At 39.0% G+C, this 72,089-nt stretch overlaps 3 protein-coding genes across 3 annotated transcripts in view; 2 read left to right on the top strand and 1 right to left on the bottom strand.

Annotated features, from left to right (window-relative positions):
• LOC139713240 (adhesion G-protein coupled receptor G6-like) overlaps window positions 1-729 on the bottom strand; it is a 6,573-nt gene extending 5,844 nt beyond the window's left edge. Inside the window, exons 1-2 of the mRNA XM_071624985.1 lie at window positions 706-729; window positions 1-141 (exon numbers count right to left, since the gene is read on the bottom strand). The exon at window positions 1-141 is cut by the window's left edge and continues 261 nt beyond it. Of these exons, the coding sequence (XP_071481086.1) occupies window positions 1-141; window positions 706-729 (165 nt within the window). The remainder of the gene's footprint in view (window positions 142-705) is intronic.
• A 23,288-nt stretch (window positions 730-24,017) lies between these two features.
• Window positions 24,018-60,272, top strand: LOC139713239 (RILP-like protein 1). Its single transcript, XM_071624984.1, has 8 exons — window positions 24,018-24,276; window positions 34,295-34,438; window positions 36,692-36,827; window positions 37,544-37,662; window positions 49,282-49,626; window positions 51,189-51,340; window positions 52,484-52,573; window positions 59,966-60,272. The coding sequence occupies exons 1-8, from the start codon at window positions 24,121-24,123 to the stop codon at window positions 60,270-60,272; spliced, it is 1,449 nt and encodes a 482-aa protein (XP_071481085.1). The 5' UTR covers window positions 24,018-24,120.
• A 10,336-nt stretch (window positions 60,273-70,608) lies between these two features.
• Window positions 70,609-71,559, top strand: LOC139713238 (carbohydrate sulfotransferase 1-like). The gene has a single exon (XM_071624983.1). It carries the CDS (start codon window positions 70,609-70,611, stop codon window positions 71,557-71,559), a length of 951 nt encoding a protein of 316 aa, XP_071481084.1.
• Window positions 71,560-72,089: the final 530 nt, after the last annotated feature.

Below are 72,089 nucleotides of genomic sequence, written 5' to 3'. Positions count from 1 at the left end.
ATGACTTTGGTTCTTTGTCAAGTTTGTGGCATCTCCCTGCTCGAGACGAAGATCATCGGTTGTAATGGTTTCATTGGCACCAGTGACTGTCAGGAGAACTGAAAAACCAGCAAGAATTTCTTCTGCTTCTACGTCGTCAACCTTTCCAGAAAGAGAGAGGGAGAGATAGGAGTCATGAATCAATGAATTCATTGGTCTTCAATTGGTAACACGTTTTCGGTTATGAAGTTTTTTTCCGCCTTAATGACGAAACGTTATTCATTTCTTTTTTAATGTGTACAATCCTAAGTACGTGTGTGTTTGTGTGTTTTAATGTGTGTATGCGCGTGTGTATGTGTATGTCTTTTCATGCCGGTTAAGATTGATACATTTTTACCAATATATTACAACTCGCTAGCTATTCGCTCATTTACAAATGTTGAGTTGGACCGTTTTGTCGATTTTGTCTCAAACGCTATCACCTTAAAAACTTAATCTAAATTACAACGATGGTCATTTCACATTGTGAAACTACTCTCACTGCGCTGTCATGACGGCCCAAAGACAAGTTGAATAGAAGCTTAGAATTTAATATCCTTGCACCGCCCACTGCCAACGTATCAATAGTTGTTAGACATATATTATGTCACCAACACTAAAACACATCTTCATTTTGTGACAGATTACTCAGCAACTTTCAATGTATCTGTATATTGTATTAGTTACGTAGGGTGGCCTTTCTTTCGACATATTCCACATTCTTAATAACAATAATAAATACATGAATGAATACAGCAGAACCCACTGTGGAGATAAGTTCATCTGATATCCAAATATCTTACAAATCTTCACAAAAACAAGCATGGATGTTCCTTATTTTATCAGAAACTTTATACACGACTTTAGGATCCAGTCAAATATTGAGATTGTATTCCCCCTGGGGTGTTACTTGCCAAGTCTGGTGAAAATCTATCATGGGATTTCCAAGTTGAAAATGTCAAAAGTCAAAGTGCGATTCAGGGCGCGCGACGCACGACGCATGTGGTATAAATAATTATCGCAATAGCTATCTTAAGCCATTTGTTCAGGTGATGTAAAAGAGGGGAGAGAAGAGGGCGCTATGGACTGACACGCACGCGGCAATTTCGTTTGTCTCGCAAAAGTAACAAAATTTCACCAAATTGGGACGTCTACTTCATTTTTTCGGGTCTCACATTCTAACAAAACCACAAAGTTAGAAACATCGCCTGAGGATGGACCAACAAAAATCTGCTCGGCCGCAACGGTTAGCCGCTACAAAGGCAAAAAACTATGGTCCTTCTGTGAGAAAACCCGCAACCCAGGTACGTGCAAACAGCCCGTCAAGTCCGAACCCGAAGGTCACTAACCCTGCGCCCATGACTCCGGCCGCTTCCCAGCGAGAGTCGTTGGAAGGCCAAACAGCCAGCGATGCGGAATCTGTTGAACTGGTGCCTGATGACGTCACAAATATGGCTGTCGCATCCACGACGGTAACCAACCCAACGCACCCAGATCGAGGCACTACTATGCCCGCCGACAAGGAAGCACCGGCCTCTGCACCTCCCAATGTGCAAACCCCTGGAAGCTTGGACGCATATTTCAAGGAAGCTACCAGCGGATTCAATAAAATGATCCAAGACGCTGTCGACAAGTTCCTTGGGAAGTTGAGCGATCTTGAGGCCAACATTGAAGCTTCTATCCAATTTGAGAGCAAACGGGTCGATGATCTGGAAGTCAAACAAAAGGAAATGGAAGGTAGAATGAAAAGAATGGAAAAAGAAATTGCCGAACTCCGCTCCGAAGTATTGAAGAACAAAGCGGAAACAAAGAAAACCGAAAGAATATCTAGGAGGAATAACATCCGCATCGTGGGAATCCCTGAAACACCAAATGACCAGAGGGAAGACTGCGCCCACATCGTCGAAGACATCCTGCGGTCCAAATTCAAGATGACCACAAAGGTGGAGCGAGCTCATCGTGATGGTCGCAAGGTGGAAGGTCGTCCCAGGCACATCATGATAAAGTTTCTCTCATACAGAGAAAAAGTAGATGTCATCCGTCGTGCCAGATAAATCCTAAAGGACGAGCGATATTTCATTATCGACGACTTGACGCAGACTGACCTGGAAGAAAAACAGAAATGGAAGAAACAAGTCCAAGAAATGTACAGCAAAGGTACCAAGTTGAGATTCTATGCCGGAAAATGGCGCCAAACCGGAGGCGCTCCCTTTAATTTCGAGTGAGTAGTCATCTCCTATTACATTTCTTATAACTTCAACTGAAGTTTTGTGTACCCTACAGAGAAGATTAGTAACATTGGCCCAGTTGTACATGATTATGATATGACAGATACTTATTGTCCAGCATGAGTAACTCAGAAATCATAGTTTTAGGTATACCTACTGCACTAAAAAAATTCTTACAACCTCAACTGAAGTTTTGTGTAGCCTACAGAGAAGATCAGTAACATTGGCCCAGTTGTACATGATGATGCTATGATAGATACTTATTGTCCTACATGAGTAACTCAGAAATTATATTTTAGGTATACTTATTGCACTCAAAAATTCTTATAACTTCAACTGAAGTTTTGTGTACCCTACAGAGAAGATCAGTAACATTGGCCCAGTTGTACATGATGATGCTATGATAGATACTTATTGTCCTACATGAGTAACTCAGAAATTATATTTTAGGTATACTTATTGCACTCAAAAATTCTTATAACTTCAACTGAAGTTTTGTGTACCCTACAGAGTAGATCAGTAACATTGGCCCAGTTGTACATGATGATGCTATGATAGATACTTATTGTCCTACATGAGCAACTCAGAAATTATATTTTAGGTATATCTATTGCACTCAAGAAGTCAATGATGTTGGTTTAACTAAAATGTGCGTATTGGTTTTTCATTAGGTATACCTATTGCGATCAAAAATTCAATGACGTTGGTTTGGTTAAAATATGCGCACTGGTTTCCTTATAAAAACACACCGGTTTTTGCATGATTACAAATATTCCGGGTTTTCATTACACTAAATTGAAGTGGTAGAAGTAAATGAATCCAAAGTTTACTAGAATTGCTGTCAACGTACAGTGCCAAATGTATATTAAGATACTAAAGTGAAATGGTAGAAGACAATGAATCCAAAATGTACTAGAATTGCTGTCAACTTGCAGTGCCAAATGTATATCAAGATACTGTATTTTTCTTCTTTTTTTTTTCTCCTTTTGTTCAGGATGGCATCTGCAAATGGGTACCATCCGAACTGAATACAATATCAGCCGAGTATTATATTTTTCTCTACTTATGCAATGAACCGGCTGCACAGTGTATTACAGCAGGTGTGACTTGCTCAAATTTGGTTTGTGTCTTGAACCAGTTGCACAGTGTATTACAACCCTTCAGCAGTTAACGTACGCAAGCTACATTTCACTATCATTAATGAAACACGCTTAAGCATGACTATTCAGTTTGTATAGTTGCCCAGGGTGAATTATACAGTCGGATCTTTTTGTTCAGTATGGCATCTGCAAATGGGTGCCATCTGAACTGAATTCAGTATCAGCCGAGTATCACATTTTTCTCCACTCACGCAATGAATCGGCTGCACAGTGTATTACAGCAGGTGTAACTTGCTCAAATTTGGTGTGTCTTGGTTACTAGTGTTGCCCCTGGCAACCTTGTTCTTATCCTAAATCATGTAAAGAGTTCCTCAGTGTTAGTCTTGTTGGTGCATAGGGAGTGGGTGATGTTTTGCTCTCCAACTGTGGGAGAGGAGAAATCCGTATTGAATGAATGATAAAAAAACCCGGTTTACTTATATATGTTCCTGGTAAACAAGTCCATTACTGGTTTCCTCCAAATGGATTCCTCAAGTATAGGTTTCCTTTTAGGCTGTAGGAGTTTTACCTGGCCGACATGACGGTTGTCAAGTCACTTCATTGTGATTAGAGTCTGCACGATGTCATGATCCATCCCAACCAAATCTAAATGTATGAAGTGATAAATATATATATATATATGTATACACATATATATTTCAATCAATTGGTAGCTCAATTCAGAACCTTAACAGCCGATGTTTTGAAAATAGAGCTACATGTATTAGTATGCTCCCAAATTACCCAACCTTTTAGCAGTCAACGTACGCAAGCTATACACACTTCATTATCATTAATGCAAAACGCTTAAGCATTTTATGCAGATTGTTTAGTCAACTAGGGTGATTTGTCCAGTCTGTTTTTTTTTTTTCTATTCAGAATGGCATCTACAAAGGGTGCTATCTGAACTGAATACAGTATCAGCCGAGTGTTATATTCTTCTCCACTCATGCAGTGGACCGGCTGTCTGTACAATGTATTTATAATATGTTAACCTGTATTTTGTTGGAATTTGGTGTGTGCTTTGTTCGCTATAGAGTTTTACTTGGCAACCGTGTACTTGCACCATATAGTGATGGTTGGCGGTACCAGGGTGTTGGTCTTCTTGGGGCATAGGGATGGGGTGATCTTTTGCTCCGTAGTTATGGAACAGGAGAAATCCGTATACATGATAAAAACGGTTTATTCATAGATGTTCCTTGTGAACAAGCCCGTTGCTGGTTCTTTCCAAATTGATTCCTCGGGCAAGGATTCCCTTACGCTGTAGCTGCCTGAGATCTGTACCCTGCAGGCATGATGGTTGTCAGATCAATTTATTGTAATCTAGAGCCTGCACGGGATTAGGATTCATTGTAGTTAAATTTATGGTTATATCATAGTGTACAATGTATGTGATAAATATATTGATATGATTGCCGGAATCTTATTGCGATTAGATCCAGCACGGGATATGGTCCGTGACAACCAAATCCACGCCTAACGCATTATCCATGTGAGAGATATTTGTTATGATTCTCAATATTCATCAAACCCACCTGCAATTAAAGTTTTTTGTTGTTGTTGTTGTTGATAAATACCCTTATGATATAATGATAGTAAGTTATATCCTTTTGTTGAGATATAGTTTTGTTTGTTTTTTTCTGATTAATTGACATCAGCCGAATGCTATATTTTTCTCCACTCACGCAGTGGACAGGCTGCACAGTGTATTATAATACAATTGGCGTGACAATAGGCCCTACATAATTCTGTTAACCTGCATTTCGTTCGAATTTGGCGTGTGCCTTGCGCTTTAGAGTTGCCCTTGGCAACCGTGTACCTGCCCTATGTAGTAACTGTTGGCGGTCCCAGCGTGTGGATCTTGTTGGGGCATACTAGGGACGGGGTGATCTTTTGCCCTGCAGCTATGGGAGAAGAGAAATCCTCAAAATAATAAATGATAAAAATGGTTTATTTATAGATATCCCTTGTGTTCAAGCCCATTGCTGGTTCTCTCCGAATTGATTCTTCGGGCATGGGCTCCCTTAGACTGTAGCTGTTTGAGATCTGTACCCGGCAGGCATGATGATTGTCAGGTCACTTTTTGTAATCAAGAGCCTGCACAGGGTAATGGTTTATTGTAACCAAATCTGTGTTCATACCATAATTCATGTGATAAATACGCTGTTATGATTTTCGGTATTTTATTGTGATTTGAGTCTGCAAGGGGTTATGGTCCATGCAACCTAATCCTCCACGTACACATTACAATACATGCGAGTTGTTATGATTTTAAATATTTACTAAACCTACCTGCAATTAATATTTTGTTGTTGTTGTTGATAAATACCCTTCATGATGTAATAATAACAAATAAAATATGAGTTTTGGGATTTTTTTTTTCTCTTTCTCTTCTGGTCGAAATATTTTTCTGATTAATTGGCATTCTCAGTCAAAACTCCAACAACTGATGTTTTTTTTTTTTTTTAAATTAGAGGTATGCTCCCAAATTACTCATTTTTTTAGCAGTAAACGTATGCAAGTTACATTCCATTATCATTAATGCAACACGCTTAAGCATTTGATGCAGGTTGTGTATGGTTACCCAGGGTGAATTGTACAGTCTTCTCTTTATTGTTCAGGATGGCATCTGCTACGGGTGCCATCTGAACTGCATACAGTATCAGCCGAATGCTATATTCTTCTCCACTTACGCATTGGACCGGCTGTACAGTGTATTACAATACAGTAGGCCCTATGTTAACCCTCATCTTGTTCGAATTCGGCGTGTGCCTTGCGCTTTAGAGTTGCCCCTGGCAACCGTGTACTTGCCCAGCGTGTGGATCTTGTTGGGGCATACTAGGGACGGGGTGATCGTTTGCGCTGCAGCTATGGGAGAAGAGAAATCCGTAAAATATTGAATGACAACAATGGTTTATTTATAGATATTCCTTGTGTTCAAGCCCATTGCTGGTTCTCTCCAAATTGATTCCTCGGGCATGGGCTCCCCTAGACTGTAGTGTTTGAGATCTGTACCCGGCAGGCATGATGATTGTCAGGTCACTTTTTGTAATCAAGAGCCTGCACAGGGTAATGGTTTATTGTAACCAAATCTGTGTTCATACCATAATTTATGTGATAAATACGCTGTTATGATTTTCGGTATTATTGTGATTTGAGTCTGCAAGGGGTTATGGTCCATGCAACCAAATCCCCGTTCACATCACAATACATGCGAATTGTTATGATTCTAAATATTTACTAAACCTACCTGCAATTAATGTTTTGTTGTTGTTGTTGATAAATACCTTCATGATGTAATAATGATAAATAAAAAATGAGTTTGGGGATTTTTTTTCTCTCTCTCTTTTGGTCGATATATTTTTCTGATTAATTAGCATTCTCAGTCAGAACTCCAACAACTGATGTTTTTTTTTAAATTTAATGAGAGGTATGCTCCCAAATTACTCAACTTTATTTAGTAGTAAACGTATGCAAGTTACATTTCATTATCATTAATGCAACACGCTTAAGCATTTGATGCAGGTAGTGTATGGTTACCCAGGGTGAATAGTACAGTCTGTTCCTTTTTTTTTTTTTTTTTTTTTGTTCAGGATGGCATCTACAAACGGGTGCCATCTGAACTGCATACAGCATCAGCCGAATGTTATACTCTTCTCCACTCACGCAGTGGACCGGCCGTATATACAGTGTATTACAGTATTTATACAATGATTATGTTAACCTGTCTCGTGTTCGAATTCGATGTGTGCCTTGCGCTTTGCAACTGTTACTTGCCCTATATAATATAATGGTTGGCGGTCCCAGCGTGTGGATCTTGTTTCGGCATAGGGATGAGGAGATCTATTGCTTTGCAGCTGTGGGAGAGGAGAAATCTGTATAAGAATGAATGATAAATACGGTTTATTCGTAGACATTCCTTGTTTTCAAGCCCATTGCTGGTTCTCTCCCCTGTTCTCTCCAAATGGATTCCTCGGGCATGGGCTCCTTTAGATTGTAGCTGTTTGAGATTTGTACCCGGCAGGCATGATGGTTGTCAGGTCACTTTATTGTAATCTAGAGCCTGCACGGGGTAAGGGTTCGTTGTAACCAAATCTATGTTTGTATCATAATCCATGTGATAAATATGTTGTTAAGATTTTCGGCATTTTATTGCGTTTGGAGCCTGCACGGGGTTATGATCCATCGCAACTAAATCCACGTCTATGCCATAACCTATGCAAGAAGTATTTTCAATATTGACTAAAACTGACTGCAATTAATACTTTGTTGTTGTTGTTGATATATACCCTTTACGATAACGACAATAAGTTAATAAAATGTGTTTGGGTGTTTTTTTTTTCTCTCTCACTCTCTCTTGGTCGAAATATTTTTCAGATTAATTGGCATACCAATTCAGAACTCAATCAGCTGATGTTTTAAATATCTAGGTATGCTCCCAAATTACTCAACCTTTTAGCAGTCAACGTACACAAGCTAAATTTCATTATCATTATTGAAACACGCTTAAGCATCTTATACAGGTTGTATAGTTATCCAGGGTGAATTGTTCAATTTGTTCTTCTTGTTCAGGGTGGCATCTGCCAACGGGTGCCGACAGTATCAGCCGAGTATTGTATTCTTCTCCACTCACGCAGTGGACCGGCTGCACAGTTTAATACAATTTATTACAACATACTATGTCAATTTGTAACTTGTTCGAATTTGGTGTGTGCTTTGTTCGCTATAGAGTTGCCCTTGGCAACCGTGTTTTTGCCCTACATGTTCTTTTTGTCCAGGATGGCATCTGCCAACGGGTGCCATCAGAACTGACAGTATCAGCCGAGTATTGTATTCTTCTCCACTCACGCAGTGGACCGGCTGCACAGTTTAATACAGTTTATTACAATATATTATGTCAACTTGTAACTTGCTCGAATTTGGTGTGTGCCTTGTTCGCTACAGAGTTGCCCTTGGCAACCATGTATTTGCCCTATATAATATACTGGCCGTCGGCGGTCCCAGCGTGTTGGTCTTTTTGGGGCATAGGGATGGGTGATCTTTTGCGCTGCAGTTATGGGAGAGGAGGAATCCGTATAGAATTAATGATAAAAACGGCTATTTTTTTTTTCATTTCTTGTAAAATTGATTCTTCGGGTAAGGATTTCCTTCCTAGAGTTGCCCTTGGCAACCTAGTATTTGCCCTATATACAGGCGGTTGGCGGTCCCTATGAGACTTGAGATGTCTTCTCTTCTGTCATAACACAATACGTATTACATACATGTGTTCCTTCTATTGATCGGATAAAGAACAATTACCGGAGTTTTATTATAACTTATTTTGAATATTAGTATTCATGCTTATGACAAACTGTTCTCTTTATGTTTGTGCCTACTTAGATCGTATTAATGTTATGTATAGGACGATCCTATTTTCCTTTGTAGACAACGTTATATTAAGAGACAACGATAAAATGTGTAACTGCAATATTGCAACAATCTCCACAGTCAAATTGTTCTATACTGCCCTCTACAGGTGCCCTCGTGGACTCAAGCAACGGACAACACGCTCACCCTTTAATACGCAATTCTATAGACACAGCATTCAATTCAATTAATGATGATGACTTTTTTGATTTGGCAGGACCTTCTTTTGAACAAAACGAATCAAATATCAATCAAAATGACAATTTTTTTGATAATTATGTTTCTGACAATTTTAATTCATCGCCGCAAGAATTAGATTATGATTTTGACACAGAGAACCAATTGCAAAGTCCGTCTTCTGAATATCTTACTCAATCCCAATTTACCAATGTTGTCAAGGAATATGATAGTACTACTTTTTCTCTTTTACATTTTAATATTAGAAGTATTAATAAGCATTTTGAAGAATTGAGGTTATTTTTAAATAGTCCCATCATGCATAATATCTCGGCGGTAGGTTTAACCGAAACCTGGCTCTCTCATGACTCCAGTCTTCCCTTCGCTCTCGACGGGTACGATTTAGTGGTTAATAACAGACAAAATAGGGTAGGTGGAGGCGTTGCCATATATGTTAAACAAAATTATGATTATGTAGTCCGCGATGAGTTCACCAGTATGACTGATTTTTTTGAGTCTTTATTTATTGAAATCACAGTTCCAGGCAGCAAAAATATAATCATAGGTGTAGTATATAGACCATCAAACGCGAATACTAAATCATTTTTAGATTATTTTTCGGATCTGGTTAAAAACCCACTTTTTATCAATAAAAATTGTTTTATAATGGGTGATTGCAATATAGATTTACTAAAACAGAATAATATGTCGCAAGATTTTTTGGAAATATTTTTGTCTGCCTCTTTTTTACCCTTAATATCTAAACCCACACGTATAGTTAATGAATCTGTTTCTTTAATTGATAACATTTTTTGTAACATTCTTCCTCCTCCTGATTCTTTTGTAGTACTCTCAGATATCACCGATCATTTCCCCATCTCGACTGGTTTTTCTTTAAATGAAACAGTTAATAATAAAAACAACAATATATTTAAACGAAGAATTACTCATGAAAGTATAGCTAGGCTAGGTGCTAGCTTAGACACCGCAGACTGGTCCTGTATCTTTGATACAGATGATGTTAATTTGTCTTATGAAGATTTTATGAAGATTTTTATCCAACATTTGGACATTTGTATTCCAAAACGTAGAGAAAAATCAGATAATTACAAAAAAATACCCAGGCTCCCATGGATTTCAAAATCGCTCCTGCGTTCAATAAATAGAAAGAATAATTTATATTACAGATTTAAAATGAAACGTACTGAGCAATCAAAGTTGAAATACACTAGTTACAAAAATACTTTGACGAAAATTATACGAATAGAAAAGAAAAATATTATACTAATCAGTTACAATTTTACAGGCATGATATGTGTAACACCAGGTTCGCTCTCTTAGCACAATGTAAATAAATACAATGTACAATTCAACGGTTATGTTTACACGTGTGGATGTTCCTCCTTTTAATCATAGATTACTATTGGCTGGAGCACCAATATCTTTGACACATATAATTTACATGAGGTACAATGATGAAGGCATCAATAAATATTCTTCAAATATCCTCCAAAGGCTATCAGAGAACTATTAACAGCGTTGTTTCATGGGGAAATAACTGCTACTTTGGTTTAACAGCAGAGCGTCCTTCAACAACGTTAAACAAAATGGGGGGGGGGGTCACATCCAAAGAAGATCCAAATTTCGCGTTACTGTCACTGAGGTCTCGCGTGTAGACTATCGAGGAGATGAATCCATGAAGAGAACCCTTGAAAGGAGGTACCTTGAAAGGAGGTGCATATACAACATACACAAATGCACTAAATAAAAGGTCTAATACATACAGCGTGTTTGTGAATAATTTGCTAAACTTCTTAACCAAGTAATTGTTACGTGCACTTATCAATCAAATAAGTTTATACTGACTGTACAACAATATTATTTTGTCAGCTCAAAGCAATCAAATAAACCATGAGGATTGAATATTGAAACAAAACTCATCTGTATTAAACATAAGGTTGAACTACATGTATCATCAAAGCCGAACATTAAAACATTGAAAATGCATAAACACTTTCATGCATTACATGAAATATCATCACTCTAGATATAATTATCATTACGGGTATTATGGGACATATTCTCTTTTTCCCACTTATGTAACCAAATTAATGTGATTACCCATTCAGCTGTGAAATACTTCATCCTATGAAAATATATGGTATTATGACTTCTACATTTGTCAGCCTTGTCAACCTCAAATATAATCGCATTTCTTCTTAAAGAACATTACTAAAACAGAAGTATCTAGCTATGACTATTTACCTCAAATGTCACTCACTCTCAATTCTATTCTAATCATTATTATCACACTTACCTACTATTGTATCAATCAGAACACTTAAACTACACACTACAGTGTATGGAAAATCCAACACTTGTTCTCCTACTTTACCGTTTCTACACAAGAATAATGCAACAAATAATTATAATAGAATGGTAGTGGACAGCTACTCTCAGCAGGGAATGATTGACTACAAGTAGATAGTATAACATACGAGTATATTATATACCTATTCAGCCTGCACTGTATTTCACTTCCAATGTATACTACAAACACAGTTCCTATCAGCTTTGCCCTAAAATCGGGATGAAGCCTACGTATGAGCCAAGCACCTAAAACAATCAAGTCCTTTCTCTCCGCAGAGGCTGGCGCTCTCTCTTTCTCTCTCTCTCTCTCTCTCTCTCTCTCACGCCCTAGCCTACAAGTACACCAAACTTCAGCCTGTACTATTCAGACACTAAAGGTTTTGATTATCTTCAGCCATTACAAAGCACATGATTTAGCTTGAACTGATAAATCGTCTGCATGGCAGAGTTCAAATCTATATGATTTTCATATAGCATGGTGTAGAAAGTCTAACAAATATACATTCATCAACATGCGTGCATACCACAGGTATTGTTCAAACTACACTATAAACCTCACACTTCATCTCACACACATATACATAGATATAGAGGTTGCGAACTGACAGCCTTGCTTGAGTCATTGTGTGAAATGTTCCATCAATTGAACATCCTAACTTTCCTTTACAAAGAGTAAGGTTATCAGTCTATTATACCTTCACTTTGCATGTAAACTGAAATTACAGTAATCGCCATAAGGTTTATGACATGTAAAACTGGCATAATAGTGGTCTCACCTTGAAAGGAGCCAGCACCACGCCTTATTACATCCACTCTCTCCAACGTCCAAGGGGGCAAGAGAACGTGGCACTATGGGAACTCTATCTTTATCTCCCAAAATTTTGGCAGTACCGATGTTGGTAGGGGAAAGACGAATACGAGATGAGTAGAGACTTATGTACATTAGGGGTCTGCATCCCCGTGTAAAAGGAGAGAGGGGAAAAGAAAGATAAGGACGGAAGTAGGGACTGGAGGACAATGCACGAGAGGGCATGTGTATATGAGAGGAAGGGGTTGTGTATGTATACACTGAGGTTGAAGACTCCAAACTCTGTGGTCTTCATCACAGACCTTGTAACCCGGGGTTACACTCTCCCCCACCAAATCTCGCACCGTCCCGGTGGAAGAAAAGGGGCATAATATAACTCACTTAAACATATTTCAATACATGATTAGCAATCTAGCTCGAATCAATAGCCTAACAGTCTTTGTCTTAATGCAGTAAATAACCCTTCACGTTTTGGGCTGGTCGTAACCGAACAGTTCAGTGGTTGACCTCGTCCAAAATAGTTTAGTCGTTCAGGTGCCACACTCTGTCTGGACGACCTTCTCAAATGTGTATGCCCAGAAGACGACGGTGAGGGATTGCCAGTCTCACCACCAACTCCCTGAGCAACCTCGTTGTGGTTTGCAGTTTCCTCATTAGTGGCGATGTTTCTGCCTTCACCAGCTGGGTCTGGAGTAGGGGAGTGCGGATTTTCGGGAACGCCATTTAAAGCTGGGGAATCAGCTCTATCAGGGTCGATAGGAGTGTCAATAATGTCAGTAGTCTCAGGAACGTTGGTATCTCCAACGGCAGGTGTCTCGCCTGGTGAATCAATTTCTTCAGGCAGCTCGCATGTTGGACTTTGGACATCGAGAGGGGAAGGGCTCTGGACTTCTTCTGGAGAGTCGTTTGCCATGGGAACATCCTGTCCTGAAATCTCTTCAGAAGTCATGGAAATTCCTGCCTCGGGGTGTTGTCGCCCTGCAGTGGGGTCAAGGGCTCGATTTTCAGTGACATCTCCCTCCTGAGGGGTGTCTCCAGAGGCTTGAGCCTGAACATGCTCGGCTTGACCTGTTCTTTGCTGACCACGGGATTGCTGATTGGGGATCGTCTGGTCGAAACGACGGTGTGATGGCAAAGGAGGTATGAGCCATCCATCGCTCTCAGATTCACTCGATGGTGGGGCTGTGGTTGGTTGCGGGCTTCTATTAACTCGCCGCCCCCTCGCTCTGGGGCGTCTAGTGGTTGAAGTCCTGGGAGAGAGGACAGGTGGGTGCTCATCATTGGACACATCTGTTGACCCAATAGGGAGAAGCAAGTTGCGGTGCAGCGTTAGAGTTCTACCACCGGCTTCTGGCTGGACATCATATACGGGCAGGGACGGATTTCTGCGTCCCACCACAACATACGAATCAGATTTCCATCGATTCGCCAGTTTGTGTGGACCTTTCAATCCTACATTTCGCATGAGCACCTTATCACCATTCTGAAGTTCTCCACCACGAACTTTCAGATCATAGCGTCGCTTATTGGTGGCTGCTGCTTTCTCCGAAGCCTCCTTCGCTGCTCGGTATGCTCGGTGAAGACCAGCTTTCAACTTTGAGACGTACTTCACGTGGTCGAGGGCAGTTGTCCCATCTGGACGTGTGTTGAACGTTACGTCGATTGGGAGTCTTGCCTCCCTGCCGAACATGAGCAGGTAAGGACTGTACCCTGTGCTCGCTGACTTCGTAGCATTGTAAGCGTGAACCAGGCTTGCTACGTGTTGGCTCCAGTTTACCTTTTGTTCATCTGTTAGGGTGCCCAACATGTTGAGAAGGGTACGGTTGAACCGTTCAGGTTGGGGGTCTCCTTGGGGATGGTAGGGTGTAGTGTGGGATTTCTTGATGCCAAGAAGTTGAGTAAGCTCCTTTATGACCTTGCCCTCAAACTCTCGGCCCTGATCGGAGTGTAACCGTTGAGGTAGGCCGTAATGCACAAAGTACTTCTCCCACAGAGTTTTCGCGACAGTGCGAGCGGATTGATCTTTTGTGGGAAATGCCTGTGCGTATCTCGTAAAATGGTCAGTTACGACTAGAATGGACTTGAATCCCTTTCCATCCATCTCCAAACCAAGAAAATCCATACAGACCAGCTCCATCGGTTGAGTTGTCTGGATGCTGTGGAGTGGTGCACTCCTAGTCGGAAGGGTCTTGCGGGCGAGGCATCTTCTACAGTTCCCTATCCATTTCTCAATGTCTTGGGCCATCTTGGGCCAGTAAAACCTAGCCCGAATGAGGGAGGAAGTCTTGTCAGTGCCCAAGTGTCCATGTTCATCATGAAGTCTGCGGAGTGCATCCTTCCTGTGAGATTCCGGAAGCACTAGCTGGTAAACTGGCTCGCCATCTTGGTCCTTTAGCATCCTGTGAAGTACGCCCTCGATGAGTTTCAGCTTGGGAAACTCTCGTGCCAGGATGCGTTCCTCTGGCGTCTTCAGGGTGCGTCCATTTGGCTTTCGACCAGCCAGAACCCAAGATGTAGCCTTCTTGATGGTTAAGTCAGTATTCTGGGCACTCTTCCAGTTGGTTGGGCTGGACATATTACTGATATGTGGGAACTCATAATCGTCGGGAATGGCTTCGGCACGTATAGAAAGGCAGGTTATCAATGGACTAGAAGTTAGATGTGCAGAAGGTGTGTCCTCCTTGCTAGACACAGACATCAAGACGGCATTTGTAGATTCAAGACCGATCTGTTGGTCCGGTTCTACCACCTCATTTCTCAGCCGGGCTTCCAGGTAGCTGAGGTCTGTGAAGTCCTCTGCACCTCTAACCTTGGGCAGTCGGGAGAGTACGTCGGCATTGGTGTTTACTCGGCCGGGACGGTAGTGGATGGTTATGTCATAATTTGCTAGTTCTGACACCCATCGGTGGCCTGTTGCATCTAGTTTAGCTTTGCTCAGAACATAGGTGAGAGGGTTGTTGTCAGTGAAAACTGCGGTGTCCTTGGCAAGATACAAGTAGTCCTTGAAACGTTCAGCAACCGCCCACTTCAGCGCTAAGAACTCCAGCTTGTGGGCTGGGTAATTTCGCTCTGACTTGGAGAGGCCCCTACTGGCATACGCTACAGGACGCAGGTGTCCGTCGTGGTCCTGGCACAGAACTGCACCTAACCCGTCTCGGCTGGCATCGAGTTGGAGGACAAACGGCTTTTGTAGGTCCGCAAATGCCAATACAGGTGCAGTGGTTAGGGCATCCTTCAGGTGTTTGAAGGCCCTAGAACACTCTGGAGTCCACTTCTCACTGATGTTTGCTGAAGGTTTGGGTCTCCCAGCTTCCTTCATGTGTCCCTTTTGTGATGTGCCTGCAGTCAGTTCATGAAGAGGTCGGGCAATCTTCGAATACCCCTTCACGAATCTCCGGTAGTATCCGGTGAATCCCAGGAAAGAGCGCAGTTCTTTCACAGTCTTGGGAGCAGGCCAGTCTCGAAGCACTTCTGTCTTGCTTGGGTCTGTCCTCACACCTTCACCAGAAACTATGTGCCCAAGATACCTCACAGAAGTGCAGCACAGCTGACACTTCTCAGGGGAAATCTTGAGACCATACTCCTGTAGACGGTCGAGAACACGGAGAAGGCGTTCTTCCATTTCCTCCAGAGTTTTCCCGAAGACAATGATGTCATCCATATAAACCAAAACTTCGGACATATGGAGACCCGACATACATTGTTCCATCAACCGCTGAAAGGTAGCGGGGGCTCCTTTCACTCCTTGGGGCATTCTTTCGAACTGAAAGAATCCTACTGGACAAATGAACGCCGTCTTCTCTTTGTCGCAGTCGGCCATAGGGATCTGATAATACCCCGACTTCAGGTCTATCACAGAAAACCATTGGTTTCCATTGAGGGCATCAATTGCTTCCTGGATCAAGGGGACAGCATATTGGTCAGGAACAGTTCGAGAGTTCAATGTGCGATAGTCCACACAAAGACGGAGACTCCCGTTCTTTTTCCTGACGAGGACGATTGGAGAGGCATAGGGGCTCTTCGAATCCGTTATGATCCCTGCTTGGGAGAGCTCCTGCAGGTGGGCCCGCAGATCCGCCAAGTCGGAGGGAGATACTCTCCTCGAACGCTCTCGAAAGGGGGTCTCATCTGTCAGTCTAATCCGGTGCTCTATTCTACTCGTCACTCCATAATCCTGGTCAGAGAGACAGAAAACACGGGACCTTTCCTGAAGTTTGTCAAGCAGACGATCCTTTTCCACCTGTGGGATGGGTCCCCACTGGATCGGTAACTGCTTGACATCCGTTCTAGTCTCAGCAGGCATTCTTTGGTAGATTGCCGCACAGACTGCGCTGACTTCACCCTCTTTCTCTACTTGACAGGCTTGGTGTAACGATTCGAAGATTCCAGAATTTGTGCCTACCACCACAGGATGGATAGCAGTGTTTGGATTGTCTGGGATGACAAGTGCCAAGGTATGAACACATTTGGACGTCCCTGAGAATGATGGGTCAAAACCGAGCTCGATATGTGTGTATCCAATATATGGTATGTGACCTCCCCCACCATGCCATAGGATGAGGTCTTCCAATGGCAGAATCTCTTTGCCTAGCTTCTTGCTAAGTCCTTCAGAGAGTAGGGTGACTTGGGAGCCACTGTCCAAGAGACACTTTGAGGGCTGACCATCGATGAGGCAGGGGTATGTGGTTCTCTCCCCCACCAAACCATCAGGAACGTCTCCTTGACTCTTGCTTTCTGTATCTGGATGAAGTTCGTTTACTGCTGCTGGGAGAAGGTCTGGGGAGCTTGAGATGATCCGGGCCCCTGATTGCTCCGACTCCGGCGCCCTTGCTCGTTTCCCTGCAGCTGATTGATATGTTTCAACAACTTCTGGTTCACTGCTGCTAAGTCGGGAGGGTTGGGACAATTTCTGCGGAAGTGTCCATCTTGACCACACTTGTAGCAGAAGTCAGGGAGTTTGGTTGCAGCTTGGGGTGTTTGGTGGGCGTTATACATGGCGATGTTCGGCAGTTTCACCGCAGCCATCTGCTCTTCCAATCTTGCCAAGCGAGCTTCCATGACACCTGTAGATGGCTCGGCGAGGGCCTGCAGGCTCCTACCCCTGGTGGGTGTTCTCTGCCTCTTTTGGGAGGCCTCCTCCTCATATCTCCTCACTCGGCTGAGTAGATCTATGAAGGAGGGCGGGTTTGGCAGATAGTCCCTCAACCTAAGGCTTATGAGAAGCATCTCATCGTGAACGGCCCTGATGAATTTCTGGAGTCTCAGGTAGTCTGCTCTCTCCGGCTCTGCTCCTCCCTTTCGGATGGCACGACGGAGTACAACATTAACCCTCATTAAGAAATCTGAAGGCTTCTCACGCTCCTGTTGGGTGGTATCGTGGAATTTCAGCAGGATTTCCTCTCCACTCTCAGTAGTGCCAAAAGCAGCGTCTAGAGCAGAAACATAGTCTCCAGCCGAAGCGTGAACGTTATAGAGCTTCAGGTCCCTCACTATGGTCGAAGCAGGTGGTCTGAGAGCTTCACTTATCCTCCTTCTCTTCTCCACTTCTCCAATGCCGGCAGCTGCCCACTCTTCCAGCTGACCCTCTGCCTGATCCACCCAGACATCGAAGGGATCTTCGTCCTTGGCTGACGGAGATCCAGAGAAAGGTCGCAGTTTCCTGTACGTAGCAGGGATACTCATGGGTAAACATTGAGTTGCCGGTTGATGTTCGTACGGAAAGGCATGTTGATGCCTCTGACTCGATTGTGGTAAGGCGGATCTGTAATTTGAAGATGAGGGAGGCTGCAATGGGGCAGGATCTGCCATCCTCAAGTTCCTCTTGGCTTCAGCAAGTGTCACTCGTCTTGATGAAGGTCCGGCCACATCAGAGAGTAGTGCCAAGAAAAACGGTCTAGGTACCCCATGTATGTTCACGTGAATGTTTTGGTCCCGCATCATCACTTTGGAGGACTTGATTTCCAATTCCACGAGGATTGCTACAGAGGGAGACTGGATGTGAGACTGACGCTCCAAAACCATGCCACTCCGAACACAATCTACCACCTCAGACAAGGCAACTATTAGTTCACCTGTGGTCACACCATCTACCTCTTCCCCAATGAGTAATAATGCCATATCAAGGGCTATATCTTCCTTCTTACACAAAGCCTTAGCAGGGGCAAGAAGGTTTGATTTAAAGTCGGCCATAGTCTATCACGATGAAATTCAATGTAATAGAAATCAGTACAAAATTGTGAGAACATATACTCCGTACAACTACAGAATATCACCTGTTTATCTTCAGAGGAGGTCGCTTTGACTTGCTCGGTAAATTGCGCACATATGCAAAATACATGTAAATACCTCCTTAATGTGATGTACTTTCTTTGCAATACAACACTATATCATTAACCTGCACTGGTGCTGGCTCCTTTACGAATAATCAAATAACAAACATCAAAACAATGTGTAAATCGTATATAGATTGTGACAATTCACATAACACAAATCTAATCGAGAGCAGGTCCTGGCAGGGTCGCCATTTGTAACACCAGGTTCGCTCTCTTAGCACAATGTAAATAAATACAATGTACAATTCAACGGTTATGTTTACACGTGTGGATGTTCCTCCTTTTAATCATAGATTACTATTGGCTGGAGCACCAATATCTTTGACACATATAATTTACATGAGGTACAATGATGAAGGCATCAATAAATATTCTTCAAATATCCTCCAAAGGCTATCAGAGAACTATTAACAGCGTTGTTTCATGGGGAAATAACTGCTACTTTGGTTTAACAGCAGAGCGTCCTTCAACAACGTTAAACAAAATCAGGGGGGGGGGGGGGGTCACATCCAAAGAAGATCCAAATTTCGCGTTACTGTCACTGAGGTCTCGCGTGTAGACTATCGAGGAGATGAATCCATGAAGAGAACCCTTGAAAGGAGGTACCTTGAAAGGAGGTGCATATACAACATACACAAATGCACTAAATAAAAGGTCTAATACATACAGCGTGTTTGTGAATAATTTGCTAAACTTCTTAACCAAGTAATTGTTACGTGCACTTATCAATCAAATAAGTTTATACTGACTGTACAACAATATTATTTTGTCAGCTCAAAGCAATCAAATAAACCATGAGGATTGAATATTGAAATAAAACTCATCTGTATTAAACATAAGGTTGAACTACATGTATCATCAAAGCCGAACATAAAAACATTGAAAATGCATAAACACTTTCATGCATTACATGAAATATCATCACTCTAGATATAATTATCATTACGGGTATTATGGGACATATTCTCTTTTTCCCACTTATGTAACCAAATTAATGTGATTACCCATTCAGCTGTGAAATACTTCATCCTATGAAAATATATGGTATTATGACTTCTACATTTGTCAGCCTTGTCAACCTCAAATATAATCGCATTTCTTCTTAAAGAACATTACTAAAACAGAAGTATCTAGCTATGACTATTTACCTCAAATGTCACTCACTCTCAATTCTATTCTAATCATTATTATCACACTTACCCACTATTGTATCAATCAGAACACTTAAACTACACACTACAGTGTATGGAAAATCCAACACTTGTTCTCCTACTTTACCGTTTCTACACAAGAATAATGCAACAAACAATTATAATAGAATGGTAGTGGACAGCTACTCTCAGCAGGGAATGATTGACTACAAGTAGATAGTATAACATACGAGTATATTATATACCTATTCAGCCTGCACTGTATTTCACTTCCAATGTATACTACAAACACAGTTCCTATCAGCTTTGCCCTAAAATCGGGATGAAGCCTACGTATGAGCCAAGCACTAAAACAATCAAGTCCTTTCTCTCCGCAGAGGCTGGCTCTCTCTCTCTCTCTCTCTCTCTCTCTCTCTCACGCCCTAGCCTACAAGTACAACAAACTTTAGCCTGTACTATTCAGACACTAAAGGTTTTGATTATCTTCAGCCATTACAAAGCACATGATTTAGCTTGAACTGATAAATCGTCTGCATGGCAGAGTTCAAATCTATATGATTTTCATATAGCATGGTGTAGAAAGTCTAACAAATATACATTCATCAACATGCGTGCATACCACAGGTATTGTTCAAACTACACTATAAACCTCACACTTCATCTCACACACATATACATAGATATAGAGGTTGCGAACTGACAGCCTTGCTTGAGTCATTGTGTGAAATGTTCCATCAATTGAACATCCTAACTTTCCTTTACAAAGAGTAAGGTTATCAGTCTATTATACCTTCACTTTGCATGTAAACTGAAATTACAGTAATCGCCATAAGGTTTATGACATGTAAAACTGGCATAATAGTGGTCTCACCTTGAAAGGAGCCAGCACCACGCCTTATTACATCCACTCTCTCCAACGTCCAAGGGGGCAAGAGAACGTGGCACTATGGGAACTCTATCTTTATCTCCCAAAATTTTGACAGTACCGATGTTGGTAGGGGAAAGACGAATACGAGATGAGTAGAGACTTATGTACATTAGGGGTCTGCATCCCCGTGTAAAAGGAGAGAGGGGAAAAGAAAGATAAGGACGGAAGTAGGGACTGGAGGACAATGCACGAGAGGGCATGTGTATATGAGAGGAAGGGGTTGTGTATGTATACACTGAGGTTGAAGACTCCAAACTCTGTGGTCTTCATCACAGACCTTGTAACCCGGGGTTACATATGCAAAATACATGGAAAGTTTTAAAGCAAGCCATGAATATATCAAATGTTAAGTCAAATATTACAAAAATTAGATTTGATGGTGAAATTGTTGAAGATTCACAACAAATTTGTGATATTTTGAATAACCATTTTTCTTCAATTGGGGAAAGCCTGGCAAGTAATATTCCTCCCTCCACAAAACATTTTTCCGAATTTTTGGGTCCCCCAAATTCTAGTTCAATATTTTTTAATCCAACATACACTCAGGAGATAATTAATATTGTCTCTGATTTCAGTTCCAAAAAAAGTGCTGGACACGATGACATCAGCAATTTTCTTTTAAAGGGGGTAATATCGTCAATTGCGGATCCCTTAGCTCATATATTTAATCTATCCCTTTTTAATGGCACCTTCCCCGAAAGTATGAAAATAGCAAAAGTCATCCCCTTGTTTAAAAAAGGTGACAAATTAGATGTAAATAATTACCGACCAATTTCTTTGTTAAGTGCATTGTCAAAAATTCTTGAAAAAATTATCTATAAAAGAACTATTAATTTCTTTAAATTTAATAATATATTTACGAATTCTCAGTTTGGATTTAGGGAGAAACATAGCACCACACATGCATTATTGAGTTTTATAGAAAAAGTGGCACATGCTATCGATAAATCTTCTCATTTGATAGGTTTGTTCCTGGACTTCTCCAAGGCCTTCGACACCATCAATCATGATATTTTACTTAACAAATTACACCATTATGGAGTGCGTGGGAAGGCCTTGGAGTGGTTCAGGAGCTACCTCATGAACAGGAAACAATATGTTTCTTTAAATGGTTGTAATTCACAAATATTAAATATTAAATGTGGGGTGCCACAGGGAAGTTTATTAGGTCCACTGTTGTTTACTGTTTACATAAATGATTTTTGTAGATCATCAGATGTTCTTTCTTGTATTCTTTTTGCAGACGACTCAAATCTATTTTTTTCACACAATAATCTTTTTACCCTTGTTAATACAATAAATTTAGAATGAGAAAATGTTGCCCAGTGGATAAAAGCAAATAAGCTATCTCTTAACCTTCAAAAAACAAAATATATGCTCTTTAGTAATTCTACTGAGGCATTACCTGTTGATATTGTTTTAGATGGTACTCCACTCGAAAATGTTTCCCATATAAAATTTCTTGGAGTAACAGTTGACAATAAGCTGTCCTGGAAATTTCATATTGACAGTATATGTAAAAATATTTCACGTAATATTGGTATAATTAATAAGCTTAAGTTTTGTTTTCCTTTGTCGTCCCTGCTCGTATTATATTCATCCTTAATATTGCCATATTTAAGTTACGGTATTCTCGCGTGGGGAAATACATATAAAACATTCTTAGATAAATTACTATTATTGCAAAAGAAATCACTCCGTGTTATATGTCATACTGCATTTTTGTCCCATACTGACCCACTATTTTATGAGCATAAAATATTGAAAATTAATGATTTGTATTTGTTTAATCTAGGACAATTTATGTATAATTATAATAAAAATAATCTCCCAAATATATTTGAAACAATGTTTCAAAGAAATCAATCCATTCATAATTATCCAACACGGCGATCAAATGATTTCCATTTGCCATTTCTTAGAACTTTGTTGGCTCAAAACACATTTATTTACGACGGGCCAAAGTACTGGAATTCACTTCCCAGTAACATTACTACTGCTCAATCTCTGAATTCCTTTAAGAATAAATTAAAATCATTTTTATTGAAACTTTACAACATCCAACAGAGTTAGTTTCCCTTTATCATCTCAGTCAAGTCATCATTCTTTTTTACATAAGTCCTCCTATTAAACTATGTCCCTGTCTGTGTTCTAAATATAACGATGTGGTTTTTTTTTCTCCTGCATTCTTACCAACATAACTACGTATAAAAAATGTTTTGCATTACATTCAATCCAGCTTGTATTTTATCACTTATTTTACATTATGAAATCCAGATTGCTTGCGTCCACGATGGCACATGCTGTAGTTCCCTTTTTTTCCTCTCTTTTTTTCCTCTTTTTTTTTCTTTCCTTTTCTCTCTTTTTCCTCTTCCCAATCATTTTGATGTCAGTTGACATCGGTTCGTTTATTGTGTTTTATATTGATGTTTTGTGTATTTTTCTGAGGGTCCCATATCGTACAAGCTTTGCTTCTTAATGGGACCCTCCACTTCCATCCTCATCCTTAGTTGACTTGTATTATACGCTTTATGTATTTAACAAAGATGTAATCACATCTACTTTTCATTTTCATAATTTTCTTATGTACCTTTTCAAGTTTTGTTCTGTATCACAAATATCCCGTGTATATGCAATGTACATAAATTTCTTTGTTCATTTTGATGGAGGTGAAAATAAAGTTGAAAGTTGAATTATTCCACAATTTCGGAGCAATGCTTCAATGCAATTCAAGTGATTTTATTTCCACATGAAGTAATACAAACCAATATACATAACGCTCTCATGAGTACGTATTATTTTAAGGAACTTTGAATCACGTAAGCTTCAACAAAACATGGATACAATTATATTAATATCAAAGGAAGGAAAAGTCAGAGCATCTTAGAGTGTCGTCAAGGCTGTCCCGCTTTACATTGTAAACATTGTACCTCAATCTTCCTCTTTTCTTACTCATTTCCTCTCCCTTCCGAGAAAAATTGAAAATGATAGATTCCTCTCGATTTGTTTGTTTGGCTCACAAATCTGACTTGAACCAATATGAAAGTCGTCTTCCTCAATATCTACATGTATATAGGCCCCTATTATTGATTTCTAAAGGTCAAGCAGTTTTGTTGGAGGGGTGGAGCGGAGCGTGTGTGTTGAACGCCTCACTGCACACGTATGTAAACACACATAAAGAACTGTGTGCACACTCACACACACCAGGGAGGTTTTGTCTCACCTCCCTGCACACACACACCCCTACGACCTTCTATCGTGGTAGGAGCTACGGCCAGTGCCTACCACTACCAGTGGTATCGTTTACGATATGTTCTGCATCCCGCAATGCTATTGCACTGTGATGTCTCGCTGTGCAATTGCGCCAGAAGTTCTCTGCAAGGCACGACATAGTTTGGGTGAGAGATTCAACTAATTTTGAAGTGAGTTAAACTTTCTTGAATAATGTTCAAAATGGCAACTTGACCGATGAAGTGTCTCAACAAGCGCGTAATTCTTGCTCTTGACGTCTGATATCATGGGAATTACTGTCGATTGGTGAACGTTCGGCTAAAACTACCAGCATGACGGAGGAGATTTTGGATAACAACAACACCGCTCCGGTGCCGGTGGAAATCACCGCCCTGCAGGTGTACGAGCTCACCGCAGACGCCGGGAAGGAGTGTCAGCGGCTAATGGAAGTGTCCGGGGAGGAAAGCGCCAGCAGTGTCACCCTAAAGGTAAATTGGCACCTCGTCTACACCCACCCTGTCCACTGTCCACCTAGTCTAATGCCATCTCGTCTAAACTCACTTCGTCTACTACCAACTCGTCTACCAACCATTTGTGACAGTGCACCTCAAAACAAACAAAAAGTCGCCAGACATGAATTTTTAGTTAAGACCATATTCTGAAAGACAAGACTTTAAGCTTTAAAATGATGTATAACTCAAATCAAATGGACTCTCCTAACCTATCTAAATATTGGAAAGAAAGCACAAACTCAGGAAAAGTGTGAACTGAGAAAAGAGGCTCTGAAGTACAGTGTCTATTCAAGCGCTTAATCTTTACCAAACCGTGCTGGCTGTGCGATGAATGGGACAAAAAACAGGAAGTAAACCACCCGAGTAACAACAATGAAGGGATTATCATATTAAATTGAAATTAAGCATGCCTCATTAACACATTCTGTCCATAATTAATGCCAACTTTTAAAGCAGTGGCACTGTTTTTTCAAAAGTTATTAGAGTTGAAAGTGAAGAGTGTGGACAAGGTTTTTCAGAAATGAAAAAGGGCTTCGAAAGACGCATATAATCACACTATTCTGCCAAAAATGTTCGAGATAAACTGCTAAAAAAACACACTTTCCTGCCCGTTTTATGATACCAAATTTTAGCATAATGTAAAAGAAGACCCGCTCTTTCAGAAAATATGAAAAAGTCAAGTTCGGCTAGGTTGACCCATTTCACTTATTTTCAGTCCTCACGCAAAATCAGTGTGTGCGACTTTATGTTCGTTTTGAGGTGCACGGTCACATTTTGTCTATATGCCAATTAGTCTAATTGTCATTTCGTCTACTAGCCATTTCATCTAATGTCCAATTTGTCTAAGTCACATTTCGTCTAACACCCATTATGTCTATTGACCATTTCGTCTATTAATCATTAGGTCTGTGAATAAAATAGTCTACAGTTCATTTTGTCTAATAGCCAATTAGTCTACAACCACCTTGTCTAATAGTCAATTAGTCTAATAACCGGTCAGTCTACTCCCAACTGGTCTACACCCAATTGGTCTACTCCCAACTCGTCTACTCCCAGTTGGTCTACTCCCAACTCGTCTACACCCAACTCGTCTACTCCCAATTGGTCTACTCCCAACTAGTCTACTCCCAATTGGTCTACTCCCAACTCGTCTACTCCCAACTAGTCTACACCCAACTGGTCTACACCCAACTCGTCTACTGCCAACTCGTCTACTACCAACTAGTCTACTCCCAACTGGTCTACTACTAGTTATAGTTTTTTTTTTTTGTTATTTAAGTCTACTTCATCCAGCTTCTTTTTTCCCAGTGAAATAGGTTGAACACTCTTGGTGCCCCATTTGAATTTTAAATTTTTATGTTCTAATTATGACACTTTTTTAGGAAAAAAGATAATGTCACAGTGTGAAAAATTGCTGTGTTATTTTTGTGGTGGATGTGTAATTTATATCAGCAGCAATCATGCAGCATTTATATGTCCAAACTTCAACACTCCATCCATTCAACTTTGATACACAATCATAAGTATGGTAAAAATGAAAATGAACACTTTAGAAGTACATTATCAGTATTCTTTATTCTGTCTGCCACGTACTGATGTATGTAAACGGTTAAATGCACAAAAAAAGGTTGAAACATATGCACAAAAATATGATTCATGTACAATATATAGCTACTACTGAGATGAATAATTTACTAGCCTGCAATGTACTCAATACACGTTTCGCGAGGAACCTAATGAAGTCCACGCGCATGCGTACAAAAACCAGCCAGGACACTGATAGTCTTTGCTCAAGTGACACAATTGGCAATTTCGACGCGTTAGGGTTACGGAAAAAAAAAATCGCATCCCGCCAAGATCGCTGCATGCATGCATGCACGCGCATGGAGGTTAGTTTGCAGGCACAAACCCTTGTTGGTCGTAATAGGAGTCTGCATGTGCCAAGAATCAATGTTGAAAAGCAAAGAACAGTTCTTGTGCCTATGCAGGAACCAGACCCAGAAAAACATTTTACTTCCAAGAGGTTTTCTACTTCCAGGAGGAATTTTTAATAAGTGGAGTCAGAGATGGTCTTCGGTATAACTTCTCTCCCTAGTTTGATCTCTCTCCTAGTAAGTTCCGACAGTGTTTCAAATTCACTGTAAATTCCTCCCTATTCATTGGTCTGATAAAACAATACATTTCCAGATTGAATGTATGTATCCATACGTCTTTTAAAACTTGTGATACTGATAGATATCAATGTAAAATCTCCTGGATGCTGCAGTTGATCATAACTTGCAATTGATTGCAATTCTCTATTCTATACTAGTTAAAATCATTTGCTGGTTGCCATCAATTTTTTTTCCATCTTTATTAATTGCAAAACACTGAAAGAGCTAATACTTAGTTGTTATGTGTTCACTCAAAATGAGTTGAATCTACTGTGTCATAGCTGTAATAATCTAATTAAGTGCTTTTTGGAAATGAACCTGCAGTATGTTGGCAACAACGTAATATTTGTCACTGTCGTCCAATGTTTTGCCATGATTTACAACATCATTCATATTTTTTTGAATCATTTACAATTTTGTGGATCAAACTTTTTGCTCATTTGTATTTTTGGATTTGAGTTGCAATTTGGGAATTATGACCACTCTATAGTAGGCCTAATGTTATTTTTCACAACACTTAGATATGATACATATAGAATTTTCAATATGCCTCTTTCCATTAAACAATATTTTTATGGATAAATACAAAATCACATGAACTGACCTACACTTTGTATCTCCCTCGATTTTTGAGCACTAGACTTGAAATTTGGCACATGACATTGAGGCCGCCATTGTAGAATTTTAGCTTTTGTCATTGTCAAAAGTGTTTGCCATGGTAGCAGCATTTTCATTAAAAAAACATACAAAATTTTGTGGAACAAACTGCTCACTTTTTGAACAATTGATTTGCAAGTTGAGAGACTATAATGATCACTCTTGCATGTTAATAGGGCCTACTATTTCATTTTAGCAAGACAGTTGTGTGTGTGTGTGTGTGTGTGTGTGGTTTTCAGTCTGTCTGTTGCCATGACATGAGTATTATCTTACAATTACAGAATTATGTGGATTGATCTAACTCCCTCACTTATTGAGCATTGGAATTGAAATGTCGCATATATGTGGCCGCTACTGTAAAGTGAAGACATGCAAACTTCATCTCTTGTCATTGCTGGTCAATGTATTGACGTGATAACAGCATTTTTTTAAAATTAAACATCATACAAATTGTTAGTTGATTTTTAATAGCTAAACCCAGCAGTTTGTAGGATTTGACTTGAGATTTGACACATAATACCAATACAAATTCAATTGCTCAAAGTATTTCTTTCGTCAATATCAAACAATGCGTTCCCATGGCAACATCCTTTTTCTATATTATAATGATTATATATAATTATATATATATATATATATATATATATATATATATATATATAATAGAGCTTACTCCCTCAGTCTTTGAACATTTGACTTGATATTCGGTACATGTGACCACTATATAGCATGTTGATACTTAAATTCAATTTTTGGAGTATGGAAAATCCGTGTTGCCATTGTAACGGCATTTTTCATTAAAAAATATTCACTTCTTTCGTCAGGGACAGACAGTATTTGCCACAGAAATAATTAACTTTTTGAATAAAAATCAATCAAACAAAAACATTATTGCTTACGCTATTTTCCTCAGTTTTGAGAATGTTGTTATAGCTTTAGATTTAGCACATTTTGGTAAACCATTATAGATTTTAGATATGCATATTGAAAAACACATCTTTGTCAATGTTAAATAACGCATTGCCATGGTAGCAACTTTTTATTTCTGATAAAAAGCATACAGAAACATTGTGTATTGAGCTAACTCCCTCAGTTTGAGGTCCATGGGGTATTAATCACATTTAGTGATAGTTCTAGTCTGTATTGCATGTATTGTTGCTGCCAGTCCTCTGTGGTACATTCTTATTATTTTCTGAGCAACACATTTTTGCTTGTTTGTTTACATTTCAATGAACTTCTGTTGTTATTTTGAAAGAAATGTATATAGGTAGGCTATTGTTCTTTAAACTGTAATATTCTCTGTTAAAAAATTAAAAAAAAATGGGCGTATATTCCTTGGCAATGTAGCCCACATTATGTGTGGGACCTTGATATTTTGACCTGGCTATAGAAACTTCAAAAATTCATAACTTTTTCTTTTTCTAATTTTGCTCAAACTGTCACTGATATGTTCTAATGATGTTGCTAAATTCTCTCAATCCACATGATTTCAACGTGAACTTGCGCAGTACTTACTTTTACGATATCATCAAAACATATCTAATCTCTTTTCTGTTACTCCCCAAATTAGCCAAAAGCATTACAACATATATAATACTACAGTTATCAGGGTCATGGCTTTATGACAACATAAAACTGCTTAATTGAAATATCAAACAATCGCAAAAAAATATTTTGATGATATCGTAAAAGTCAAGTTCACATTGAAATACATGTGGATTGAGAGAATTCAGCAACATTATTAGAACAATAAACATATCAGTGACCGTTTGAGGAAAGTTAGATAAAGAGCAAGTTATAACTTCAAAAATTCATAACTTTGTTATTAGGCTCTATAATATTATCCACATTATTCGTAAGATACATGAACGCCTATATTTATTGACTAATTCAGCTAAAACAGTTTGAATGCATGACACTTATAAATTTGACATTGGTGTCAGATTTTTACTTGAATGGATTGATCCAGGTTAGCTAATCTTATATCTCAGCTCCTATGGGCCTATTGGCAAACTATTTCGTTGAGATTTTGCTTTGGTACATGTACAACGCAGTAGCAATAGCACGACAAGACATTACGTAGGCCTGAAGGGAAAAGTCACCAAATCATTAAGTATAGTAATCTATTACTGGAGATGAATAAGCCTTAGTAGATTTATCTCAAACTTCCAAGAAGGCGAATTTGATGAAATGCATGATAAGCAGGCACCATGCATAAATAGGTGAATTAACTGGCTTACTTCGTTCCTTCGGGTGTTCGCGTTCGCGTCGGGTGGTCGCGTTACCCGACATTTCGGAGATTAGGTGCCCTAATATACGAAGGGTCGGGTAAGGAGGGGTAAAATATTCAAAATTTAATACAGATAATCCTTGACAGAAGGCTGATCGTTTAACGCGACTATACGTAAAAAAGTGTCATTCAAGTGACGAAGTATCGGGTGAATCAGGGACGGCGAAACCAGTGAATAAATCAAAGCAAAAGACATCAAACAGGCCACAAAATAGCACAAAAATGGCAATAACAAATATTAACTAGAGATTGTAATTTGTCATCACTGACAAATTAAGGTGATCCGATTTTTTTATATCAATGATTCGAGTCCTGATCGCAATAGGCATGACCATACAAGTTTCATCTGTGTTTAGAGACATTGGCCGTGTTATGTTTGCATTGTCATTTAGCAAAGGGAGTCATATCTGCCATGTTTGGTACCAAATTTTGTATACATTATAACGAAGAGACAGCAACAAGAACATATGACCTTTGACCCACCTTTGCACTCCCAAGATTGCATCTGATGAAATAGTGGTTATTTTGTGAAATGATTCTCGCGACATCGTCTATACGTGTGCAAAATGTGGGAAAGATAGGACAGGTATTCACCAAGATAGAAGATGAAACATTAATGACCTTTGACCCTAATTTACATACCCAAGATGTTGTCCGATCTAGTAGTTGTTATTTTATGCAATAATGTACGTGGCATGAACTAAACATGTGCAAAATATGGGGGTGATAGGGCGTGTTTTTCTTGAGTTATTGCAAAGAAAGTTGCAGAAAGAAAGAAATATCTCAATACATAGAAGATAAGCTTTGATTTCAACCAAGTCTTTGATCGTGATCCCGACTTCGTATGAAAAAACGAAGGGCAATTGAACGATAGCGCAAAGTCTCAGCTACAACATATTAAAATCTGGGAGAAATTCACCGAAGGGTAAGTGAGCTAGTGCTCGATAAAGACAATCAAATGATCCTTGTTACATGGTCTTTGTGTGTGCAAAATATGGGAAAGATAGGACATGTATTCACCAAGATACAGGATGAAACATTTATGACCTTTGACCCTAATTTACATACCCAAGATGGTGTCTGATCAAGTAGTTGTTATTTTATGAAATAATGTACGTGACATGAACTAAACATGTGCAAAATATGGGATTGATAGCCATTGTTGTTGTTCATCTATTGGCAGGGGTGAGCCTCGAACCAGGGACCTTAGGATTACGAGTCGGATGCGCTATGCAATGACCTATTTCATGCTCCATAGGCCCTGTGTATTAAGCAAAATGACGCTGCATCGAAGCCACGTGCCATTTTCAACCAAGTTTTTCGACGTGATGCCGACGTCGTATGAAAAAATGAAGGGCACACTTACGATAGCCCAAAGTCTCAGCTACAACATACTAAAATCTGGGAAAAATTCACCGAAGCAAAAGTGAGCTAGTGCTCGAAAAAGAGAGTCATGTCAATTTTCACTGCCAGAAAAACTGCTCTCCCATAGAGATAACACGTAAACTGGTCAAATTCTACAAGGATACATTCAATCCATTTTTACGAGGCGATGACGTCATCCAATCAAAATGTTGTTTTTACATTAATGAAAGAACATTTCATAAGCTACAACATACTGAAATCTGGGTGTAAATTGGCCAAGGATAAGTGAGATACGCTCTAGTGAACTTGTAATTTGATGACGTCATTTTGAAAATTTACTCTTTTTATTTTATTAAGAAATTTGATATCTTTTAATCATTTTTCCAGCATCACCAACCCATGGAATGACATGTACAACTCATCAGCTTTCAAAATATGTAAAGAAAATGGGGGGTCATTGTCCATCCTGGCGAGTAAATTCGGATTTAAAATTGGCGGTTTTTTGGCATTGTTGCACTGTATATCGCCATTGACGCGCGCGCGGATTTTCAACTTTGACGGGGCCGTATGACGTCATATTGAGTCGGATTGACTTGAAACTTGGTAGAAATATTCCTTGACATTTCAGGCATCCGATCTGTGTAAAAAAAGTGGAAATTTCAATTGCATATTAGCTGTGCGTGCGAATATGTGCGCGCGCGTACGCGTCCGTCCAATTTTTTCAATTTTTCAAAAAATGCTCCAAATGGTATGAAACGTGTGCAAAAAAAATTTGAGCTCAATTGGAGCATACAAATATTTCAACGCGCGCGTACGCGCGCGTTTTGGGATAAAAATGAATTTTGAGAATATGAGCAGAATTCATTTGACTTGAAATATAGGTGACGTAAATTTCATTGAAATATTCCATTCCATTAATGATATATGCATGAAAATGTGTTTTCATATAATGACGTCATAGTGACGTCACGATCGACCAATCACAATGATACATTAGATTTGTCGTCTTTGGGACATGATACATATATGGTATGAGTTTGAAGTTGATACTCTGAGTACTTTCTGAGTACGTAGATACACAACTTTTGTCCAGAAATAAAGAAAGAAGAAGAAGAAGAACAAAGAATCCGTACAGATACAGAAGGTGATCCGAGAGGATACTCGGATCACCTAATAAACAGAAAGGGAATGGCTGGGATAGTTCCTTGGTTCCTCCAAGGAGGTACTTGCCTAGTACCTCCTTGGTTCCTCATGCAAGGAGGTGGTCTCTCATTGCAGACAGAATGGAGCATTTCTTGCTCTAGAAAGTACATTCCGAGGTGTTACATAACAGTTCAAACCACCATCTGGCTTTCTACTCAGGTTGACCTTTATCTCAGTGGGGGTTAGCCAGACAGGCCCCCATAGGACATGTCAATCACGGTTACCATGACAATCCTCTCAGAATGAAGCTCTGCCTGATAAACATGAAAAGGTGTTTCTGGACTCAAAGGTTGTTGGGAGAAGCTACAACACAGGGCCTATGGGACAGTGCCGAAGTGGTGCATATAGTAGTCTTGGCGCAGACTCCTCTACGACCAACAAGGGTTTGTGCCTGCAAACTACATGGAGGTACGGGTGGACTGGGGTGGTCGGTCGAAATGTAATTCTGTTACGTATGACTGACAATTCGTTTGTGATGGAGGATTGTAACTGAGCTAGTTTATCATTATTTAGTTATTTTACGGCCAGAATGTAGACTGGATAGTCATGTCTCACCATTGATTAGTATGTCTTTATATTCAGCATGTGGGCAATTCCAGCGTTACGGACATTACATTTAGAGAATTTTGGGTGACTTTGTGGGCTTATTTCAACAACTCAGCGTAATCATTCTTAATCCATTCATGGTTTATTCTAACCCAGTCATCCTGAAATGTCAACAGTCCGAGTTTTGATCAGTTAATAAAAATCATTTGGTAGATATTATACAAAACGTTTGCCGTTACGGACATTACATTTTTTGGACACGATTATTTACCTCCATGTGGATATGTTGAGAAATTTGTGAATCAGAGCATTAAGTAAAAGGAATTTTCTTCTGAAATGAGTGCTCAGGTCCTGTTAAAGTTGTAGATCGATAATGGTGTGCAACACATTCAGCATTTACTCTACAGGTTCACAAATGTAGCGTTACGGACATTACATTTTTAGCGTTACGGACATTACAACTTTGTCCACTTTTTAAAGTCCCAATATTCATACTTTAACACAGTCCATATCTCAGACAAGGCAAATATTAGTGTTTTTTGGTTCATTCTTAACCATGAACTACTTTGAAACAAATGCTGAAGTGTTTCTGAATATGGAATGATGAGAGTCAAAGATTGTGCGTTTTTACAAAAATTATCAAAAATTTTGCCCCAAAATGGGTTTTTTGAAGAAAAAAATGCCTAAATACACTTTAATTATATCAAAATACCACTCAAATGAAAGAACTAGACAAGCTCTAGCATTTGATACTAAATTTGTCCCTGTAGCTCATATATTTTTCAAATTATTGCAGATTTATGATTTTTAGGAAAGGTAACATTTTTCGCGGAATTGCCCATGTGCGGAATAATTAACAACTAGAATAGTCTAATAGTAATATTTATTTTTGTGCTAATCAAGGGCAGGTTTAATATGAATAGTTCATGACAGTGAGACGGACTGGACACTAGACAAAGTGGTATATTCATTATTAGCATGACCAGATGGAAATGATCAGTTTGGGTAAATTGTTGAGAGTAAAACTATATCAGTTGGGAGTACACCAATTGGGAGTAGACGAGTTGCTGGGAGTAGACCAATTGGGAGGAGACGAGTTGGGAGTAGACGAGTTGGGAGTAGACCAATTGGGAGTAGACCAGTTGGGAGTAGACGAGTAGAGAGTAGACCAATTGGGAGTAGACCAGTTGGGAGTAGACCAATTGGGAGTAGACGAGTAGAGAGTAGACCAATTGGGAGTAGACCAGTTGGGAGTAGACCAATTGGGAGTAGACGAGTAGAGAGTAGACCAATTGGGAGTAGACCAGTTGGGAGTAGACCAGTTGGGAGTAGACCAGTTGGGAGTAGACCAATTGGGAGTAGACGAGTTGGGAGTAGACCAGATGGGTATAGACCATATTGGGTATGGACAAACTAAGGGTTGGACGATATGATAACTAGACAAAGTGAATGTAGACTAAATGACTTGTAGACGAGGTGGGAGTAGACTAACTAGTAGTAGACAAAATAGATATTAGACGACATGGCAAATAGACATTGTGAGTGTAGACGATTTGGCTATTAGATCAATTGTTTTGTAGACGAAATGCTCCTTAGACGAGTTGGGTATTAGACAATACGGGTAGTGGGCAAAGTGACTATTAGACAATATGGGTACTGGACAAAACGAGTTGTAGACCAAATGGGTATTAGACTAATCGGTAATAGACGATATGCCAGTAGACCAATTGGAAAATAGACAAAGTGGCTGTAGACGAGGTGACTATAAACCACTCTAAAGATTATTTCGATTCTGGAACATCTGGAATACCTCGTCAATGCCAAGGCTGATCTCGAGCAGAAAGTTGCGAACCTGAATGAGGACCTTCTGGCTCACAAGACTGAAATTTCGAGAAAGAACGACCAAAATCTGCATTTGAAATTAGTGAGTATCGTACACAACTATGCCATGGCATCCGCCTGTAAGCTAGCTGTGCTGTGCATGTCATGCACAATCACGTGATTGTCCAGTGCCGTCATTGATTGCATCGAATAGGAAACTGTCCCTACTGTCCCTTCCAATAAGTTATAGCGCAATAATATATCTATATATTTTTTTCATGGCTTCATAATGCTTTACGGTGGTATTAGTATCAAGTGTGTGTTTCAATCAAGAACATTTTTATACGGTATACAACAAGTTTGACATTATAACAGACAGAACAAATTTGTGCATCTGTTTCTAATATAGAATTTAATAGTTTAAATTCATATATTAATACAATTCATACTTGGTTGTTTGATTAAGTTTTTAGTGGGGCCTACACCTTGTACTATTATCGTAGAAGTATGATTTTAGTACATATAGTGTCATACCATATTGCTCTCATTTTCATGTGTGATGTTAATGAAACTTCTTCCACATTTCTTTGGTCAGTTTACTTAATTGATATTATATCTTGCAGCATGTATGACAGCAGCAATTATTTTCCTTAATTGGTAATATGAGAGAAAAAGCGCTGCCAAGTAAGACACCAATTACATTAGAATATCCAGTGGAATTGTTCCAAAGAAAAAAAAAATCCACCTCCCCCCCCCCTCCAAAAAAAAGATAAAAAAGTAATAAACTTCGAAAGAATGAGAAAAATATTCCCTACAAAATGATGCAAAAATGACAAATATTGGATAAGATATAAGAAAGATATGACATTTTGAAATTTCACATTTTTTGGAAAACATTTCTGTCTTTCATTTCAGTATTGAAATGACTGTGGTATAAAAAGAAAGTAAAACAAAGTGGTCCTAATGAAAGGTGGGTCCCACATTTTATTAGGACCTCTTTGTTTTTTTGAATACCGTAATTATATCTCAGCCATTTCAAAACCAATTTTCATCAAACAAACTTGAATTTCTCTTAGAATTGTATGCACTTTCATATTTCATTTAGATTTCTCATTATCTCATGAAAAAGTTGGAAACCTGAAGACCCATTTCCACCAAAACTATTTCATCCCTTTATGGATCATCCTGAGAATAAATACAATCTGAATTTTGTTCATTGTCTACTTTCAGAACATTTTTTTTTTCAACAGTGTCACAACATTCCATTAGTCTGGCATTTTTTGTAATATAACATCCAGTAATGCCCTGTATTATTAGCATTCCCAAACTAAGCTGTAGGTTTTATCTAGAGTTACATTGTACGAATTATATGTGAATTTACAACAAGGAAACATTGTCAAACTGAATATACACAGCTCCGTTTGACTTTCTCATGTTCCTCTTCCCAGAGCTCGGTGAGCCATTTTGTCCAATTTTGTGCTTAGCTTCGCCAGTTTCTCATTCAGTTATTGGGTGCGCTTCACTACATCTGGCAGCCACTAGGATTGGTTATTAGAAATATGAATTCTCATGCACTGGAAACTATTAAATTAATGTCTTCCTCTGTGAAGGCTGAAAGCAGAATAATTATTGTCATTTTACCCTTTTCTAAGCTTGTTAAATTACCGGTAATTGCAGTATGAAGAAAGGAATTTTTTGTTGTTGTTTTCTTTGAAGAAATAGAGATACAATTTAGGTATTGCAATTACATATTTTGCTGTTTTGTTTTGTAATTAAGTAGATTAATACAGATTGAATAGCAATGTAAGATTCAGCAACTATATAGTCAGAAGGAATGCACCAAGAGAGTAAAATCTTTTCGCTATGGATTCTGTAAATGCTGACATTTTCACATACAACGTGTACATTTATCACCACTGTTGGTTCATTCAACCTTTTAATGAGTTGTTAATATCTCGCTTTTGTTGTCTTCTCATTATCGGTATGACTGCAAAAAGAAAAAGAAAAAAAAAAGCATGATTGTACAAACTTTCAGAAGAGAATGTAAGGTCTCAAACAAACTTATTTGTTAAAACATTGCTTGAAATGAAACTAAATATATCTCAAGAAAAAAAAAGTACTGATACCAGTATTCTCTTAAAGTTGCAATGCTAGTGTGCTGGCATTAGCTGGTGGTTACAGGGCAAAGTTTTGTTTCTATTTGTCTCAATGTTTTGATTACTTAACAGTCAAACTGCAATTGAGAGCCTATTCGTGAAATTCACCATAATTAACACTACCCCGTAAATTTTAGCATGATACAGTAACACCAATAAAAGTCAAACACCATTAATTTTATCCTATTATAACTCCACAGGACCTGCAGAATCTGGAAGATGAACACTTTGAAAACTTGGAGGAGTGGAAGGGACTGCTGGCGAAGGCTCGCAAGGAGAACTTGGCACTCAAACAGCAGCTCAACGTCAAAGAGGGGGAGGTTTCACAAGAAAAAGGTGGGTGTCCAGGACTTATCCAATTATTCTGTGATTGTCCCTCTAACAGGAACTGTGCTCCATGTTCTAAGCACACTGTGGTTGAGGAGAAATTGTTAGCGAATGTTTCTTAACACGTTGAGGATGAGTCCCGAGTATACTCGGGTAGGTGTCTGTGGGAAATACGTGTTGTAGCAAAATCAGTCAGTCCTCAACGGGTTAAAGATGGTGCAACCAGTGGGAGAGTAGTGATGTTATGACACCATGGCCTCATTTACTAACTTTATATGAAATATCAAACAGTATAGATTTTGATGTTTGACAACTGTGTTATGAGAACTTTAACTTGTTTCATGGCTTGCTATGCTTTTGCTGTTTTTGTTTCAAGCCTTTATAAAATAAACTAATTTCTTGCCAATTTTATTGTGTCATTATAGAATCAGAAAAACCTAAACACAATAAATGCTCAATTAATGCTCAGTTAAAGCCTTCTATTGTCTTGTTGGTTTTTGTTTTGTTAGGGTTTTTCTCTGTATTAATGAGTTCTCACAAGATTGTCAATGAACGAGAAGTTTTTGTCTGCAAGTTAAGCAAACCCTCTGCAGTGTTGTCTCATACACATTTATATAAATGTATGGAGGGTAACCTACTACAGCATACAGTAAAGAAAACAAGGGATGTTGGTAATCATGCTCATTTTAATTTATTTGTTTTTTTTTTAATCATTGGATGAACAGCTCATGAGCAGGAGGCTCTCAAAGTGCTGATGAAGCTCAAAGAGACGGTGGACAAGCAACGGGACGAGATTCGGGCAAAGGACAGCGAACTCCGGGCCAAGAATCTCGACGTTGAAGCGGTAAGGGAAGTGTCAGGGGGACAGCATGATGTACAAGTTGTAGTCATGAGGGACCTTCAAATTGGCAATAAAACAACCTGGATTTTATCTCACGTTTGGGACTCTCATCCCAACTTGCCACTTAGTTACCCTTACTCTTGGTAAAACAACCTACTTCCAGAGAGCATTTTTTTTGCCCGTTCAGTTAAAAATGTTTCACCCTTTTTTGCCAGTGTAAATGCTCGCTCATCTTTTACCAGTGAAAAATTCCAGCTTTTGATCATGTCATGTGACTCTACCACTTGCAAGTATAAATATTATTACAAGCATCTATGTCCTGCACCTTTCAAGGATACTGCATATCCTTCTACAAGGAGCAGGGCAATACCACTACATACAACAATAACAAGTTTTGAGGGATGCATATACTTCAACATGCATTTCTGGTACTGATATTAATAGTGGATCAAAAGAGTCTTCGTTATGGTTTTACAGGGAATAGGGCAATAGCACTACATGTACTTACAGCAACAGGAACTTTAGAGGGGTGTAAACTTCTGTCTGCATGTCTAGTAGTGGTAATAGTGGATCAAAAGACCCTTGTGGTTTTACAAGGAGGAAGGCTATGTACTAACTGCAACAACAACAACAAATTTTTAGGGGTGCAAACTTCAAGTGCTTTTCTGATAAACTATGTAAACAGTGGATCAAAAAATCTGGTTTGGGGCTCTGTTTTATTTTTCATATAGATATATGTGTACAGGGCTATTGGTATTGCAACTGTGCATAAAAAAAAGAAAGAAAGCGTAGTTGCTGTCAGTCATTTTGTAGACATGTCCTCATTATCAGAAGTGCCCATTCCAAGAAATGTGTGTCGGTTAAAGAAACAAAGTAGGAGAAGATGTATTGCCTGATATCAGAGTTTGAAGTGTGTTTTATAGTGTACTGCCCTGTACATTCAACTGTACATTGCATGTGACATTAGTCTCTGTTTTTTTGTTTGTTTGTTTGTTTGTTTTGTCTTTTGGTGTGGGTTGTTTTTTTTTGTTTTTTTTTTTTTGGGGGGGGGTCTTTACTTCAGTGTAGTCCCAAGTGCCTTATAAATCTTAAGTGATGCAGATTCAAAAACACATACTCTGTTAACCTGGATACTGCCATATCTTGAAATTGTATTCATAATTGAGAAGATTTTCTTTTGTATGTCATGAGTGGTTTGATTGAATTTAAAGGTCCACAATGTATGGTTTGTGTAATAAAAAATAGGCAACGCTTAACACTGGCGCTGGTCCGCTGGTCCGCTGGTCCCAGACTGATAAAAATCACTGTCAAGCCAGCAACTTTCCAGGAACTGCCAAATTTACTGGTCAGACGTGACTGGTAAAAAAAAATAAAAAATGGCATTGCCGTCGAAAGAAAAGAACAGGACTAATCAATTTTGGTTGGGACCAGTAAAAATGAAAAAACTTAGCGTATACACTGGTTCGACTGGGACAAGTCGGACCGGTAAAAAGATGGGTTAGTGTGCAGCCCTGGAATAAGTTATTCTTTTCCTAGTTTATTTTTCTGCAAGTACAGCAAGACACTGAAAGAGTGATCAAACTTCCATGTTATCATTAGTCTGTGAAAAAAATTTAAGGAAAAACTTTACCCTGTATATTTATGAACCCTAATCCCACCGGGTTTTTTTGAGGGACTTGAAACCACCGGTCGTGGATCGCGCGATCCTCGCGAAAATTTGCACTACGGTAAAGGCCAATGTAATCTACAAGACTGTATTGTTAGATTTTTCAAATTTTAATTCACGTATTTTGTATTAATTAATTTATGCTAATTTATGCAAAAATATTTTTTTGCCTATAATTAAAAAAAATAAAGCTCCAAGACTTCTAATTTTTGGTGAACATATTTTTTCAATATCCTCAACAATAATATTGAAGCAAAAATTCGGCTTCATAATTATTTCTTATGTATTTTATTGTTTATTGAATTTCTTTTGTTTTTTACCTTTTGTTTTTGTTGTTTTTTATCAAAATTTGTCGCAGAAACTTTTTGAAGCGTAATCAGGCTAAAATGAATCATTATCAGCCATTGAAAGTAAAAATATTTCTTTTTATATGAATTAATTGCAAAAACACAATTTACATTGGATTTGTACACAAAATCATGTTTTTGAGCAATTTTTGGGTCGACAAAGTTTTTTCAAAGGGACGTGGCTTCAAAACGGTATGCCCGGGAGCAACAAATTTGGTCTCAAAAGTTTCGCGATACTTGAAAGAAAAAAGTCATAAAATGTCGCGTCGAGAGCATCACGTGTTGCGGAATAATCACGCAAAACGTCGAGGGGGGGGGGGGCCAAAATGCCCCCCCCCCTCCCGGTGGGAATAGGGTTAAACCTTGAGACAAAGGCTTATACTATATAATGTAGATCAATATCTACATCCTGTATGCTGAGATTTAATTGATAACCCCCTCAAAATGTATATTTTGACGTACAATTGACATCCATTCAGTTTGTGTGCCTTTTGTTGGTGACAGTTTTAGAAGCACCTAAGTTGTAAAACACATCTTAGTGCATTTCAGCTCTAGACGTACAACTTCATTTTCAGTCATACACCGGTGATGCTCCCTCAGTACACTGTACATGTATACAGTAAGCTTCATTTTGATGTTCTTGTATGATATTGCAGGGGCAGAGCCAGGAATTCTGTACGGGGGGGGCAACTAATATTTCTGGTGTCACTTCCAGGTTTCATTTCATTTTTTCTTTTTATTTCTTTCGTTTTTAACGATAAATAAAGGGGGGCGTGTGCCTCTTGCGCCCCCCTCTGGATCTGCCACTGATATTGTACTGTATCACCCCAAACTATCAAAGTTTGTTTGGTGGTGGACCTCAATCTTGCAGACATTTACAGAATGCCATTAACACAGCAGAGTAATCAGTTTACTAAAATAACCATGCATTGGAGTGTTCCAGAATACCGACACATGTACAATACAGATAAGATATAAGTGGGTCGTTCTCTGAACAAGAAAATGCCGCCGCGCCGAGTATCACGTCACGATTAAGAGTGGTATTGATTTCGACATCATCGTTGTGTTTGCCTTTTTATGATATCACTGGTTCTGCAAGGAGGAGGAATCGGTGTAGGAATGGGGGAACCAACCATGGAATAGATCCATGAACCAGCCATGCTAGCTCTCCAAGCAGATGTTGGGTTCATGCATTAAACTTTGTCTCACAGTATTATTACTGTATAAAAGTGACTTGCATGTCTACAATGAGACCTGTACCGTTGGCTTTTGGACCCACATTGTGGGCTCGTTGGTGGGTGAGGGGCTCAAGGTTGACAAAGGTCCATGTATCAAGGGGTGAAATACCGTACCATCTGGTGAACTCCCACTGTGCTTAAAAGGCACAAACAGATCTTGAGGGATGTACGGTATGTAAGATTGGTGTCAGGGATTGAGGCTTAGGATCACGAAGACAAGAAAAAAATTACTATTTAAAGGGATCGTATAGTTTTGCTTGAGACCTAACGTCAGGTTTATAACATATTTTTTTTGAAATAATGAGAAACCTCTTATGAAATATAAAAGAGCATGTAATTTCAAGAAAGATTCAATGTTTATTTGATGAAAATTAGTCTTGAAATGGAGATATCAAAAAAAGCGATTCTAATAAAATTAGCAGGCAACAACTTTTATTGGGATCTTTTTGTTTTACTTTGTGTTTAGATATCTCAGTCATTTCAAAACTATTTTCATCAAATAAACTTTTGATTCCCCTTAGAATTGTACATGCTCTTTAATACTTCACAGAGTGTTTTCTAAATATCTCACAAAACGTTACAAGCTGAATCCTCACCTCAACCAGTGCTGTACAGTCTCTTTTGTGTGGTTTGGGACTTACATGTAGGTGTGTGATTTCATTCATATGGCATGGATATGATGAGGATTATAATTTGCAAAAAAACTTGGTTATTCAACCATGTTCACAACATTTGCAACAATGCAAAGTGTATAAATGGATTAAATGACAATAGATTTGTTTCAGGCAGATACAACAGTAACTTCAGGTGTACAGGCTGGTTGGACTTACATGTATGAGGTCATCAGGATTTGGTCATGAATCAACCTGCATACACACAAACACACACACCATCAAAAATTCATTGTACAAATGTACTGTAAAATGAAGATTCTTTGTGGCCATGGCCCTGTCATTTCATCACATTGTTTTGCATTGTCATCAAATGCCCTCTTCCCAAATTGTCTTCCGTTCGGCTTCATATCACCACATCATCGTGTCAGTGATCCTTTTGCTTTGTCACTCAACATAGGACACTGACGTACATCCTGGAAATACCACTGGAACGAGGACAAAAAAAAAAATGGCAGGAGACAAAAAAAGAAAAGATAACAGCGTTTGAGAGCACTCAGTAACTTCCTCTTCAAGTGAAATGTTGGCAAATGGTTTTCGTAGGCAAATTTGTGTGTAGGTGGAACCTATGTTTGGCAGTCTGCGTAAGTGGAGTGTTCTATTCACTTCCCCTCTGTCTGTCTGTCTGTATGTCTTTCTCACTTTCTCACTCTCTTCCTGGAATGTACACGTTATGCTTACTTATAAATATTTCTGACTCGTCTCCACAAAATGACAAAATTAGTCTCGTTGAACATCTGAATTATGATTGGTCATTATTTCATTTATCAGATAATAAGCTGTCCAAGAATATTAAGTATTTCCCACTCTATTTTCAATTAATCTACCACACTATGGTTGGAAAGTTTACCACAAGACCAGGCCAGTTTTACAGAATATCAGCTTTATGAAGTTTTCAATGACTCAGATGTAAGTGTACGCTACAGGAGGTTAGGTGTTCAGACACAACACAGATATTTGCAGGTCATTTCAAAATCCAAATCCAATGCACTCCATACAAATGGAAACATTTAGATCTTTAAACATTCTCAGACTTTGAACTTGAGATACAAAATACAACACATGAAGGCATGATATCAAAGTTTGTAGATTTTTTGTACTGATATCATGGACTGATGTCTTTGTTTTCAGACACATTACTCTCGTTTTACAGTTTCTCAGCTAGAATGTGTGTATGACTTTTTTTTTTGGGGGGGGGGGGGGTAAGGTTTTAGTGGGTCACACTTCATTACCCTTGCAAGTCTCTGCAGTGATATTCATTGTATAATATTATATTTAAGGAAAAACAGGAGAAATATTCAGACAGATTAGTTTAGGGTGTGTATGCCAGACAGTGTCTGGTGTAATCTATACACTATTGTGTAGTATCCATACTCTGTAATGTAAACATGATGGTCTCTAATTTTTCCTGTATGTATAGGTTGTTAGCATACAATCTCGACACACTATTTCATAAATTCCAGTAATTCAGACAGAGACAAGAACATACTATAGACTACAGCATGTAATCTATCCAGCCAGCACACTTGATAATCACATGTTGTGAAATAGGTGGTACTGTAGTCTACAGAGAAACAGAGACAATTGGACATATTAAAGTCTGCAGGAATACATTGGGTCTGCATTGTCAAGACTACTCCCAGTCACATGAGCCGCTGCTTCTGAAGTGCCTATTACTGATCAGCAAACATCTGGCAGGTTTCGAGTGCCATGCTGCTATTTGATGAGACAGATTGGCAGGGGTATCAACTTTCTCTGTTCATCATTCAGCTGTCACAGTGTTGTCAAATGTGAAATTCATACCCAGCACATTAGTTGATAAAATCAAATGATGTTATTCAAAGAATTAGGGGGTACCGGAGGGTGTCTTGAAGGTGATAGACTACCTGACAATTATGCTCCCATAGCCCACAGAGAGAAAATATTTCTGAATGATGGCTTACACAAAGATTATTGCATTGAAAATGTACAATGCAGGACACTGACCTTTCATATATGCGTATACCTTCTTGTATATGTGCACAAATGGTGTACATTGTATACATGTGGAAATCAATGATTTTGTAGGGCTTTGAAATTTGCAAAAAGTGCCATCACATGATAAGACATCTAGGATGTTAAATACATATAGTCACTTTGTGCTTGGTGAACATTACTCTGCATCTGAACTAATGACTATCTGTAGAGACATACTTCATTACATTCACAGACAGACAATTTGGTCTTACAGTATGTAGGGGATATCTTTTTAATCGTGTATTCTGAAAAGTGTACTTTTTTCACGTGAAGGGGGAGGGAATACAACATACAGTACATATCTGTGTTTCATGGTAGTATGCACCCCTCCTGGATAAGAATTCACAATGAACTGACATAATTTGGAGATATACTAGAAACAGAGTCAGTGAAAGATACATGTACAGTATGTACATAGATTCTGGCATGAATTAGAAGTCATCACATGTTTTATAGATAAAATGGCATCAGTCACATTCATATTCATGTGAAAATTTGACAAAGGGATATCATTCTTGTTTTTCTAATCTATTTTGGCTTTCACATAAAGCTGTGCCTTACTGAATTCAAGAGGATAAACTTTTTGTATATATATATATATATATATATATATATATAATATATTAATTTAAATTATTCTATGGATTAGATTACATACAATGACTTTATAAAGGTTATACTAATAATTATTGGGTATTAACATTTAGATATTTTCATAGTTTTGTAGGATTTCTTTCACTATTATGATGCTTTCACTTTTTTGTTTATTCACATGTGGCTTTACTCTTTTCATCATTGTGTTTCCCCCAAAACAGTTTTTAAGTAGCATACACAGTCTGCTTCCCATCAAAAATTAAGAAGATGTATCATGTCTCCTGAATAGATCGTTCACAGTTCTTTCCTGCAGGCCATTGTATCTCCTGTGGTGTCAAGAGCCTTCTATAAAAGTGATGAGTCCATGGGTGTCATTGGCAGCCATAGATAACGTGTCAGATGAGATCTGCACATGTATAATTATGTAGTTCAAATGCACCCAGCAGGTCCATCAGAAAAGGTCACCCTGTTGGACAAAATATCAACAGACTTAAAGGGACTGTACAGTACTGGTTGAGGTAAGGATTCAGGTTAATACCATTCCTAAGTGAGATAATGAGAAACCTCTCATGAGACATGAAAGAGCGTGTAATTTTAAGAAGGATCCAACATTTATTTGATGAAAATTGGTTTTCAAATGGCTGAGATATCCAAAAAAGTGATAATAATAAAAGGCGACATGCCACGCCTTTTATTAGGATCTCTTTGTTTCACCTTGTTTTGGGATATCTCAGCCATTCCAAGACCGATTTTCATCAAATAAACTTTTGATACCCCTTAGAATTGCATGCTCTTTGACATCTCATAGAGTGGTTTCTGAATATCTCGCAGAACGTTAAAAGCTAAATCCTTACCGCAATCAGAACTGTACACCCCTTTTAAAGGTAGCAGTCAGATCTTTAGATGTGAAGCTATACATGTATCAGACCTCTTGTTGTTGCTTGATGATGTCACTCCTTCGGGGGAAAAAAAGCATCTTTAATACATCTCTCATTAAAAAGGTTTCTCTTCATCATTTCTTAGAGAGACATTGTAAAACATGCAAGGGTGGTACAGTCTTGTGCTGACCCAGACAGACTGGAAAAATTCTGAGTTAAGCAAACATGATCCAAATCATCATGTTATGATTTGAAAATGTTCCCTGTAGCACTGCAGACAAATATTGCTCTGCCTGGCGAGCTCTAAACCAAGGAGCACCAAATCCACTAATTTTCCACTAGCACTCATAAAACAAGGGAATAAAGACTCTACCGGTCTAAAATCTGTCTATAAAGTGGACCAGCCTGAGCCATATCACTCGTTTAGTGCCAAAGATGCTAAAATGTATCTGGAAACAGATTATTTATATAAAAGTATGCAAAATAAAGTAGCCATACAAGCCTGTTGAAAACTAGTCGAGTTTGGTTTAAATAATGAGGGCGGACCCCTCTACAAAGTACACCTCATTTAGAGGCTTGAAAATTTAGAGGGACTACTAGTACATTTGTTTCAGCATACAAGCTTGTAGATTCAGAAAAAAAAAAATGTTTTTTTTTTTCCAGTAGTAAAATCATAGTCCTTCTTTGAGGATTGCTTTGGAAGCAGAGTTTGAGCAGAAAAACAAAACAAACAATACAAAACTTGCATACTTCCAGACTGGAGTGAAATGAGTTGGTTTACTGTAATACAGTGTAGATATGAAACACAAAAGACTCTGAATCTTTTGTGTATTTTGTTGGGTTTTTTAATCTTTATTTTTAACTATGGAGAATTGTTTACAGGTGTGAGACCAACCCTGCTCTGTCTACCAGCAACTTATCCATTCAAATCTTAATTCAAAATTTTCAGAACTTGTTGGAAATAAGTTGGTTCACTTTAATACATGAAATACAAAAGACACTGAATATTTTGTGTATTTATTCTCAGCAGTGGAGAATTAGTTTTACTGGTGCCAGACCTACCATGTTCTCTCTACCAGCAACTTCTCCATTCTCATCTGAATGAGAATCACTCAGCTGATGTTGGCGTTGTGTTTTTTGCCTGTCAAACATCAGCAGAGACAGTTGCATTATATAAATGAAAGTGCTTTTCGAATGTGAAAGGGGACCCAGAAATAATGTTGGTGATCATGATAATACTATGTATATCTGGATTTTTTTCAGTGCAGTATTATCATTGAGGCAATTCATTTTTTTATGATGATTTTTTTTTTGTCAGAAAAAAAAAAGTTTGAATCTGCCATCAATCTGTGGGCCCATATGGCAAATGCCTGCTTGCTTTTTTCTTTCCTTGGTGATGTTCATAATACCAGTGAATAAGTGCTCTTCAGATATTAGAGATATAATTCATTTTGACACAAACTTCTCATTCTTTTTTAATGGATTGATATCTCAGGAGGTTTAAACCCAGTTAGGACGGGCTGATTTTGCTGCAACACGCATTCTCCATGGACACTTGCTTGATTATACTCAGGACTTGTCCTCAGTGGGTTAGTACCCTGCAGTGGTTCAGAAAAAAAAAGAAACATGATATATATTGTTATTATTGATAATAGAAATGGTGCATATATACATGTATTATGAATGTATCTGTTCCTCTTTCATTCACATCTATGATGTGAAATACCGATTTCGCAGGTAAAAGACATTATAGAATGGGTAGGTAGAAGACATTACAGAATGGGTAGCGAGAATCCTGTGATCTTATTGGTCGAGAGCTATGTATTGATTTTGTACTGGCCGCAAGCTGAGTCACAGTGGTAAACATGTTATCACGCACTTGTAGCAAGAGTATGCGCACTTGTAACAAAGGTTCGCGCACTAAGCAAGCGTTCGCGCACTCAGTACGAGACGCCTATTGGCTAAAACAACTATGCATCAGTTTTTACTGCATGCATGGTTCTGAAGAAAAACCATGCGTCCAGTATGGTTTTCAGGCTCTCATCTATGGCAAGCCAAAAGGAAATGCATCCAGTAAATTTGTCATCGGGCAACACGATAGAAAAATGGGTTTTTGGCAAGAAAATTACCCATTCTATAAAACAGATGACACACATGTCTTTTCGTGCATCCGTTGGAATATGGTGGGCATGCGGTAAATATGGCATTTAGCCTAAACCCAATCGGCTTCGCCTCGTGGGTTAAGCATTCCATACATAGTTACCCTATGCACACAATTCCGACTGACGCACTCAGACCTGTGCATCATTTGTATGACTGTTCCTACAAATTTGTATACAATGAAACAAAGATTGAGCAATCCTGCAGTCTGTAGAAGGAAGCTCACTTTATGTGAGCTACAAGAGTTGTGAATTTGGGGTTTTTTTTAACGAAACATGATAATGATGATATACTTAAAAGGATAACATTGCAGGCTGTCATGGCTTTTAGTTGTCGATCTTAATCACTTCCTTTTGGGTTGTGTTGCATGATGTTACTGACATAAATACCTCATTTCTGTCGTAGGGAGTGCCAGATAGAAAGTGTCATTAATCCTTTCCTGTAAGCCATAAATTTGCATTTTGTAGTGTTTTACTTTGTATTTATCCTTTTTCTGGCATGAACATCCCAATGAACCTGTCCAGAAATGTCTATAAATAATATCACTGAATTAATGCTGGAGGTTTTCTGTACTGTAGCACTACATTGTACGAAACAGAAATGTAATATTGGCAACATGTAATGTATCTTTCTTTTTTTAAGTGAATCAGGATGAGGTCACCCATTTTCAGTTTCAATCTGATTATTCTGTATCATTACTGTAGTTTACATAAAACGTAGAACACACTTACTTCACAAACACAGTATGGTGTGTGTAGAATTATAGTCACACACACTATGGATGGTCAGTGTGTCTTGTAAAGATATACACGTACATGTACAGACTATATGGGTTAGGGTTAAAGGGACTTTACAGTACTGGTTGAGGTAGGGATTCATGTTTTTAACATTCCTAAGTGAGATAATGAAAAGCCTCTTATGAAATATGGAAGAGCATGTGATTTTAAGAAGGATTCAACATCTATTTGATGAAAATTGGTTTTCAAATGGCTGAGATATCCAAAAAAGTGCTAATAATAAAAGGCGACATGTCCCAACTTTATTAGTATCTCTTTGTTTCACCTTGTTTTTGGATATCTCAGCCATTTCAAAACCGATTTTCATCGAATGAACTTTTAATACCCTTTAGAACTGCATGCTCTTTGACATCTCATAGAGTGGTTTCTGAATATCTCACAAAATGTTAAAAGCTAAATCTTCACCTTGACCAGAACTGTACACCCCCTTTAAGGTTTGGGTTAGAAGACATTACATGTGCACAAACTGCCGTACTTTTGTCTGCATGTGCTCATCATGAACATCTGTGTGAAGTATTGTATGCGGTACCATGGTTATGGGACATTATTAAGGCAGGGGTATTCATCCCCTTCAGTGATATTTTTAGTTTTCTCTGTATGTGATCATCCTGAATATCTCTGTAAAATATGTTGCCATGGTTGCTGGACTACATTAAGGCTGGGGTATTGATGACATTCAGTGATTTGTCTAGTTTTCTCTGTACCGATATGTTAACATTCTGAATATCTGTGTAAAGTATGTTGCCATGGTTACTGCACAATATTAGGCTGGGGTATTAAAGGTATTGTTTACCATAGGGAGCAGTGATTTAAAAAATGTTTGAGTCATCACATTTGATGCAAATGTGTAGGTCAGTTGTATCACAAAACATCCTACCATCATATACAAATTTGCAATAAAGCCTAAAGTATTTAAGGAGATACCACTGTTCCTCTCCATAAACCATAACTTATGGTTTATTTTAGAAACAATTTTATTATAACTATTGTTCATATTTTGTATATTTACAATGCTTTGTATTTATTACACTGATTAACACTTTTACACTGGTTGTTTCTATCCCTAACTCACATTTTAGAACTATTTTGAAGCACTAAATCTGGGTTTTGGTTTCTTAATGGTAAATAATGCCTTTAATCACGTTCAGTGATATGTCTGTAGTTATCTCTGTTTGATCATCCTGAACATCTGTCTTATATTCTTCTTCTTTTTTGTATACTTTACCTCCTTTTTTGTATCTTTTGGCTACCATAGCTGCAGCAGCAGGTGGAGAGGCTGGCCAAGGTGAACAGCAACCTGCGCCGGAAGCACGACGTAATGGAGAACCACTGTCGCTCCCTCATGCGGCAGAAGTCCACCCTCCAGGTGAACGTCATGACCCTCAACAAGAATCTCAATGCCCAACGCTCCCTGATGGAGGTGGAGGAGGAGGATGAGGATGAGGAGGAGGAAGAGGAGGAGGAGAAGGAGGCGGTGGATGAGGGGAAGAAGAGGAAGACGAAGAAGAAGTTGAAGGAGAAGGAGGGAGGAGAGGGCAAGGGCGGGACCGAGACGGAGCCATCGAGTTCGGAGAATGAGGAGAAGAAGGCAACGTGCGAGGTATGCCATAGGGCTTGCTTCCTAGATACCGGTATCTGGACAAGAGCCAGTACCGGTATGTGATACCTTTAAACCTGTGCTTTCTTTGACATTTGGCAGGCCTTCTTGATTACCTTTTTTGCTGATTAGTGCAGATGTCTGGGAAGGTAGTGGCAATTAGTATATGTAGATGTTTATATGTTTGGAGGGATTAGCTGAATGCTTGTACAAAAAGTTTGCAAATTCTAGTTACAATGTGGGCACATAAAAGGTCAATGGATATTGGACCATTGCAAATTCACAAACTATTAAAACAACTCCTTCAACCCGTTGAGGACGCCTAGTATGCTAGGGCAAGTGTCTATGGGAAATGCATGTTGTAGCAAAATCAGCCCATCCTCAATGGGTTAAGCAATATTTGGCCGAGTCCCATGTCTTCCAGTATTAAGTTGGGTTTGGTTTCCGTGGAGACAAGCAGGATATTTCACAACAGAACATAGGAGCTTTGTTAGTCATCACTCATCTTTCATTTTAACCCATTGAGGATGGGCTGATTTTGCTACAACATGCAATTCCCATAGACACCTGCCCGAGTATACTCGGAACTTGTCCTCAACGGGTTACGTGACAAATATTGAATGAAGGCTTTTGGTAATTACTGTAAAAGAGGATATCTTCGCGTGACTAATTTTTCGCGCTTGGCCGGGTCGGAAGAGTTTCGTGTGTTTTTAATTCCGCGGAATCAAGACATCACGCACAGGCGCTAGGCACATATGGCAAGCAAAAATATTCGCGTGCTTTTATTTTTGCGCTAGTTTCTGGTTGCGCGAAATGCGCGAAAATTTGAACACCGCGAAAATTTCCACTTTTACAGTATGGAGGATGCAATGATTTTTTCTTCCTTCCTTCATGGATTGGTTGATTCAGGAAACATGAGAAGAACTCATCAAATGATCATGTTAGGTCATAAACACCACATTGTCAACACAGAAACAGAAAGTGGTCAGTGCTTTATTAGAGAACAGAATATCTCAGTCAATATAGTCGATTTTCCTAGTTGGGTATCAATTGAAACATAATTCTGGTTTCATATTTCAGTGGATACTGACTCATTTGTCAGATGCCATTTTCAGCTAGATATGAGAATATTGAATGCATCGTGGTAGTGATCAAATGCCTGATTGCCTTTCTGCTTCCTGAATAAGCCACAAAAAAAAAAAAAATTAGATTAATGCATCACAGAAAAATAGAGTAGTTAGGGTGGTTGCTGTTCTTACAGGCCATTTCTTTGTTTGGTTTGGGTTTTTTTATGGAGCATGCATGGACTATGCCTAGATTTCATTAGGCAAGGTACGCAACAAAATAATAGACAAACCAACGCCAGTGATGATTAACCTCCTCCTTGTTTGGCGGAAGTAAAACGTTGGGTCAGGGATTTCTTTATTGTGGGACGGTTACGCCAATGCACCAATTTTTTAATTTCTTTTTTTTTTTTTTGGGGGGGGGGGAGGGGTGTCCTAACATATAAAAGCATTTATATAATGTGTATCGTATATTCCACCTCAATAACCATATTTTCGTAGATTGACTGCAGGAGGGAAAGTCGCCGAGCGGTCATCAAGCGTGACCCCGACCGGCCCCGCTTCACCCTCACTGAGCTGAGGAAGGTCCTGGAGGAAAGGGATGACATGCACCTCAAGGTGGTCGCCTTGGAGGTGGAGTTGGAGGAATACAGGTACATCTTATTTTCTCCTTCTCTTTTTTTTTCTCTTCTCGTTCTCTCCTCTCTTTCTATGTCATCTCTCTCTCTCCACCTTTGAGGAGGAATTGGAGGAATACAGGTACATCTTATTCTCTCCTTGTCTTTTTTTTCTCTTCTCTATCTCTCCTCTCTTTCTATGTCATGTCTCTCTCCACCTTTGAGGAGAAATTGGAGGAATTCAGGTATATTTCATTATCTCCCTTTGCTCTTCCTCTCTCTCCACCTGCCTACCTATCTATCTAGATTATATCTACACTTGTATATCTCTCTCTCTCTGTAATTTTTTATTGATCTTTTTCCGTTTTTCCCCTTCGATCGCTTTCATTCTCCACATCAAAGTATAAATCAATCTTTCTTTAATATTCACTACCTCTCTTCATCTCTCTCTCTCTCTTTCTTGCACTCTCTTTCTCTCTCTCTTCCTCTGTCTTCACCTGCCTACCTGTCTATCTATCTACCATGGTGTATAGTATATCTACATACAGTGTATCTTCCTATCTCTCTATTTCTTTTTTCTCCATTCTCATTCTGTGTATGCTTGTAGGACAATTACCCCCTGGACAATTACCTCAGACCCTCTCCCGTCTGTCCCTATCTGAATATTATTCTGTGTACACTTGTAGGACAATTATCCCCCGGACAATTACCCCAGACCCTTTCCCTGGCACTAACCCTAATCCTAATCCTGAACCTCACCCTTACCCATACTCTAACCCTAACTCCAACCCTAATCTTTACTCTAACCATATCACTAACCAGTATTTAGGTGGGGGTGTGATTGTTCTCGGGAGGTAATTGTCCTGGTACGCTGGTTATGTATGTAAAAATCGATCTATCTACATATGTATCAACTTTAACTATTTCTCTCTCTCTCTCTGTCAATTGTCAATCAAATAAGATATTTTCATTCATGTTAACCCTTTTTCATGTTGCTCTTTTGTAGACCAAGGATGCTTGTTCACCATTTTTTCCACTCCATACATTCTGCTTCTGCTGAAAAAAAAATTCAAGCCATTCTCTCCCACCCTCCCCCCCCCCCCCCCATCCAGCCTCAGGCCCTGTGCTGTCTCATACTCATGTTTTCCCATTCTAACTTTCATCTTCGTCAATCTACAGACCGAAAGAGGAACCACGCCCGTGCGCGGGGAATGTCCCAAGCTCGGAAGAAATGCCGTGCAAGGAGGGGACGTCCGGAATCAGAAAATTGTAAGTCTGTGGGACGGAGACATCCACCGATGCTGCTTCGGCTGTCTTTTGAAGTGTTTCACTTTCGTTTTTCCTGCTGCATTTTTGCGAGCAAGTGCAAAGATATGAGTGAAACAAGATTTCCTTGTGGAAGACAAGTGTAGGTTTAACTGTATTGCAATTTATGTTCATCGAGTCCTGGATCGCATTGACAGTAAAACAATTTTTGCTGCATGTTGGACAGATACCGTTTTAAGTAATCTGACCCAATAGCTAAAAATTTCAACCAATATATTCATTGAAAATTGACACTATTGGTTCATGAATGGATCCACAACTTTGTGATGTTCTTCTTCTTGCGTTCACTACAAGATACTCTCTGTGTGGGACTAAACACCACCACTCTATTCTGCACATTTGCACATGCACTGGGCCGAGAGAGTCTAACATGCACTCTGAATGATAAGGGGCAGAATGAATGAATGCCTCAAATTGGTCCTGGAGTATCAGGAACACAAATGACTTGCTTCTCTTTGTTTTATGTTTTATGTAGATTTTTATCAAACATTTTTAGAAAACAAATCAGTCTTTGTGGATGGCTGATTAATTTCACAACACATTTAACCTCTGTGTGTGGTTATATTAAACTATTTAAAAAAAAACATGAATAGGGTATGAGTACAGTGCATCTACCATCACAAAAGAATCAGGGCATTTTTGTCAGGTTACATTATTGTTTGTTTTTTTCATTTTCTTTTGTTTCATTAGGGGTCTTGTTTCTTTGTTGTTGTTGTTTTTTAGGGTGGGGGAAATACTGCCTACAGCTGTAATGATATAATGGTATCTACTTCATTCTTGTCAATATTGAGACCCTAGTTCTGAGGTAGGTCTTCAATACCCTCGGAAATATTCATTCAAACTCCCATGCCATAATATGACCTTTTTTTGCCAGTTTATCAGTGAGTAGTTTTCTTGTGTTTTGACCTGCACTCAGCAAAGCAGGCCAGAGTAACTCTCAAACTCTTGGAAATTCCCATTTGGCTAGACTAGCTGAGAGAAGATTTGTCACAGTGCATTTATTTTGTTCCAGTTTGTGTGAGAAGTTCTGTGAAAAATACTTGTACATCAAGTGTTGCGACTTACCTTGATATAATTTCAAAGTTTCTTTGCTGATATTTGTGGAATGTTTGGTCGTTGACAGCTCAGCAAACGTATGATTTATAAAGTTTCTACAGCATGGTGCCTATCAATATCACAAGACAATGTCCAATGTGCATGAGACATTTTATTTTTTTTTTGTCTTTTTCTCTCTGTATTTGTATTTTGTCCTGTCAAAAAGCATAAACCAAGCTGTTGACAAGTCTGAAGTTTTTGTTTCTGCCTTTCCTCTGCAGAATTATATTTTGTACGTTTCTACAGCATGGTGGCTATCAATGTCACAAGACAGTGTCCAATGCACCTGAGAAATTTTCTCCTTTTTTTTCAGTCTATCTGTGTATGTCCTATCAAAATGTAGTTACGCTGCTGACATGTCTCAAGTTTTTATTTCTTCCTCTCCTTTCAGCTCAAGAACGTTTGCCTCCTTTGATTGCGAAGATTTCTTTGAAAAATGCACTTTTACCCATTGAGTTTGAATTGAACTGCCTGGTGGCACATTTTGTTAATATTTCCTTAAACTTTTCTTAGTAGCTCTGTCGTTACCATCAGCCACCAGACTGTACAAAGTGTCCCTGACATTTTGCAACAGTGGTACTAGCAGGCCTGGGTTCAACCTAGATGGGACAGAGTGTTACTGGCAGACCTTAATAGTCCCATACACTGTTGCAATATGTTTTATCATCCCAATAGAGACCTGCAACCCTTTCTTACTTTGAATATGTAATTTGCAGCGTCAGTCGTCCTATGTGCGGATTTCTTGGCAGTGTGTGTTTGTGTACATGTTTGTACATTTGTCTGTGCATTTTACTGTCTGTGTGTCTGTCTGTCTGTCTGTCTGTCTGTCTCTATCTCTCTTTCACTCCCTCTCTCTCGCTTTGTCCTTCTGTCTATCTTCAGCTCTGTTTGTTGTGTTGTATATTTGTCAGTCCGTGTGTAGTCTGTCTGTGTGTCTGTGTGTCTGTCTGTGTGTTTGTGTCTGTCTGTGGGATGGTAGCTATGGCCTGGTACAATACAATCAGATCAGATATCACTTTAAATTTCAGTCTCATATAGACCCATTCGCATTCTTCCTTGGTACTGCTGAGTGATCACGTGTCCATCAAAGCAGTTTGCCATTTTGGGGAGAAAGTTAAAACCTGAGGAACTAAAAAATGTTATAATCTATAACTAATTTGTCTCCCCCAAGATCACTGATTAAACAGTATGCTTACAGGAGACATGATACTCTTTTGCTTTCTACGCACACAGATTTGCAGAGGCTTTAAACTACATCCACCACAAAAAAATTGGGGGAGTTAAAGACATAGCGTTGGTATCATAGTTTCCGTGGCGATGGTATCGAGGCAAGGATAAGACTTCAACTTTTTACTGCAAAATTTTGGAATGTTGCATGGCACTCTTGCATGGTGGCACTAATAAGATTTTGTTCATGAGAATGCACACTTTAATTTACTAACCCAAATTATGTGACTACTCATCTTAGATACCTCCTGAGGACTCGCATTTGTTTTGGAATATTGAATACATATGTGGATAGCAGCTTTGTTTGCTTCATGTTTGAAGTGAATTTAGCTGTACAACATAATTCATTCATTTCTCCGCTGGCGATTTGTCCTATTTACCTTGATATATTTGCCATGTGTCATTTTACTCATTTGTTTTGCTTTGTGTAGTGATTTTGATTTTATCAGAATGCATCAAATGTATAAGCTGTTATTTCTTTGAGGGTTTAATTTTCGCAAATTTTGCGAATCATTGTTGGACCACAAATTCTAACAACACGGGAAAATGTCGCCACGTGCTAGGGTAATTCTGCATGCGATATAGCCTCGGTGTCTGTTCATGCGAACAACATCTTGCGAAAATGACCGTGACCTCCTCATTCATGGAAATAACTCTACCTACAAAAAGCAGCTTATACAGTATCAAGTTTTCGATGTACAATGTGCTTTTAATTTCATCATGAATAAGAAGACATCCTGACCATTTGAGAATGGATGACTTACACTCCATTCAGACGATTCCCCGCTTTGCGGGGAATGTCCCGTTTGCCAGGACTTTTCCCGGCAATCCCATCGTGTGGACACCCGATGGGACATTCCCCGCTCCTCCGGCAAGCTTGTTGAGTCCAGCAACAAATGTCTGGCAGGGGACTGACCTTAATCTCTCACACAGCTGTTTTCCTCAGAAGTGCGCATGCTCGACATGTTGTGGCGAAGTACAGTAGTAGGCAATCATGAAGATCAGGCGCTGTACACGTTGCTATCGTATAAATTTGCAATCGCGCGCCCTACAGTGCCATGTACGGTGACCTAACACTCAGCTGCAACCACCAGCAGTGATTTTGTCCCCCTTTCAGCAGGGTACTTCAATGCATGTGTGGACGGTCAACCGTAAAACTCTCCAAATTGCCCCCTCAAAGTGGGGGGATCGTCTGAACATAAGGTGTATCACATCAGCTGGCTCATTATTATGAACTGATATTACAATGTACCAAGGTATGTGTTTCAGACTTCCCAAATAGAACACTTGAATACTTTCTGTTTCAGATTATATGCATTTTATTCTTCAACACAATCATACACAACTGTTGTACACTCTGCCATAGGCATGCTTGACATAGCAATAACTAACATAGATAATCCAAGAATTCATTTAGTGATGCAGAATTGAAATGATATTAGAATGTCACTTTGCTGCTGACCACTTCCCATTTACTCACTGTCACTCCACTTTTTGTATTTTTCCCCTCCATGTTATTGTCTTAACATCTAAAATCCAAGATTAACCCATTGAGGACAGACTGATTTGGCTACAACACGCTTTTCCCATAGACATCTGCCCGAGTATACTCAGGACTCGTCTTAAATGGGTTAATACCAACATATGACAGAGCACAGGTCAACTTACACTTTGTGAAGTTTAATTCTGTTCATCATGTGCAGTTGTTTTCTTAGGAGACCACCTACTCGAAGGTGGCACAAAGTTTAGATATTGATTTGTTTTGGTTTGTTTTACAATATGATGTATATAGCTATATTCCTTGCATGTTTCAGAATATTAACAGCAACTTATTAAGAAAGACAGATTATGCCAGATTTTTTTTTTCAGCTCTCCTCATTTCAGTTCTCTCGTAAGCTTCATCTTTAAAATATAATCTTACTACATATACTGAAGGTTGCTTCGGTGTGCTGAAACAATTTTTGAAAACATGTTTCTAACCCTAAAAACTAATTTTGCGCTTAGAATAATGAAGGCCAAAAAAAGAAAGTAAAGTTTATGCGGCTTTCATGGTGCAAATCACGTAGGCCTACTGCTGCTTTCTTCTTCCTTGTTTTGTTTTTGTTTGAAGAAGACTCTCTTTTTGTCATGTAACTACCACTTACTGCAAGAACTTTCAGATTTAATTCTAACTGATTTGTGGACAACAACCATCCTACATTTATTCCAACTGATTGACAAAGTGCCCTACATCGATGTAGGGCAATTTGTCAATTAGTTGCACTAAAAACACCTCGACGGAAGAATTTCATTAATTTAAATAATTACGCAGCACCCATTGCATGCTAGAAGGATTAGAACCAACACTTGCTGTCGGGCAAAAGCTTGATGGTCTAGTGGAGATGATGCCTGTCCGGAGACCAGGAGGTCGTAGGTTCGAATCCTGCTCGAGTGCGTACACCCATGAGTTTTTATTATGGCTACTACTAAAAAATACTGATCAATTCAGTGTTTATTTACATCGATGTAGGGCGATTTGTCAATCAGTTGCAATAAAAACACCTCGACAGAAGAGTTTCATGAATTTGAATAACATCCTACATTTGTACGTGCATTACTAATGACACTAATTCAACAGAGAGGGAAAGAAATTATGAATGTATGGAGTTTTCATTGCTTGCATTGTTAAAGTAACAATTTCACACCAAGTAGGATCGATTCATACAATCAGAATGATAGATGTCTTATCGAGATTGGACACAGGATAGAAAAGCTGTGGAATTCTAAGACTTGAGTTTCACATTTCTTTTTCAAGGAATGTATGAACGGGTGATGCAAAGACATCATCACGTCCACCAGGTTGAATACCGGTATGCGATGCGAGTAATATCACTGATTCATGGAAACATGAGAAAATTTTGGAATGCCATAACTTTCTTGCTATAGTTGAGATTATGATGAGACCTCTATCATTGTATTTGTCTGCCTATACTCTGTGTGTAAAAGCAACTTTGAACATGGTGTTGATAGTGTAATATAAAAAAAGAGGGCATGTGCTCTATGATGCACTATACTGGATTGTAGAACAACAAATACCAAATTGTCCTGAGTGCTGTTTTTGTTTCACCGAGGCCACAGGCTGAGGTAAATAGAACTGCATGAGGGATAATTTAGTATTTGGAGTTCTATAGTCCAGCACTGGTGCATCAATAGAACATGCCCTAATTGTTATTGCAAATAGGCGCCTCGATCTACATGAATTTTCCATAGGTTTAGGCCCTAGAAGTATTAGAGATCTAACAAATTATAGACTCACATACTGATTTCTTACACACAGAGTAACGTTAACCTTGTTTACATACAGCTAGCACAGCCGCATATGCGTATTGCTGAGCAGACTTGCTTATAATAAACTGCTACCTTCTGCGTCTATGCGTGCATATGTTGAAAGGCTTGCCCTTGTCCTACTAATCTCTGCAGATTTCTGTGTAGACAAAGTGTAGGCGTGCTGTTAGTTTTTGGTATATTGGCATGACTGTGCCACACTATACCAAAGTTTTTCCACAATCACGTGATGCAATCTAACCAATCAGACAGCATATTTCACTCCATGTATTTACTACTCGGCTAGTATAACTCTTTGTTGCACTGCAAGGGGTTTTTAATTCTAAAACCTTCCAGATGCAAAGAGTCCTATGCATGACCAATGTCATATGTTTCCGCATCATTCTAATTTGCAAATTTTTGCTTTATTTCGGTACATTTATCGTTGCCATACTGTTTAATATGCTGTACACATTCAACAGTGTGATGAAAAGTTTGTTCAATTCAAGATGTCTCTGTACAAGGTAGTACTATGAATTAAAGGGATCGTATAGTTTTGGTTGAGACCTAACTTCATTTTTTTTTTGTCATTTTGGGGTAAGATGAAGGGAAATCTCGTATCAAAATATGAAAGAGCATGCAATTTCGAGTGGAATTCAACGTTTATTTGATGAAAATTAGTTTTGAAATTGCTGAGATACCCAAAAAGAGTGATCCTAATAACAGTTGGGAACTACATTTTATTGTGATCGCTTTGTTTTACATTATTTTTGTATGTTTCAGCCATTCCAAAACTGATTTCCATCAAATAAACTTTAGAGTCCTCTTAGAATGGCATGTTCTCTACTATTCTATACGTGGTTTCTTGGTATTTCACAAAAAGTAAAAAGCCCAATCCTCATCTCCACCAATACTATACTACCTCTTATGACCTCATCTTCATGCAACACAACCATTGGCATGACACATCAATCCTTGATGACCCTTATTGTATGATAGTGTATTTGGCCAGCAACACCATTGTTGCACTTTCAATGAAGTGTAGCATGTACAATGTAAATCTTGTGTAGCATGTTGGTCTAGTAGATTAAGTTATCGAATGGTAGCCAATAATTTAATCATATAAAACTTATTCAAACTATTGAACCATGTATTTGTTGTTTCCACATAGACAGTGAAACCCAACTGTACCAAGTACCAAACATTGAGTTAATTACCAAGCAATTAAATTCTATATTTTGCACAGGCTTTATTGTGTGAAAAATCATGACCTATAACAGATTAAATGAAGAACAAGTGAAAGCATGATACATATGTACAAATATGTGCATTTCATAATATCAACGTGTCTGCCACACTTCATGAATTCCCATACTGCATGTTTTATGTTCTAGCCATTAGAAAGTGACAGAGAATATATTGGCCACTCTGTTTTGTCATGTCAAAGGCAGAAATGGTTAGGAACACACACACATACAAACAGCATGCACAACCAAACTGTTACATGCAAAACAATATGATATCCTTTTGGTCAGTTTCTTTTGCCATGTTTTGTGTTCTCTTCCTTTTGTGTTGCAGTTTTGTTTTATATTTCTTTTGATTTGTGTTGTATGAGTAATTCACCTGTCACCATTCCATCATTCAAGATTTGAACCAGGGATCAGACATTTTGTCAATTTTCTTCTTTTCTTTCTTTTTTTTATATTCCAGTTTCAATAATCTCTTTGGGATCGGCAAGAGTAAGACAGACGTAGAGGAGGAACTGAAAAATTTGGAAGTGCTGGACATTGAGAAAGAGGACATTCCATCGGCGGATGATGAAGAGATTCTCAATCTGTCCATGAGCTCGGACAATTCCAAGAACGGCTTTGCATCACCGCCCGCCGCCGTGCCGCGGAGGAACTCTGACCTGACGCAGAATCGCCGCAGCAGTGGCGGATCCGTTGTCATGAGCGGCAAGAACGAACACTGGTTCCTCAACGCCAAGCAGCGGTCGGCCAGTGAGGCGGAAATGTAAGAGATGACCGCTACGCCGCCGCACAAGTCCAGACTCGTGACGTCCGCCAGCAGCTCACGATCTCAATCTCCTGTGGAAAGGTGCTTGCAGATGTTTAAGGGCACGCCGTCGCAGAGTCCACACTCTGAGAACGTTGGAAACGAACCAAAGACGAACGCTTCTAACGGCGATGCCGGTGGCGGATCAAGAGACACATCGCCATCAAGATGTTATGATTCTTGTCTGGTTCCAATCCAGGATTTCGTTGGCACACCGTTTTAACATTGCTGATGAGCATTGTCATCCTTGAGTCCAGCATACAATATACATCTACTAAAAGCTGCCCTCCTGAATACACTGTAGACAAAAAGTACTCAATTGAAGCAGAAATGCTTCGCCTTTGCATTTCTATTATCATGGTAATTGTGATCAAAGCTTTTGCAGAAGTGTGAGACACAGTTTTCTTTTTACTTAATATCATATGTGCACATATCCTTCTATTCATACATATATTTTTCCTGGAAGCAAGTCCTGGTAATAATGCAATATCAAAGAGCATATTTATCTTCTAGAAATATTGTACTATTGCATATATAAGGACACTCGTTGTGTTGTGTGTCTTATACAGAATTATATGGAGGCAGTGCACCATGAGCAAGACACTTCTTTTAGTGCCTGTGACATTTCAGCGAGCAGATTTTTTTTTTTTTTTTTTTTGCCCCAAGCATCCAGCTGGTGATGAACATCAGAGCTTGCTGGACTCCATGGCACATCTGCAGGAGAATTCCTGGATCAGTGACCCTGAGACTGAGGAAAATAGCCCCCTCTAAAGTCTATGTATTGCAGACAAGTGTACCTTGAGAGTTGTTCATCTATCTTCATCCCAAGATTATAAACTTTGAATTATATAACATGGATAGCATGTGCAGCACAACTGACAGCTTAACAACTCCTAGCTACAAACCGTACCCTTCATATACACTTATTAGAGTCTTTACAGTGACAGATTGGGTAGACACAATGTAGTAGACAAGTCTACAAGTAACAAGGATGAACAGAATTCTGACATATATGCTTCTGACATGGTAATGCGTATGTAAGGGATTGTGTATACTGGTACCCAACATGATTTGGTTGTTAATGAGTGGATGTATTTTGTCTTCCAGATTTAAAAACAAGAATGATTATAATAACTGTTCAGCTACTGTAAAGCAAGATAGTTTCATAGCATGAAATTTCCACAAATTGGATCAGACAGCCTTTTCGCGGCATGAAATTTTTGCAAATTGCCTCTGGCATACCATGCGTATAGTGCAGACAAGAAATTTAATGTGCCTTTTTATTTTGCAAATCTTGGCTTTTGTGAAATTTCTGAAATATGATGCATGCAAAAATTTCTGGTTTTACAGTATTTAATGAATGACTTCCATTGACAACGCAATCTCTGTCCCAATTGTGCCTTACATTTGTATTAGGATGTTATTGGTTTTCTGTAATGCTGCCTTAACTGAAGGAGAAACTCTGCAATTTTTGGGGGTTGTTTTCTGACCAGTTTGTGAGGGCTTTGAGATTGGGAATATCTTTATATATTTTTATAGATATTATATTATATCCTCTTCAGAACTTTTGTGCCTCCAGTGTACGATGTGACATTCAGTACTGGTCAAATCTTTACAGCTAGAGAATCCACTCTGAAATCTGTCACTATGGCCATTACAGACAAGAGCCTCTCAGGGCATAGTCGTGGCTGCCATGTCTGAATTTTGAGCATTGATGCCCATGCATAAATCTGTTTCATATAGCAATGCCATTCACAGGCTATAAACCACACTTTATACAGATGTTTGTATACGTACAATACGTATGCAAACACAGAGTGTTACATGATGTTTTTTGTGTCTAGGAATGTATCGACTGACAAATTCCATAGTGCCTATGTATATGAAAATGCAAGGTACACTCAGTTGATATAGACTACAAAAATGCATTATTAATGCCAAAATCTGATCCATTTTCATGCTACTATCGGCCCATTATAATCTCCAGAGTATGTATGTGTGTTATTGTGTACAGGCAGTTACAAAGTTGTGAAGCATTTTGCTGGCAGCAGTACTAGTAGATTACTAGATATATATAAGAAACTGATAACAGGAATAAGATCGGATGGCCATTGGCCATGTTAGACAAATGGCCATTGTTAACGACTACTTTTCCATGTATTTTTGTCATGGGGTAATGTCCACCCCCCCTTTTTTTTTTGTAGATAGGTGATCACTGTCACAGATTTTAAAGGGATGATATAGTATTGGTTGAGATGATGATTCAGCTTTTATCTTTTCTATGTGATACATGTAGTTAGAAACCCTCCATGTGATATTAAAGAGCATACAATTCTAAGAAAAATTCAAATTCATTTGATGAAAATCAGCTTTGAAATGGCTGAGATATTTAAAAACAAAGTAAACTGAAGGTGAATCCCACCTTTTATCAAGATCCTTTTGTCTTGGATATCTCGGCCATTTCAAAACCAATTTTCATCAAATACTAAATTCCTCTTTATACATGTATGCTACTTCTTCATAACAGATTTTTCATAATTTCAACCAAAAACAAGTTGGAAGCCTGAAGCCCCAATCGCAACCAAAACTATACCATCTATTTAACTGTAGTTACATACAAGCATTTGAGTCATTCAGGTGCTGGTTGTTGGTATTAACCTGTTGAAGATGAGTCCGCAATTAACTCTGGCAGGTGTCTATGGGAAATGGATGTTGTAGCAAAATCAGCCCGTCCTCAACGGGTTTAATAATTCCTTCCAAATAACACACAATACTGTATTGTGAAAATTGTAGACAGTGTTAAAGGTGCCTTATTGTAGTTTGTGTGTGTGTGTGGACATGTGTGTGTGTGTGTGTGTGTGTGTGTGTGTGTGCATTTTCAGGCATGCTCGTAAATCCATTCTTTCTACTCAGTTTGCCTTACCTGCAAAAATCCTCTCATGCAACTCTGATAATATGTGACCCTGCACCTCAAAACAAACAAAAAGTCGCCAGACATGAATTTTTAGTTAAGACCATATTCTAAAAGAGCAGACTTTAAGCTTTAAAATGATGTATAACTCAAATCAAATGGACTCTCCTAACCTATCTAAATATTGGAAAGAAAGCCCAAACTCAGGAAAAGTGTGAACTGAGAAAAGAGGCTCTGAAGTACAGTGTCTATTCAAGCGCTCAATCTTTACCAAACCGTGCTGGCTGTGCGATGAATGGGACAAAAAACAGGAAGTAAACCACCATAGTAACAACAATGAAGGGATTATTAGATTAAACTGAAATTAAGCATGCCTCATTAACACATTCTGTCCAGAATTAATGCCAATTTTCAAAGCAGTAGCACTATCCTTTCAAAAGTTATTAGAGTTGAAAGTGAAGAGTGTGGGCAAGGTTTTTCAGAAATGAAAAAGGGATTCTAAAGACACACCTAATCACACTATTCTACCAAAAATGTTCGAGATAAACTGCTAAAAATAACACACTTTCCTGCCCATTTTATGATACCAAATTTTAGCATAATGTAAAAGAAGACCCGCTCTTTCAGAAAATATGAAAAAGTCAAGTTTGGCTAGGTTGACCCATTTCACTTATTTCCAATCCTCATGCAAAATCAGTGTGTGCGACTTTATGTTCGTTTTGAGGTGCACGGTCACATATGATCTTGTACAAAAAAAGTTTCACTATATAACTACTTGTGGCCATGTTATTCTATGTATTGTTCTGAGAGTGCCTTATTCTGAACTAAAAAAAAGACAGAACTGCGCAACAGTACTCTTTTTTAACACATCTGAAATCTTGATGTAAAGTTTTTGTATTTGTGTGAGTCACTTTGTGTTCATTGCATGCAAATGTTTTTAGAGTGGAACTCATGAGGTCAAAAGGCCATGGAACTGAATTTGGGGGGCGAAAGTAGCAAACTAAAATCGATTGTGGAAAATATTGTGTGCATGATTTTATCGTATTTCTAGGTAATATGTAGAAATGTACAGGTTTTTATCATAAGACAGTGTCACAATGAGAACATTTGGTTAATTAAGATTAACATTTCAAATTTTTTATTGCAATGATGAGTGAAATTAGTAATTTGTGTAAATATGCAATAAAACAGCTCCAACCTGCAGTTAATGGGATTTGAGCATGCTGTTTTTGTTTTAAAATGTTACAGCGGTATAGATTAGCCAAAGGAATCTATACTATTTTACTCGAAATTTTAATCTTGGGCACATGCAATAGTGTAGTTTGCAAACTTCATTACGATAATGAACATAGTATCAAAATGGCCTAAATTTAGATTTAAATAAGAATAAGAGCAATATCAATCAAAATTTCAATCATGGTGAAAACTTGATCTGTTGATGTTGGTGTCATAGGGACTACGTGGAGATTTGTATTTCTAAAATGCAATTTTTTGTAGTTTCTTTCTCTTGTCTAAAATTTAACTGTATTTACCTCTGCAGTGATTTGGAGTAATAAGTTCCTATTTTCTGGCAAGTATATCCTTGTTCCAAACATTTGAAGTTGGCATTTTGAAGGGATTGCCATTTACAGGTAACAGTTTGTTGGGTTTGTGGCATCACAGATATATATTTAATTGACTTGGTAAATATAGAAATTTCCCTATACAGGATCACCTGCATGTGTGCAAACAGATATATGATATTAGGCAGTGGGTTAGACATGTACCATAATTACTTCTGTTGACATTGTTATTTCTATTGTTATTGTTATCATTGGTATTATTATTTATTATTATCATTATTATTATGGTCATTATTATTATGATCATTTATCACTATTTCTGTATCATATGAGGACATCCGAAATCAAAGGTTGGTTTGTTTGTTTTTCCGAATGACACTGCTAAAGAGTGCAGCAAATGAGTAAATATGTTCTGATTTCATCATGTATAGATATCAAATGTGAGTATGACCGCTTCATATCACACAGTTACCAAAGAGTCAATAAAAAAGAAGTAAACTCAGGAATTCTGATAAATACATTTTTGAGCTTTGAATTGTTCAAGTTTCATAGAGTGATTGCAATGCTGTGTTTCAGGACAGTGCTAAGTATTAACACGTCGGTTTTATGATCCTTTTCTGTTAGACATATAGGGCCAGTTCACACCTACACTTTTGTTTGGTTAAAACCATGATTCAAGCATTGTTTAAAGGGACTGTACAGTACTGGTTGAGGTAGGAATTCATGTTTTGAACATTCCTAAGTGAGATAATGAAAAGCCTCTTATGAAATATGGAAGAGCATGTAATTTTAAGAAGGATTCAACATTTATTTGATGAAAATTGGTTTTCAGATGGCTGAGATATCCAAAAAAGTACTAATAATAAAAGGCAACATGCCCCAACTTTATTAGGATCTCTTTGTTTCACTTTGTTTTTGGATATCTCAGCAATTTCAAAACCGATTTTCATCGAATAAACTTTTGATACCCCTTAGAACTGCATGCTCTTTGACATCTCATAGAGTGGTTTCTGAATTATGTATCTCACAAAACGTTAAAAGCTAAATCTTCATCTCGACCAGAACTGTACACACCCTTTAAGGTTCACATTTGAATTCTTAATTTACTTTTTATTTTTTTCACACTGTGTGTGTGTGGGGGGGGGGGGGGTATACTGACATCATTTTGAAGTATTTTGATATTACAATATGTTGTGTTAGTAAACAGGTTTTTCCTCTTTACCTACCGAATCAGTTAATAGATATGCCAGTACATAAAATCTCCCGGCTAAAATGCCAGGAACTGCATTAAATAATATGTATACATTCTTTATACAATGTTATAATTGTAGTGCAGTGATATGAAGACAAATCATACACATGGTGTACAGTGATGATGCAGTGGTTTAGATTTGACAGTTCTTAAAACCACTTGCTAAATGCATAGAGAGTCCAGTCTCTCTATTATCATTTGATTGCAGTATCAATTTTGAAAGATCTTGTCATGAAATGAATATTTTGCTGAGGTTATGGTGTGTTTCATTCCAACTTCAGACATATTATTTTATGTAAAATTTGTACAGAATATACTGTACATTGTATTTCTGCCATCCATATCATGTAGTAGCAATTTATCAGAAATTGAGATATTAGACATCATGAATAAAGCTTATGATATTATTATGAATATAATTTTATATGGAAAGATAGCGTGTATTTTCACAATGTACTACAGTATTCTATCACACTGGACTTCCAGTTTTATCACCAAATTTTGGAATACATATTCTGGTGCACACTTACCATGTGCCTTATATTGCATATTCTGCTGGTGTTATTGTTGAAGTAATAACACATCAAAACCACCAATTCCTTCCTAAATGATAAGTGTGTGTTCCATTTTAGCGTATTGTATTTGTTTTTGACGTTGCATCATGTGCCATTTTGTTTTCCCATTCTCTATGCCCCTTATGCAGACCTGCCCCCCACGAAAGATAACAAAGATATTAAGTAGATATACTGTATGAAATAAACCCGCAAATACATAGAAACTGAAGAATTGCCTCCATTCTGTCTTATAATTCTGTCTCCTTGCTTTTGCTCTTTATCCGCACGCGGAAAATCGAAGCACACGCCACTTTCGGCGTCAGAAGGTGATCTGTCAAAAATCTCAGCACCTCTAAAGATGACAAAAGTACATGTACGTGGATTTATTAACAAGACGAAGCCATTTCGTGACTTCCTTTCTTGATCTTCTGAAATACACACAGAGGTCTTCAAGGCGTTCCCACAAAAGGAACCGTTTCCCTTCATATCCTCTACCATACTGCTGAGGGAACGAGCTCTTGTGAAACGTTATTTGTTTGTTAGTGAGGTTAGCACCAGCATGTAGAAAAGGCCGTGTCATTGAGGTTTACTTATGGTTTATAGGCCTGCATTAAGGCCTATGTCCCATGCAACCTGCAATAACAAGTACATTAAGCCAGTTCGGGGTTACACTGTGCGCATGAGCAGAAACAAAAAGGGATCATGTTGTACCATAAAAGAGCTGCATTTACAAACTTACCGCTCTATGTGTTGTACAAACAGGGAATGCTCTGTTTTAAAGATACTGTATATGACTATTCAAATAATCCTTAATGGTGAATGCCAGCATATCCACTTGACGGCAAAAGTGGTACATGTATTATTTGGCAATACTAATAGGAATAGATTTTCTTTTTTGTGGTTTATTGTTTGTTTGCTTGTTTATTATCGATTTCATATTAGAAAGTTCACGGAACAATAATTATATGAATCATGCATGCATAAATCAAATTGTGGCAATATGCAATTCAAAAATAATGAAATTGACGCTTTCCCAAGTGTTTATTGTCGGACCAGTATGGTCACCTAGGGAGCATTTCATGATCGGAGCATTTTGTCCGATAAAGTTGTCGGACAAATTTGCTCTCAGCCAATCAGATGCAAGGCTTTCAGTAGCTTGTAACAGTTTGTCAGAAAAATATCAGACCAAAAACGCTTCATGAAATGCCCCCTGATCTATGCAAATGCATCCTTTGTTTGAACATGATCACCCGATGATGGATGAGTTCCCATAAGTTGCTGCGTAGGGCAAGCTTAATATACATGTGAGACAGGTGACGAAAGAGTGAACGGTTTGACTTCCGTCCACCGCCTCGCTTTACGATTGGTATCGTTTATACGGAGGAGTCTTCTTACCCCACCCCATGGAGCTGCAGATTGTAGCCCCATTCTCCACCTTTTCGTACTGAGCAGTATGGAAACATCCTCAGTGCTGTTTGCTCTTTTAAGACGTCAAGGGATGGGAAGTTAATTTGAGATGAAAAAATATGCAGAAGCAAAAAGAGAAAAGAAAAGAAGAGATATATATCCATCTGTTCAAGAGTGGTCCTTATTTTGTGCATTGAGACATTGGATCCTTAAGCTGGTGTGTGGAGGGCAAAACGTCGGTTATGCAGTGCATAATGCTGACTTTGCGACTGCTATTCTGCGTGTCGATAGACTTCTTGACTGGCAGAAAGTCGTATAATCATTAAAAACAAAGTGGCGGAAGTTTTATTTGTGTGGACATATAGGCCATGATTGTGACAACGAGGTTACTAGTATATTAATGCAATTTTTTAGGTTCCCCCGTTTTTGTCTTTTTGTTTTTTGCGATATACTGATAATACAAGAGTAACCAGTTGCACATATTTTTATATTCAAATAGATGTGATCTGATGGCCTCACATGTATCGATGGATACATATGCACACTTGTCACTTGTATTTTTACGCGAAATCTGATATCATACCCTTTCCCTCAGCGTACATTACTTTTATTGCGCTACTCAAACCAGCAATTTGTAGGATTGAATTCGCTGAAGAACAAAAATCCATATACTGTAAAATTGATTTGTATTGATATTTGACCTCATCAAAGGGTGTGTATGGATAGCATTATCGCACAAGCTACTTTGCATATAGGTTTATAAACTGTATCGCTATTCGATCAGGACATTGTAAACTTGATGTCTGTTACTTGATGTCGACATGTGCAATTTTGATGAGATTTTGCTGAGATCGAATACTGTCTGATTGTACGTATGTAGGCCTAGATATATTTTGTTTTAACCCAAATTCGAACACGATCCAGACTACATACTTCATTGCGTCAGAAAGTTGTTATCTGAAGTATGACCATGGAGCTACTAATAGTAGCTCCATGGTATGACTTTGCACAAGATTCTACCACTTTGTTCGTAGGATTTCACTCTGCCCCCCCCCCCTTGAACACGGGATGGAATTTTGCTTTAATGGCTTCTTTACTATACTTCGCGTGTGTAGATTAGGTTCATCAGTAATAGATGACAACACATTTCGTTGTAAATGCAATATACACTTTAGAGGTAACTGATCTTCCAAATCAGGTTGTGTTCATGAAATTTAAAAAAAAAAAGATGAAAGTAAGAAAGAAGTCATAACTTTTTTTAAACGATATGATGCACCGCATTGACCAATACGCTACAACTCGGGGAGTGGTAAGTTTACCTACATACTGGGACTGAATATCAAGACTATTATCGTATCGCGACGTGGTCCGAAACATGGCGTAAAGCTTTACAAAAGCCGATGGAATCTGTTACGCAATCGAACACAATAGGAATGATTTCCCTCGGTGCTGCTGTATAGCAGTCATGTCAACACAGGAGCGTCTTCTGATGGGTAAACCTCTCCGTGACGTTATGAATAGCGGCAGAGAGCGAGAGAAAGCTCGTCTGAATCGTTTCTTTTGAGTCTTCAAGCAAACTGTCAGGCAAAGGAGCTAATTTAGAATGGAAACTGTCTCAGCGAGAGTCGAAACTCTACGAGTGGAAGCAATAGGTGCTGCTGGTGCTTCATTTATCAAGGTATGATGGTCTTGCCAAAGTGTAGTGGGCCTGCTACAATCGTTCGTGCAGCAATGTACATGTGAGATCGAGAGTTACTCCACATTGCAGCTGCAATTCATGGGTACTGTAAACACACGCACAGAGAGACTGGGGAGCAGACTGCGCTAGTACGATGTCGCTGAAGTTTCGAAGACAGTGCGTACCCGGCAGGCTCCGGCCAGTCTTCCTCCTGCTCTTGCCCATCATCGTCTTCTACACCGTGCGATATCTGGTGAAAAGATACGAATGCAGCGGTCAGACGACTCCGTATAGTGATTGCGACGTTGGCTTCGGATCGTCGTCGCGAAGGAACGACCAAGCCAGCGTGATCAAGGCCGTTCAGGGGAACATTGTTGTTGAGGACGTTGATGATCACGATCGAGAAAGGCAAGTAGGACGGTTAATGGATCAGGGCGGTCCCGACGGGGGACATGGGAGGGAAGTCGCCCACGACGACGGCCTCCACGCAGATGTCGAGCTCGTGCAGGGAAACATCGTAGAGAGGAAGGACCTGCCACACGACTCCCCTGGCGCAAAAACAAAGATCACTGAGGGCAACAAGGATTCGGAGGATCTTGCCACCTCTGATTCCGATGATGGTGATGATGGGGCTATGCTGAGCTTCAGGAGGGATGAGGATGTCGTCAAGAGTGGACCCGCGGAGGACAATGAGCTCGAGGGTGTAGAAAACTCAAAGGAGAATGACGCACTGAAAGCAGAAATGAATGAGATTTACAAGCGAACTCATGACAATGTTGCTGAAGACAAACAAGCAGGAAATGAAGGAGGGGTCGATCTGAAACCACCCGCGAACAAGGGTGATGATGGTGATAAAAGAGTCACCGCCTCGATCCAGAATAAGAAGATGATGGAGACCAGCAACGACAACGATGCTCCGGTCTTCGTCATCATCATGGCTCAGTGGAGATTTGGGTCCAGCGTCATTGGGGAGCTCTTCAACCAAAACCCGGAAGTCTTCTACCTTTTCGAGCCGCTGCTGGTAGTTGAGGACATGGTCAAACTTTGGCGAATACCGGGCCCGTTCACCCGGGAGACGTATTATTACTCGATGAAAATTCTCGGGGATATAGCGAAATGTGACTTTGGTGACAAGGTCGTCGACTTTGTGAATATAACGAACAGCCAAGGGGGACGGACTCGCAACCGAGCCATCTGCGAGGCATTGCCTTTGGAGGCCGATCGCCGGATTCCCGACGCGTTGTGGCTGCGTGACCTGTGCCAAAAGCACAATCGGAGTTTAGCGACGAAGATCATCCGCGGAGAACTCGGAATGATCAAGCCCCTCGTGGTGAGCGATAAGGTGAACGTAAAGGTCATTCACCTTGTAAGAGATCCGCGAGGATCCATGGCATCGAGGCTGAACTACTTATACGAATGGGGGCACGAAAACCTCGCTCACAAGAACTTCTCCGCATCTGGCCGACTGAAGCCGCTGCAGCTGCTCGACAAAGAGACGCGCCACATGGAATCGGTACCTTTCATGTGCAGCTGGCTCCGGGAAAACTTTATGGCGCCATCGCAGCTCCCTGAATGGCTTCACGGACGGTATCTTCCCCTACGCTACGAGGACTTTGCCGACAATCCCGTCGGAAAGACGAAAGAGTTGTATCAGTTCGTCGGGTGGACGCTCCCTGATAGCGTGCGCGAGTGGGTGAAGCAGAACACGAATGTTCAGATGAGCGACCAGGGTACGTTCGGCATCGCGAAAAACGCGACGGCGACGGCGAGCCGGTGGATGAGTGAGCTCAGTGAGGTTGAGATCGAGCAGGTCGAGAGCTTGTGCATGGACGTCATGAAGTTATTGGGATATCCCCCGTACAGTGCTCTCAAGCGGAACACGTAATAATGAGCCTTGGTGTATTAATCATAGAGGCATAATACAACTTTGTATACTCATGTATGTTCCCCTTGACCTTCATCAACTTTCCTTCCTTGTCCTTTATTTCCTTCCCATCTTTCATCTTAGTTCTCTTTTCTTCGTAATATTTATACACCGTCTCATTTACTCTCTCCTTTACCCTTCGTTCTACTCCTTATTTCATTTCATCTGTCAATTCCTCCATCTTCTTTCTCATTTAATTCCACCATTCTATAATTCACATTCTGCTACTCCTTGTTCTCCTTCCTCTATTCCTTGTAAAATGTATTGTCATTTCTATCCGTCTGATTGTGTATAATATCATTCCGACATGAAGCGGTGTTAATATTCATGTTTGAGAACAGTATACTTATCAAAATATAATATTCCACGTATCACAGCACTTCATCTAGAAATGTGCCTCATTATGCCTTTCATCTTTTTAGGGGATCAACGAGCGCCTCTTTACCAGTGGAAGGCGAGTTATTTTGTGCGTATTTTGTATCTAGAAGAGA

Source organism: Diadema antillarum, unplaced genomic scaffold (genome assembly GCF_040938485.1).
Source record: "Diadema antillarum isolate AM-2024a unplaced genomic scaffold, OU_Dant_1.0 seq00001930_RagTag, whole genome shotgun sequence".
NCBI lineage: Eukaryota > Metazoa > Echinodermata > Echinoidea > Diadematoida > Diadematidae > Diadema > Diadema antillarum.
This window is presented reverse-complemented; position numbering and strand designations above follow the sequence as displayed.

Coding starts and splice junctions, on each gene's coding strand:
- LOC139713239 (XM_071624984.1), top strand. CDS start 24,121: ATGACGGAGGAGATTTTGGATAACAACAACACCGCTCCGGTGCCGGTG. Junction 37,663..49,281: donor AGAATCTCGACGTTGAAGCG/GTAAGGGAAGTG, acceptor TGGCTACCATAG/CTGCAGCAGCAGGTGGAGAG. Junction 52,574..59,965: donor ACGTCCGGAATCAGAAAATT/GTAAGTCTGTGG, acceptor TTTATATTCCAG/TTTCAATAATCTCTTTGGGA.
- LOC139713238 (XM_071624983.1), top strand. CDS start 70,609: ATGGCTCAGTGGAGATTTGGGTCCAGCGTCATTGGGGAGCTCTTCAAC.